Source organism: Bidens hawaiensis, unplaced genomic scaffold (genome assembly GCF_021521415.1).
Source record: "Bidens hawaiensis isolate Kalapana, Puna unplaced genomic scaffold, B.hawaiensis_p1.1 tig00004414_1, whole genome shotgun sequence".
Taxonomy (NCBI): domain Eukaryota; kingdom Viridiplantae; phylum Streptophyta; class Magnoliopsida; order Asterales; family Asteraceae; genus Bidens; species Bidens hawaiensis.
In genome coordinates, this window is record NW_027491266.1 from 1,912,280 (window position 1) to 1,984,368 (window position 72,089).

At 37.7% G+C, this 72,089-nt stretch overlaps 1 protein-coding gene, 1 long non-coding RNA gene, 1 other non-coding gene and 1 pseudogene across 3 annotated transcripts in view; 2 read left to right on the top strand and 2 right to left on the bottom strand.

Annotated features, from left to right (window-relative positions):
• Positions 1-1,746: 1,746 nt before the first annotated feature.
• On the bottom strand, positions 1,747-1,853 carry LOC143626571 (small nucleolar RNA R71). Its single transcript, XR_013152440.1, has one exon. It is a non-coding gene; the product is annotated as a small nucleolar RNA R71 (small nucleolar RNA).
• Positions 1,854-32,975: 31,122 nt separating this feature from the next.
• LOC143626552 (zinc finger BED domain-containing protein RICESLEEPER 1-like) lies at positions 32,976-34,546 on the bottom strand (annotated as a pseudogene).
• A 10,857-nt stretch (positions 34,547-45,403) lies between these two features.
• LOC143626562 (UPF0613 protein PB24D3.06c-like) lies at positions 45,404-48,105 on the top strand. The gene is made up of 9 exons (XM_077096618.1): positions 45,404-45,538; positions 45,622-45,698; positions 45,763-45,868; positions 45,951-46,043; positions 46,107-46,172; positions 46,228-46,373; positions 46,516-46,624; positions 47,434-47,498; positions 47,707-48,105. Exons 1-9 carry the CDS (start codon positions 45,446-45,448, stop codon positions 47,852-47,854), a joined length of 903 nt encoding a protein of 300 aa, XP_076952733.1. The 5' UTR covers positions 45,404-45,445; the 3' UTR covers positions 47,855-48,105.
• Positions 48,106-66,489: 18,384 nt separating this feature from the next.
• LOC143626564 (uncharacterized) overlaps positions 66,490-72,089 on the top strand; it is a 5,786-nt gene continuing 186 nt past the window's right edge. The window contains exons 1-4 of the long non-coding RNA XR_013152439.1: positions 66,490-66,577; positions 67,206-67,345; positions 67,478-67,549; positions 67,639-67,710. This is a non-coding gene — a long non-coding RNA (uncharacterized LOC143626564). The remainder of the gene's footprint in view (positions 66,578-67,205; positions 67,346-67,477; positions 67,550-67,638; positions 67,711-72,089) is intronic.

Consider the following 72,089-nt stretch of genomic DNA (forward strand, 5'->3'; position numbering starts at 1 on the left):
GTTGTTACCAACAGAAAAGACACTTACTTGCACTATTATCCGAGTACGTTGGTGCACATCCCAACTTGAAAGGACCTTACTTGCTCATTTACGCTTGTTCATGGAATTGTAGATTTTTTTGTATTTATATCAAAACTTGTGTGAACTCACCAACTATTCATATAGTTGACCTTTATTTTATATATATGCTACAGGTACCTTATGTAGAGTATGCTGTCGTGACGAAGACACTAGAACTTAGGTTATATTAATAAGTGGACAAATGTTAATTGTTCTTGTATTTCCCTTGTATTTCTTATTGCAAATTTTTGTACTTGATGCTTAAATTAATTAATGATAATATTGTCACTTAATAGTGTCACATGTGTTTTGGGCAATCTGTACGTCACACTCAGGCGTTTCCGCTTTAGCCGGGGTGTTATAAGTTTTATTTGATTATTAATATTAATAATATACTTAATTAAGGTTTTAGAAAGGAAAACTAACAAAAATCAATAAAGATTTGGGGTGGCAGGGGATCGAACCCGCGACCTCTCCCCCCCCCCCCCATGACTCAAGTGAAATACCCAGCTGGGCTAACCAGCATCTGCATATATAAACCATAACCAAAACTTAATAAACAGAAATAGATTGAACAAAGTTGAAAATGAACCCTAATTTTGAAATTGGGAAATCGGGTTTAGGTACAACTGATTAAGTTTAGGGCTTTTAATCCCTATTTAAATCCGGCCAAAACCATATAATAATAATATTACCTTAACGCGTTATAATTGAAGGTGAACGAGATCCCACAGTTTCCGGCCACTAATGCTTACGAACGGGCTAGAAAACGGCAAATTTAATATAATTGATGATAGGGTTATTGTTTGTGACGGCAGAGGGAATGTAAGTGTACGTTTAATGGAGTTATGATCAACGATTTATACAGATTTGCAAATTAGGGTTATGGACGGTTTAGTAAATATGGAAATCAGATCACGATTGATACAATTAATTTGATTATAGAGTCAGTTAGGCCGCGAATTTGTTATTTACAAACAATTACGAGATCAAAACTTCAATTACAAAGATTTGTTAACAAAAATTGTGTTTATTAGCTTCGGGTACAAGAAAAACTAATACGGGTCGGATTTGATAAATGGATACCCAAATTGTAATATGGGTTATAACATATTTTCAGTTTAGACCTTGAAGTTTGAAGTTGGATTCAAAAGGATTTAAAATCTATACTTTGGGTTAAAAGTGTAAGAATAATAAAGATTAATTATAAATAATTAAATAATATGTTAATAATAATATATTAATAGTTAAACAAATTTAAACTCGATAACGCAATATAATTAATAAAATAATCCGAACATTGAACTGAGTCGGAAAAAAAGTAACAGTTGAAACCTGAGTTGTTACACATCGCTTGAAGGTTATGGCAGTAGCGTCACGCAGCCCGAGATTGCAGTGAGTTTCGAGATCAAGTCGAGCATCATTCATATGGTTGAAAATTCTATTTCTTTTCATATTCTCCAGAACGAGGACCCTCATGCTCACGTTTTACATTACCTTCGATTATGTGCGACATTCAAAATTAATAATTGTTCTGATGATGCCGTGAGACTTAGACTTTTTCCATTCTCACTTCGTGGGTATGCTCTGGAGTGGTTAGAGGCACTGCCTTCCGGTTCCATCACTACTTGGAATCAATTAGTTGAGCAGTTTCTTCTTCAATATTTCCCACCCGATAAAACTGCTAAATTCCGAGCAAACATCACTGGTTTTTGTGTCGATGATGACGAGTCACTTCATGCCGCATGGAAGAGGTTCAAGGGCTTGTTAAGAAAATGCCCTCATCACGGTTTGAGTCGTGGGCTTCAATGTCGTACATTCTTTGACGCTTTATCCGGGGAACAAAAGCAGGTCGTCGATCTGGTTGTAGGAGGAGATTTCGGTAGGTGTACCTCAAATGAGGTGCTTGATATCTTGGAGAAAGCCGCTAAGAAGAGTTTCGCGTATAATCCGCCTCGTAGTATTCCTTCCTCTAAGGGTGTTCATCACATTGATTCAAACACCCTTGTCTCCGCCCAGTTAAAAGCTCTTACTAAAAGATTTAACCAAATGCAATCTGATCTTGTTAAATCTAGTTCTCGTTGTGGGGTGTGTGACGGAAAACACAAGGCCAGTCATTGCCAGCAGGCCATGGTGGTGGAGGATGTTGACTTTGTGGGCCGCCAAAACAATGCCTACGGAAACACCTACAACCCGGGATGGAGAAACCACCCCAATTTCAGCGGGAAAGATGGTGGCAGCAATCAAAATCAAATGCCACTGGGTTTTAACAGAAAGCCAAATTATCAAAGTCAAACCCAAAATCAATCTTACCTACAAAAGCCTCAATTCCAGGGTTCCAGCAGTGGTAATCAGTCAGGTGGGGGGACTAGCGTTGAAAGCCTTTTGTCCCAACTTTTGGCTAAGACCGAGACCTCAAACAAATTGGCTGAGCAAAGGAACCTAAAAATTGATGAGACTCTCCAAAGGCACAATCTTGAGTTGAGGAATCAGAAAGAGTCCATGCAAACCATCGAAAATCAAGTTGCATAGATTGCTCAACTCCTCTCTGAGAGACAGCAGGGTAGCCTTCCTAGTAACACCGAAAGGAATCAAAATGCTGAGGCTAAGGCTATTACCCTGAGGAGTGATAGGACTACCATTCCTGTTGATGCATCGATTTCAACACCAAAACCGATTGCGGATGAGATCGAGACTAAGACTCCTGGTGAGGTGCACTCGAGGCTACACCCAGCAAGTACCGCACAACCCAGTGAGCCAGGCCGTTTGAAGAAACAAAAAGATGGAAGAGCGGTATGGGAAATTGTTAGAGATTTTTAAGAAGTTACACATTAATCTTCCTTTCCATGATGCCTTGAAAGAAATGCCGAAGTATGCTAAGTTCTTGAAAGAGGTCCTCTCGAATAAGAAGAAGTTGGAGGAGCTTTCTTGTGTTACTTTGAATGAGTAGTGTTCCGCGGTCCTTCAGAATAAACTACCCAATAAAATGACCGATCCGGGTAGTTTCATCATTCCTTGTTCGATCGGTAGTTTGTCGGTTAGTAATGCTTTAGCCGACCTAGGTGCTAGCATAAACTTGATGCCCTATTCTGTTTTTTTCCAAACTAGACCTAGGTGAGCCTAAGCCTACTCGCATGAGCATCTAGCTTGCCGACCGTTCTGTGAAATATCCTCGCGGTATAGTTGAGAATATGCTTGTGAAAATTGACAAAATCATGTTTCCTGTCGATTTTGTGATCTTAGAAATGGATGAGGATAAAAATGTACCACTTATCCTAGGTCGTCCTTTCCTAGCCACAGCTAGAGCTCTCATTGATGTCTACACCGGCAGACTCACTCTTAGAGTTGGAGACGAGGAGGTAACCTTTGATATTGGGAAATCCATACGACACCCACAGTATCATGATGAAGTACTTTACATTGATACCATTGATTCTTGTGTGTGTGAACACCTTCAGGACACGTGTGAGGAGAGTTCTCTGGATACTCAGTTGATTAGTGGAGTTGGTTCTGACCTGGTCATTGAGCCTCTACTTGAGGAGTTGGTATATGGTGTAGACCACGAGCCTCCTAAGTGTTTGGAGAAAATTGAGGATGTTGATCGCGTTGCCAAGCCTAAGGCAAAACCTTCTGTTGAGGACCCACCATCCATTGATCTTAAGGAACTTCCGTCACATTTGGAGTATGCCTTTTTGGAGGATGGGTCCCGCTTGCCTGTTATCATTTCTTCGAGTCTGTCAACTGAGGAGAAGGTTAAATTGCTTATGGTTCTCAACAGGCATAAGCATGAGATCGCTAGGAAGATCATGGATATAAAAGGAATTAATCCATCCTTTTGTACCCATAAGATCTTGATGGAGGAGGAGTACAAACCTGTGGTGCAGCATCAAAGGTGTCTCAACCCTAATATGCAAGACGTTGTGAAGAAAGAGGTCATCAAGCTACTCGATGCTGGATTGATTTATCCGATCTCTGATTCCCCATGGGTGAGCCCTGTGCAGGTTGTCCCGAAAAAGGGCGGTATGACGATTGTGATGAATGAGAAAAACGAGTTAATTCCTACTCGTACCGTCACGGGATGGGGAGTTTGCATTGACTACCGCAAACTCAATGACGCCACGAGAAAGGATCATTTTCCCCTCCTCTTTATCGATCAGATGTTAGAACGACTGTCGGGAAAAATGTTCTATTGTTTTCTCGACAGCTTCTCGGGATACTTTCAGATACCCATCTCTCCTGAGGATCAGGAGAAGACGATATTCACATGTCCCTATGGCACATTCTTCTACCGGCGGATGCCCTTTGGATTGTGTAATGCCCCTGCCACGTTTCAAAGATGTATGGTGGCGATTTTTCATGATATGATCGAGGACTCCATGGAGGTTTTCATGGATGACTTTTCTTTTTTTGGCAGTTCTTTTGATCATTGTTTGAGAAATTTGGAGAAAATGTTGGCCAGGTGTGAAGAGGCCAAGTTTGTTCTTAATTGGGAGAAATGCCACTTCATGGTGAAGGAGGGAATTGTGTTAGGGCATAAGATTTCACAGGCGGGGCTTGAGGTCGATCGAGCAAAAATTGATACCATTTCTAAGCTTCCGCCACCAAATTCGGTGAAGTCTATTAGGAGTTTTCTTGGTCACGCGGGTTTTTATCAGCGATTCATAAAGGACTTTTCCCAAATCGCCCGCCCGATGACTAAGCTTCTAGAGAAGGATGCCCCGTTAGTTTTCTCCTCTGAGTGCCTTCGTGCATTTGAGTTGTTGAAGGAGAAATTGGTGAATGCTCCTATCATGGTAGCCCCCCAACTGGACTCTTCCTTTTGAGTTGATGTGTGATGCTAGCGATTTGGCAGTCGGGGCGGTTTGAGGTCAAAGACGGGATAAGCATTTTCATCCGATTTACTATGCGAGCAGGACTCTGAATGACGTGCAGGAGCATTACACGACTACTGAGAAAGAGCTCCTTGCGGTCGTCTTTGCATTCGATAAATTTCGGTCTTATCTTGTCCTTTCCAAGACCATCGTGTTCATGGATCATGCAACACTTCGTTATCTTTTCTAGTAAACAAGATGCGAAGCCGAGGCTCATTCGTTGGATTTTATTGCTGCAGGAGTTTGACGTTGAGATCCGTGACAAAAAGGGCCCTGAGAATGTGGCAGTCGATCATCTTTCTCGTCTTGAGTGCTCAACTTCATCGGAACAAGTGGGGGTCCACATAAATGACAATTTCCCCCACGAGTTTCTCATGCATGTCGAGACGGGAGATGAAGATTATCCTTGGTTCGCGGACATCGCGAATTTTCTCGCGAGTGGGATCGTTTTAAAGGGCCTTACTCACCAGCAAAAGAAGAAATTCTTTTCTAATGTTAAGCATTATTTTTGGGAGGATCCTTATTTGTTTCGTGTCAGAGCCGATCAGCTCGTGCGTAGGTGCGTGTATGGTGATGAAGCACACAAAATCCTGAGTCACTGCCACGAGGTCTCGACCGAAGGACACCATGGAGCCACATCCACCGCGAAGAAGGTCTTTAACGCCGGTTTCTTTTGGCCAACCATCTTCTGTGATGCTCATGATATGGTTCAGTCTTGTGATGCTTGCCCAAGGGCAAGCAACATCTCATCACGGGGCGAGATGCCCCAGCGACCGATTCAGGTTTGCGAGGTTTTTGATGTGTGGGGCATCGATTTCATGGGACCTTTCCCGACTTCTTTCATCCATCGTTACATCCTAGTAGCCGTTGACTATGTTTCAAAGTGGGCCGAGGCGCAAGCCTTGCCCACTAATGACGCTAGGTCGGTGGTGAAATTCTTGAAGAAGTTGTTTTCTCGCTTTGGTGCCCCCAAAGCATTGATCAGTGACCGTGGGACTCATTTCTGTAATGCCCAGTTGGAAAAGGCATTGTCCCGATATGGTGTTCATCATCGCTTCTCTACACCATATCACCCGCAGACGAGCGGGCAGGTCGAGGTCACCAATCGGGGTATCAAAAGAATCCTTGAAAAGATGATTAGTCAAAACCGTAAGGATTGGTCTGAGAAGCTGGATGACGCATTGTGGGCTTTCCGTACGCCTACAAAACACCGATTGGGACGACACCGTTTAAATTGGTGTACGGGAAAGCGTGTCATATCCTGTTGAGCTCGAGCATAAAGCCTATTGGGCTTTGAAAAGTGCTATTCTTGATCTTGCATGTGCGGGCAAAAACAGGTGTGGTCAGATTCATGAACTTGAGGAATTGAGAGGCCAAACTTATGAAAACTCGAAAATTTACAAGGAGAGGACCAAAAGGCTTCATGATGCCCGCTTGAAGGACCACAAACAATTCCAAGTGGGCGATCGTGTTTTGCTTTACAACTCTCGCCATCGTTTATTCCCCAGGAAGTTGAAATCCCGATGGTCCGGCCCTTTTAGTGTGAGGTAAGTATTCGACTATGGTACCGTTGAGATTAGCCATAAGGATGGACGCATCTTCAAGGTGAACGGTCACCGTTTGAAACACTATTTGGGTGAGCCGGTTGAGGTTGCCTTGGAGATTCTCGCCCTCCACCCCAAGAAATAAGTGTAGGGAGTGTGAGTCTATATCACGTGAACTCCGGTCCACGCGTTCCCACGTGAACTCCGGTCCACGTCTTGAGTTCCAACGAACCTTAGCAATTAGAATCTTGCTGTGCTTGAGTGTTTTGGTTTCCCAATCCAAAACTTCGACTGGTTCTTCAATGAAGCGTAACTGTTCATCAACTTGCAGTTCATCCAAAGGGACTACTTGGGTTTCATCAGATAGGCATTTCTTCAAATTGGATACGTGAAATACATTGTGTACGCCACTGTGTTCCGTTGGTAGGTTCAGTCGGTACGCCACCGGACCAATGCGCTCAGTTATTTGATAAGGGCCAACGTATCGTGGATTAAGTTTGTTTCGCTTCCTAAAGCGAACCACACCTTTCCAAGGTGAGACTTTGAGTAACACTTGGTCATTCACTTGAAATTCGAGAGGTTTTCGGCGCTTGTCGGCGTAACTCTTTTGGCGATCTCGTGCTGCTGCCATGCGGTTTCGGATTTGAACAATCTTTTCCGAAGTTTCGAGTACCAGTTTTGGACCAGTGATTTGGCTGTCACCCACCTCTGCCCAGCAGAGAGGTGATCAACACTTCCGTCCGTACAGTGCTTCAAACGGCGCTGCTTTAATACTTGCGTGGTAGCTGTTATTATACGAAAACTCTACCAAAGGTAGGTGAGGTTCCCAACTTTTTCTGAAATCCAACACGCATGCACGCAACATGTCCTCTAAGGTCTGAATAGTTCGTTCACTTTGCCCATCCGTCTGGGGATGGTATGCTGTGCTCATATCAAGACGGGTGCCTAGTGCGCTTTGCAGTGACTTCCAAAAGTGCGAAGTTAAACGGGAATCTCGATCAGAAATGATTGAGACAGGCACTCCGTGTCTAGACACCACTTCTTTCATGTAGACGCGAGTCAGTCTTTCCATTTTGTCTGATTCCTTAATCGCTAAGTAGTGTGCCGACTTAGTCAACCGGTCAACGATCACCCAGATGGTATCGTATCCCGTCGGTGTTTTAGGTAATCCCGTGATAAAATCCATTGAAATGTGTTCCCATTTCCACATTGGAAGTTTCGGTTGCTGTAGCAGGCCAGACGGTTTCTGGTATTCTATTTTGACCCTGGCACAAGTCAAGCATTTGCTCACGTAGGTGGCAATGTCGGCTTTCATATTTGGCCACCAGTAAAGTGCCTTTAAGTCATGGTACATTTTATCCGAGCCGGGGTGGATAGAATATCGGGACTTGTGAGCTTCGTCCATCACTAGAGTTCTCAACTCTCCGTATCGTGAAACCCAAATCCGGTTCTCAAAATATCGGACCCCGTCCGATTTGGTTTCAAGATGTTTGTTCATGCCCCGCATGAGTTTCGATGGAAGATTATCATCTTTCAAAGCTTCGAGTTGGGCATCGCGAATCTGGTCGGGTAAGTTGGTATGAATCGTGAGTTGCAATGCTCGCACTCGCCTGGGTTTATCTGTTTCTTTTCTGCTGAGAGCGTCGGCCACTACATTGGCCTTGCCAGGGTGGTACTTGATGGCACAATCATAATCCTTAAGCAGCTCGACCCAACGACGCTGTCGCACGTTCAGCTCCTTCTGATCGTAGATATGTTGGAAACTCTTGTGGTCGGTGTAAATGGTAAACTTGGTACCGTACAAGTAATGCCTCCATATCTTAAGGGCAAACACCACAGCTCCGAGTTCCAAGTCATGGGTCGTGTAGTTCTTCTCGTGAATCCGTAGTTGTCGAGAGGCATAGGCTATAACCTTCTCGAGTTGAATCAGCACACAACCGAGACCTTGTATCGATGCGTCACAATGTACCTCAAAGTTCTCTGTTCCCTCGGGGAGGGATAAAATAGGGGCGCTACAGAGTTTGGTTTTCAACAGTTGGAAAGCGGATTCTTGCGCGTCACCCCAATTGTACTTAGTACCTTTGTGAGTCAGAGCGGTGAGGGGTTGAGCAATCTTTGAAAATCCCTCGATAAAACGCCGGTAGTAGCCGGCCAGCCCTAGGAATTTCCGCACCTCAGTCGGAGTCTTAGGTGCTTCCCAGTTTTTGATGGCCTCTACCTTGCCGGGATCGACATGGATACCATTCTCATTGATCACATGTCCTAAAAAGTGAACCTCGCGAAGCCAAAATTCGCATTTCGAGAGTTTAGCGTACAGTTGTTCCTTCTTCAACAATTCCAGAATTAATCTCAAGTGTTCTTCATGGTCTGCCTTGTCCTTGGAATAGACCAGGATATCATCAATAAACACAATCACAAACTTGTCGAGGTACGCCTTGCATACTCGATTCATGAGATCCATGAATACGGCTGGTGCGTTGGTTAAACCAAAAGGCATAACCGAAAACTCGAAGTGACCATACCGTGTTCTGAAATCCGTCTTTGAAATATCTTCTTCGCGCACTCTTAGTTGGTGGTAACCAGATCGCAGATCGATCTTCGAATAGAAACTCGATCCTTGGAGCTGGTCAAACAGATCATCAATTCGGGGTAAAGGATAACGGTTCTTGACCGTCACCTTGTTCAACTCCCGGTAGTCGATACACATGCGGAAAGTCCCGTCCTTCTTTCGGACAAATAAGACGGGGGCTCCCCATGGCGATGAGCTAGGTTGGATAAAACCTTTATCCAATAAACCTTGCAACTGAGTGGACAGTTCCTGAAGCTCCGCCGGTGCGAGCCGATACGGGGCTCGTGCTATGGGTGCTGCACCGGGGGTCAATTCAATTTGAAACTCGACTTGTCGAATAGGAGGGAGTCCGGGCAAATCCTCCGGGAAAACTTCCGGAAAATCTCGCACAATCGGTATATCTTCAATTCGCTTCTCCTCCGCGGGTTTCTCAACAATCTGCGCCAAAATTGCTGGATGACCCTTTCGTAGATACTTCTGCGCCTTCATGAGGGTGATAACGTTGGTGGTCATGCCGCTTCTCTCGCCCCGGATCGAAATGATCTCGCCGGAAGGGGTAGTAATGTGGACTATCTTGTCATGACATATAATCTCCGCTCGGTTCTCGGATAACCAGTCCATGCCGACAACGACATCGAAACTACCAAGCGTAAAAGGTATGAGGTCGATCTCAAAAATATGACCTGAGAGTTTTAACTTACATCCCGCAAGTACATGAGTCGTTACTATAGTCTTACCGTCAGCTAATTCAACAGGAAACTTAGCATCTAACGGGGTTGGAGTTAAGTCTAAGAGTTGACTAAAGGCTTTCGACACAAAACTCCTATCAGCTCCAGTGTCAAACAATACAGAAGCAAAACAGTCGTTCACAGGAAACTTACCAGTCACCACGTACGGATCATTGCGGGCTTGACCCTACCCAATGACGAAAGCTCTTCCTTCACCATTGCTTCCGCCACCGCTGCTGCCTCCATTGTTCTCGTTCTGTTTTAACTTGGGGCCATCTTTCCTGAAATGACCCTCTTGACCACACTCAAAACATCCTTTAGTCGTCGTAGGTGGTTTAGGAGCACCCTTTTCCGCCAGGTCTCCTCTACATTCCTTTGCCTGGTGACCCATCTTTCCGCATCTCAGACACTTGACACGGTCACACGGGCCAGCATGATGATAGTTGCACTTGTTGCACTTCGGATATTTCCCAGCATAGTCGCTCGAACCCTGCCCGCCACCGTTGTTATTGTGACTCTGATTGTTGAAGCCCCGAGTGAGTTCGGGCTTACGGTAGTGTTGTTGTTGTTGTGGGTTCGAGGATGAGGATCTGGTGTTGTCAAACTTTCTCTTTCCATTGCTCGGGTTATTGTTGCTGTTGTCAATGCTCGGGTTGTCACGGGCTTTAGTGGTTGAACCCCTAGGTGGTAGCGCACCTTGGGTCACTGCTTGATCCGTCAGTTTGTGAGCTAACCGGATCGCTTGTTGAATCGTGGCTGGTCTGGAAGACGTCACCATGCCCTGAATTTGCGGTGCCAACCCATCAATATACATTTCAATCCTCTTACTCGGCGGGTCTACCATCCGTGGACACATCACAGCTAACTCGTGAGAACGGGTGGTGTAGGCTTCGATTTCTGAACCCACCATCTTCAATGACCAAAACTCGGATTCCAACTTCGCAATCTCCTCTCTCGGATAGTACTCTTCTCGCATCATGTTTTTGAACTCCTCCCAATTCATAGCGTTAGCCAGTTCCAATCCAAGGATCTGCACGTTTGAATTCCACCAAGTGAGGGCAGAATCTTCAAGTGTTCCAGCAGCAAATTTGACCCTACTGGCAGGGGGGAAATTACACATTTCAAACGCCGATTCGGCCTTCTCAGCCCAACGCAGGAACCCTATGGCTCCCTCGGTGCCCTTAAATGAACTGGGCTTGCAATCCAAATAGTTCTTGAAAGTACACGTTCCAGTTGGACCTCCAGCTTGATTCTGGACATGTGCGGCTAGAGCAGCCGCCGCGTGGTCGTTCAGCAGAGTTTGGAGTTCTGCTGCAGTTAAGTTGATGTTACCGCGACCGTGTCCAGCGTTTCTTCCAAACATCTAGGTGTTATCATTCTCAGATGTCATCGTCTGAGGACACATCTGAGTGTGCCTCCTCCTCAGCCGGTTCTTCCTCCGGTTCTTCTTCAGGTTCCTCCTCGGGATCTTCCTCGGGATCCTCCTCAGGCTCCTCTTCGGGATCTTCTTCGGGTTCCTCTTCAGGCTCTGCCTCAGGTTCGGCTGCGTTCTAAGCAATTTGCATTTGTAGGACATCGCAACGCTCTAAAGCTATTTCGGTTCGAGTCCTTGCTACTTGGAGTTGTTCTTGCAAGTCTATCATCTCGGCTTGCATCTTTCTCATAATCTTCATCTGTTGATCACTAGCCTCTTGCATTTCCTTCATTGCCGCTGTCATGCGGGAAATTTCCTCTTTAGTTTCGGTTCCATCTTTTAACAGTCCGGATACATTCGCTCTCGTATAGCGCATGTAACCAACATCACGCTCCAAACAAGAAACAACAGCTGCGAGCACACGCTCTACAGGTTCGGTTATAGGTGGTAGGGTGTTGGGGTAAGCAGGATGGTTCGGGTGAGGTAGCGGGGGAACTTGTTCACGATAGACCATACGCCTAATCATATTAGGGTACCAATCCCAGCTAACTTCGTTTTCGTACATGCCTCCGGATAAGCGATACCTCTTCGGTGTAGCAGCTTCGAGCTCCGGGACTACTCGGGGTGGCGATGAGTTGGGAAGATGCGGTTCCTTTCCAGGGGCGTGAGACATCGGGTCGGATGATGATGACGATGGCGTCGACATCCTTACAGGTAAGTCGTGTATGCGCGCGTATGAGTGAAGAGGTAAAGAGATAAGATAACAAAGACTACACAAACATATGCAGTGCGTATCATTATAACTAATGGGTCGTCGCGGTTATAGTCTAGTATGCATGCAATTTCTAGTTCGCTATAACCAATGGCTCTGATACCAATCTGTCACACCCTCAGAATCCACTAACGGAGTTTTACCGTCAGAGGGAGTGAACTAACAGGATCGGAATCATTAGTTATAATCAAACCATAAAAACGTTTAAATGAAAATAAGTGCGGAAGCGTAAAAACCAAAAGACAGAAGTTACGTCACGCAGGACGACTTAAAATCCAATGACAACAGTTTAAAATCAGTTTTCATAAACAAAAGTGTTTTCAACAATGCATGATCCTATACCGCGCGCCCGCCTCGGCTACCTGAGAATAACATACTAAAAGTGTCAACACGAGGTTGGTGAGTTCACAAGTTTATATAAAATAAAGCGTTTAGCGTTTTGCGTTCAGCGTTTTGCGTTTAGCGTTTTGCGTTTCCAGATAGTGTTAAATCAATTATATATCGATAGGTAGCTAGCCTATACAACAAGTATTACTAAGTGTTCGACACCGAAGCTGACTGTTTATCAAGTGCCTTGCCATCAGGTCATCCAGACCATGGTATGTGTTAGCCAAAATTACACCCACTCGACCTCCAGTCGAGCTTAGCGTTGGGTGGGGTTTGTCAAACCCAGTAGTATTACTTAACAGTGACTCGCTATTATCCAATACTAAACGGTTTGATGTGTAGGACTTCAGTTGTTTCGTTTGCCACTTAGCCTTTACAAGTGATATATAATCTAATAACAAAATATAAAAGCGTTTCGGAGTATGTATTCTCCCCCAAGTGAAAAGCGTTTAAAAGAGTTAAAAGGGGAAACGTGAAACTCACTGTTTGCGAAGAATTCCCAAAAATAAATCACCAAGTGATGCGCGTCACAGAAAACTCTCTCTAGCGTTCTAAAACAACAAAGAGATTTTCTAAGTGTCGGAACTATTATCGAGTCTCTAGACTCGGCACATAACACCTATGCACAAATTACGTTTCGTGTTTCGTTTGTGAATCGTGTGTGACTTAACAAGTACATTTGTGATACGATACATGTGTGAACAATTATTTACGTGTCATGTATTAATAATGTATATCACTAGCAACTATTCCCCGCAGGGGCAATTTGGTCAAAACACCACAACTATTTAGCAAGTATTCCCCGCAGGGGCAATTTGGTCAAAACATAACAATTAACTAGCAATTATCATGTTTCATGCATTTTCACAAAATTCAGCAGCTAGTTTCACCGAGACAGAAATTCTACTTGAAAGATTGTACTATTCCACCGATCATAGCATCTCAATTAATTTACGAAAAATCATCACAAGAGAATACATGAATTAGGTTTCCAGAACATATTTTATTATATTTTTATTCCACATAGATTTCTCACAATGATCAAAACATTACAGCAAACCCATAACAGTCAAATTCATGCGCAACAGAATGTTATTTGAAATTCTTGTTGAATGAAGAATCCAACAATTGCAAGACCAATTGGGTTAGGTTCTTAACTCAACAAGTTAACTTCCAGAAGTGGAACCAGCCCATTTGGTCTTGTAGTTCATGAGATATAATATTTACAAGACAACCTAACAGCAGGTCTCACAATTCAGATTTGCACAACAATTTTGTAAAATCATAAAAGTTAACTTTTACACGTCCAAAAATTGCAAATTTATATTCTTTAGAAACTAGACTCGACCTAGTTTAATGTAGTATCAATTATCTCGACCAATTTTCACATTCACACCCCGTTACAGTCAATTGAACATCGATAACACAATCTGTCCAGAAACTGTTTGCATCCAAACTCAACATATTAACTATCTATGGACCGTAATCCGTTCATATGACCTTCTAGACACCATAATCATTATCCATGCACATCAAATACACACAACATACATGATTAGGGTTTTACTTGAACTCAAAATCAAAGAAACAAGCAATTAACATGCAATAACATCCATTCTAGTTATCAAATCAACAATCAATACATAATTAACCATCATCTAATCAAAAAAAGTCATATGAACATTATATATATAATTTCCAGATTCTAGGGTTTATAATTATACCTTCAAAAGCACAAAAATAAGCAAGAGGAAGGTAGAAGATGACTAGAATCGGGTGTAGGATGCTTTAATTGTGAAAAACAAGATCAAAAACCAAGAGATATGTGTGTGTGTGTGAGCCGATCCAAGGGAGAGCAAGGGGGGGGGGGGCTGCCGTCAATTGTGAGGGAGAGGAGAAAAAGAGATTAGGGTTCTAGGTTAATATTAATAATAACAAGATGTTACACTTTAGTCCCTCAACTTTTAATTGTTACTTTTCTAGCTTAATTAACTAGTTCTTGTTTCTTGAGTTAACGTTTATAACAACGTTATCACATAACACATAAGTCTAACACATAATTATCACATAATTATTGTTTTGACGTTTTTCGTTTATTCACCAATTGTTTGCGTCAACTCGTTTACGTTTCGGTGCAAATTCCCGAAAGACTACACATGTAGTAAGTGTCAAGCGTCATTTAAACCCTAGTTTAAATGTAATGAGGTGTGCGTTATAGATTCAATGATCTAAAGTTTGAATTGACGGAGTTGAGTTAACGGAGTTAACCTGAAATTGACGAATGTCACAGTCTAGCTATCGACTCCTTCAAAATTTAGCATGTTCAGGAATTTCGTAGTTTTTTTATGTGTTTTGTGTTTCTTTGTGTTTATGTTTATTTGTGTATTTCTTTGTTGGTATGTAGACTTTATCTTATGGATTGTATTGTGGATTTGGTTCTTTTGTTATGTTATGGATTTGAAATTGTTGTGTTTATTGAGCATGTCGGGGCATGTGTTGGTTTGTTTTGTTTTGCTTTGGTTTCTTACTAGGTTGGTTGTTGGATGCTCACGGTCGCATGGTCGGGTCTTTGGATTGTCACATTGCCGAGTCTTGAGAGTCACCTTCTGGCAGCTTTCTGGATTTCAGGGGAGTTTTTCTGTTCTCTCTTTTGTACTTTACTTTTATAGTTTTTTGTAGTACATCGAGAGCGTTGTACAATTTAAGTGTGGGGAGGGAATTTGAACTTTGTTTGTCTAAAATTAAAATTTTTTGCAAAACTCTTGAATAATTTTTTTTTAACAAATAACAACCATTAAGCAATTTTTTATTCAAACTTTAATTGCATTGTCCTGAAGCACAAATCTTTAAGACATTCAAGCCGAAAATCTTTAAAAAGACATACCTTTAAATATGACAAACAAAAGATTCACATTCTTACTTTGCAAAAATTACCCATTCCGCCCGTTTCCGTGAGTTAGCCTCGTCGGTTGTTTTTTCTCATGTTTTTGCGGGCAATTGAGTGAGCTGGGTGATTATTTCAAAGTAGAACTTGTTTTTAGCATGCATTTCAAACCATATACACATACATAGTATAACCCATTTGAGGAATTTAGGATAAACCCATGTCTAGCCATTTTTCACTTATATTTCCCGTACCCACATTATTCCCCTAGTAGCCCATGTTTAGCCTTTTCCCGTGTTTTTTCTTTTTCGCCCTATTTTTATCGCCCACTTAGCCATAAAGCCTTTTATTTTTCACCAATTTTTGGTTAGAAATCCGGTTCGGCTAAGTTAGTTTGTTTTTCATTTCATTTTCATGTATTTTATCACTTGGGAATATTAGAAGCACAATGCTATCTCCCAAAGTGTTTTATTAGTTTGTATTCATTTGTATAGTTTTTATAAAAAAAAAACAAAAACAAAAACAAAAACAAAAACAAAAACAAAAAAAAGAGAAAAAGAAAAGGAAAAAAAAAAAGAAAAAAAAATGTTGCAAGAAAAGAAGAGAAGAATAAGAAATTTGGTTCATCCCATATTGATGAAGTTTGAGTTCAAAGAGCAATTTTTGGTTCGTTAGCTCTCGGTTCGTTTAGACCACTTGGTTTAGTTAGTTAATTTTAGTTTATAGCTCTAGCTTAGTTCCGGATTTTCTAGCCTTTTTAGCCACTTTTTCCAAAAAAATTCCTCACCCTAACCCTAAGCCAAAATTACAACCCTCAAGTACTCGTGTTTTATGCTATGTATGTGTCAGTTAGATTTTAGCCTTAAACAAGCCTATGCTTTGTTTGGTCATCGTCTTGGCATCGAGTGTTCTCAACATACAATATTACATGTATGATCACTAAATATAGCCAAGTGTATGAGTGAACATTGTGAGGTTTGCAAGGTGGGAATGTGATGGCAACAAATGTAATGTTCTTTATACTATGTCTTCATTTTTAATAGGCTTGTTTGGAAACATCAATAGTGCTTGCTTGTAAATCTTTTAAAAACTTTGAATCATTATTGCTTGCGGGTTATTTTTATTTTTGTGGAGTTTGTTTCATTTGCTTGAGGACAAGCAAAGTTTAAGTGTGGGGATATTTGATGTAACACAATGTGTACACCTTTTAGCATCAAATTATCCTCTTATTTTGGTAAAACTCCATGCAAATTCGTTGTATTCGGTACTTATTTGAGTTATTTATGAATTTGCAGGTCCGGGCGCCCGCCCAACGAAGAATACGACGAAAAGATGTCGCTTTTCGGACAAAAATCAAGAATCTGCCAAAAGTGCATGACCATGCTAAGAAAGTGCATGACCATGTTGAGCCGGTGCATGACCATGCTAAGGAAGTGTATGACCATGCTGACCAAACTGCACCATCATGCGCTTTTAGTGCACGACCATGCACCTTTATTGGAACCCGTGCACATCTGATACCGTGCCAAAAGTGCATGACCATGCTATGGAAGTGCATGACCATGCTGAGAAACTGCACCATCATGCGCTTTTAGTGCACCACCATGCACCTTTATTGGAACCCGTGCACATCTACTATCGTGCCAAAAGTGAAACTGCACCATCATGCACTTTTTGTACACCACCGTGCACTCCCGAGGGCACGAGCCCGTGCTATCCGATGCCGAGGACAAGACACATCAACTTTGAAAGTGCACTAGCTAGTGCCGGAAATGCACGACCATGCCCTTTTTGTGCATGACCATGCACCTTTTTGGAACCTGCAACTCTGAGCATCCGAAAGTGAAAGTTTGACTTACCCAAAATAGTGCACGACCATGCACTTTTTGTGCATGACCGTGCACTTTGTCCAGAAGATTATAAACACTCATTTTAACTTCATTTTGGTGTGTGGGGCCTTGGTGATTCTCTCTCAACTCTTGAAAATTAGTTTATGTGTTCCTTGAGAGTTTGAAGGCTTCCACCATCCTCAAGATCCATCATTCCATTCTTCAATCCTTGCTTGATCTTAGTTTTCATTCCTTTGTTCTTGAACATGTTTTGTAAGCTTATTTCTAGTTTGATTGTAGTTGTATTAAGCCTTATGGGCTAATTACTTTTGCTATCTAGACAATGTTGAAACTCTTATTAATGTGATATATTATCTATGCATGATTTTGGTAAAGTGGTTTTCTTTCAAGAATATGGTTGAATTTATAAGTTGATATTGATGGTGTTCATGCTTGTTATGTTACATAACCTTGTTAGTTTTGCAAATGTTTAGGCATTCATGTTGGAAAACTATGTTCTAGATGTTTGTTTGTAAACTTTGAATGTTCATGAATTCTTTGTTTACGTTACTAAGTTAGGAATGACTAGTAAAAATTTACTTGTTTATATAATTATTGATGAGTATGAAACCCTACACTGAATATTGGAAAATTGATGAGTGTGGTTATGATTCTTGACTTGGTGATGACTTGCTAGTTAAAGTTTCATAAGTTTATATTAATTTCATGAATTTGGCTACTTTAGTGTAATCTTAGGTGGTTAGAATGTTGTTCATGCTAGCTTTCCTTAGATTATGAGACTTTGTTGTTTTGATAAACAAGCTAGTCTATGTTTATCTCTTGATTGAAAACCCATCATGATGATTATTTACTAGTATTAGGTTGCTTTATTGTAAACTAGTATTTATGTTTAGATTCATGATGTTTTACCATATTATTGCTATTTTATCATATTAGTAGAGTGGATTCATGTCTAGGTAGTTTGTTGGATTGATTATATTCTTGTGTTTTTACTTGCTTATTTTCATTTTATGCAAATTTAGTTAATTAAAATTCAACTTAAGATTTACTTGTTCGGTTGGTCATTTACAAAGATTTAGTACTAGAAATTTGTCGTGTCCATGGATTGATACTCGGTTCTTACCGACACTTTATTACAAACGATAGGTACACTTGCCTTTCGTGTGTGGTTTAGTTGTAGGTGAAAATCTATTTTAAAACCCGATTTGTGTGGAACTTTTACTTAAATTTATATATATATATATATATATATATATATATATATATATATTGTGTGGAACTTTTACTTAAATTTATATATATATATATATATATATATTCACACACGTCAAGTTTTTGGCGCCGTTGCCGGGGACACGGTGATTTTTAAGGAACGATCCGAGTCTTTGATTAGCCTTGTTGATATTTTTTATCTATGTTATTTTATTCTATTTCATTTTTATTCATCCTATTTTTTTAGTATAGTTTCTAGTTAGTTTCCGTGTCTTTGATCGTTTTCCGTTCCGCGTTCTTCTGGGTGATAAATGTCCACCACGCCCGGTCCTGAGCTTGTTTCACCTCTTTCTGAGCCCGAGCGACATCTTCGAGAAGCTTTGAGGAGGAGAGCACGCGAGGTTGCCGAGGTCATTTCAAACGAAGAAGTGGAGGATACCCACAACCCCGAGGTAGAAGAAGAAGTGTTGGCGGGGGGGTGTCTATTAGTACACGATTTTGCGTCTCGAGTCTTTGTATTATCGTTTTGTATTTATCGTTTATAAAATGTAAAAGTTATTTATTGTCACGCCCCACTTTAGGGCCTAGGCGTGTGACCACAAGTTGGTACATGTTTTGTAAATAAATCAGAGTTGCGGGTTTTATTTAGCGGAAGTCTTTAATAAAATATTATTAATTTGAAAACTTATTAAACTCTCGAGTTTAAATATCCGTTCAATGTTTCAAATACATTTCTTTCGAAAACATATTTCATTTATAATATTTTTAAATAAAATATCTTAGCCATCAGATAGCATCTAATGACTATAACTCCAATATTCTATTCCTCTTTGCTTGTATAGTCTAACCTTTCTTGTTTCCCTGTAACATGTGGGAAAAATACGTCAGCACAAAACTGGTGAATAACGCTGACTCTAAAATCTCTTTTTCAATACCTTGGTGAAACCAACAATAATACCTTTGTGACTACTCATTAGGCACCCAACTAAATTGGGATCAAATTACCCCAAGTACCATGTACAATTAATTATATACACAATATCATTTCTCTGAACAGTCTCGTAGACCTTCAGAGGCATGTTGATGATATGCATGGCCTCAGGGAAATGCCGAGTCACCATGTATGAATGGATCCAGACACATGTATACTATTAATCAGAGTGTCCGTTTCTTATTATTGTACACAAAGTTTTTAAGGATTCGTAAATCCTATGCAAACATTCAGACTCATTATAAAAGGTTTGGGGGCGTATTCACCTTTTCTGTTTATAATCAGTTTCTGTTACTGATTCTTGTTTTCTGTTCCCTTCTTCTTGTTTTGTTACCTCGGACCTATAGTACGAGAATAACATTTTTGTATAAATAACTATATCAACGATCTAGCTTTAGACCTTTAGTCTATTTCGTATAGCTTTAACCTTGATAAAATCATTTGTTTATATAAAACATTTGGACCTTTAGTCCCTTTATTTATTTACCATTTATATGTATATGTTACGTTTCTTCTTCAGGAAGAAACGTCTATATTGAGTTTCTTCTTCAAGAAGAAACATTGATTTCATAATTATAACTTCTTGTATTATATTTCTTAGTCATAAAGAAATACTATTTTGACTATAACCTTTGCTCAAGAAAAGTTATATTATTCTTAATCGTAATCAAGGTTTGGCAATAACTTCGACTATGGTCTAAGCCGTTTATAATAAAATAATAATAACATAGGCAGAACTCCTTACCTCGTACGGGTATTCGGAGTTAAATATTCCTAAGTTTATACGGGCAGCACTTCTACTCTTTACGCACATTTATCGAGACGTTCTTTATCCACCTTCCTTGGCACGCAAATCGAGGCAATGTTTGGTCACCGGGTCGTGCACGTACTTCGAGACAGAATGTCGGGTTTCTTGAGTGGCACGCACTTCGAGGAAACACCAGGTATTTGGCACAGATTACGATGTGATGATTTTCGGGTTGGTGGCACGCAAAACGGTGTTCGGCACGCAAACCGAGGTAGAGAGAGTATAAATTTTAGAGAGAGAAAGTGTGAGAGGTGTGAGGGAATGAGCCCGTGGCCTCCCCTATTTATAGTTGTTTTTGGATCCCATCGCGATACGCGATGGGTTCCATTTTCAACACCGTCGCGTATCACGACGGGTACCTTTCTGCATGCCCGTCACGTGTTGACACGTGGCCTGACACGTCTGCCACGTGTCACGCCCTGCTGCCACGTGTCACCAGAGTGTGACACGTGTCTCTGAGTCATCACGGCCCATCGCGATACGCGATGGCCGTCTTCTTGGACTCATCGCGTAGCGTGATGTGTTCCTGAATATTATTTTTCACTTTTAGTCCCTCATCTTTGATAGCTTGTCATTTCTAGTCTAATTCTCGTTTGTCCAAAAATACTAAGGCGCGAGCGTGCGAAGTGCGCCATCAAAGCGCCACATTTCGCCCGTCGCCGTCGCCGTCGCCATCGCCCCCGCCCGTGCGCGTCGGGTGCTACGCACCCTCCGCTAGGACCACTTGGTGCATGATATTCATAAAAGAATATTACTATGGAAAATCTCTTCCTTATAAAGAGCTTCCATTTCTTTACCACTTTCCATGTGGGATGGATTCCATCTTCCTTATTTATACCTTAGTGGAATGTTTTCACTTTCTTACATCTTCCAATGTGGGATGGAATTTCTCTCATGTAAGTAAACTTAACTTAGGAAATATTTTTATTTTCTTATTTTTCTTATAACTCCTTATTTAATATTTTTCCATTACTTATCTTGAGATTATTTTTGATCCTTCAACTTTCCTAAGTTGTCAAATTTGGATCAAAATTTTGGGGATGTTACATTTATATTTAAGCTAGTTCGTTAGAGGACATGTCTAGTTCGTTAAGGATGTTTAACAAACTAGACTTTAAGTTAAGTTCCTCCTGATTCGTTTAGGATATTTAACGAATCAGGGGGTGTTTCCTTAAGTTTATTTGTTAAATGTAATGTAACGAAGTGGGTGGCTAGTTCGTTACGGAATGTGTAACGAACTAGACCCATCTTCTATATATAGTGGGTTCGTCCACTGTTTAATTTAAGTTTTGAGTTAAGATTGACGAACCTCTGCCCAATTGTTCTCTCAAACTTCATCTTAATTATTCAATCTATAATACACATATATACGAACTAATACTAATATATACAACATATAATCTATAAGAGCAACTATGAACAAGATCCGTAATTGTTATTAGACCTTAGATCTGAGATAGATCAGAGGGTTCCACATACTGTGGTGGTTGGTAGTGTGGAGGTGAAGAACGGGTGGAGAAGGGACTAGATTGCAGAGGAGGGTAGAAAGGTTAGGGTATTTTGGTCTCTTTCTCATTCAGACTTGTATTATGCCTGACTAAATAAGTGGTTAGAAAATTCATTCAGAGGTATTTGTTGAAGAAGCCACCAAAACCCACACATTGTAGACACCAAACATCACATCTTTCACCCCATACACGTGCCCGAGCGCACACACTTCTACACACCCACACACGCATATTTATATGTATAGAATATATTAAAATATTATACATATATACATATTTTTTAAATTATTTCAAAAAGTATGTATTTTTTTGTTTGTCTATTTTTAGTAGCGACTAGTTACGGTTACATTTTATAACGGCTAGTTTTTTAAAACGACTTGTTTTTTAACGATTTTATTATCTATTTTACAATGCTTAGTTCGAATAAAAGACATTACACGAAGTCCTAGAAAAAAACGCTACAAGAAATTTTAGAAAAAGATTACCAGAAGTTCTAGATATTACAAAGAGTCCTAAAAAACATTACAAAAAGTCGTAGCAAAAAAAAACAAAAACGTTAGAAGAAGTCCTACTCATCCAAATCAACGTAATCCAACACGTGTTTTTCACCATTATTTTGTACCATACTTTCTTGTGAATCGCTAATCTCTTTGGGTCCATATGCGAGCGATCTGCAAAAAGTATGTTCATATCTTGCTTATGTATAAAGTCATCCATTTTTTGCTGATGTTATTTTAACGCCGTTGCTTTCAAACGAAACATCTCATCGAGAGATTCGTTTGTCTCATTTGATTTTTCTTTTCTCTTTGCAGGCTTTGCCAACGCATTAGCTTTCTTAGTACCAACAGGACAAGTTGGCTCCTAGTAATGTTCACGATCGTCTTCTAGGTTGACGCCATACTCTTCAACAATTATTGGATTGGTTTCAGAATTGAGGTCGAAAGGTGTTGTGTGGCCATCTGAAGTTGATGTACTTTACTCCCCGGAAGCAGACGTATTTGTCCTCATTGTATGTAATGGTGCACACATATTACATTTTGGTTGGAACCTAACCACCTCCCATACATGCTCATAAGGAAATTTAGTTTTCTCAGATTGAAAATACTTTTGTCTTTTACGGATTTAATCATCAAACCAGCCATTATGATGTTGGGCTTTGAGGTTGTTATACAACTCTGCAAAACGGTACACGGGCTTCGCCATCTGATGCCAGTGTGATTTTATAACATTTTGTTCCCTTGTAACCAATGGTTCTTGAATCCAGTATGCATGGATGCGTTTACAAATATTATCAACCTTCTGATTATTACCCGTGATCCAATCCATAGAATGTGAACATGAGCACGAGCTAGTAGTACATCGTCATCAACGTCCCATGAGCAACTTTGGTTTTGGTTTTGATAGCTTGGAAAGATGCCACTTTCTTCCCTTTTTTTAATAAAGTGTGGGGGTTGGGTTGTCATCCAAATGAGATATATTGAGTTGAACCAAATATTTGGGATTGAAAAGCAAGAGATGTTTGTTCACCGCCAAATTGATGAGTACCAGATGGTGGAGTAGATGTGAATGTATATTGAGTGGAACCAAATATTTGGTGTTGAAAAACATGAGATGATGGTTCATCATCATATTAATGGGTACCAGATGATGGACTTGGATAAGCATGAGGATACGTGGGTTGTGAAAAACCTGGATAAAAATATGGAGTTAGATAAGCATGGGGATATGCAGGTTGTTGATATGGAGGTTGTGGAAATGAAGCATGTTGATATGAAGCTTGTTGAAATGAAGGGTTTAAAACATGATTAAATTGTTGAAATCCAACGTTTGTGGCTTGATTTGGGAGATGATTCATGGTATTATTTTGGTTTTCATTGTATGAAGTGTTTAACAAATGCTAAAATGGGATTTCATCATCCATTTTTAGTGTGAAGAAATGAGTTAATGAAAGGCTAGCTTTATAGAGAGCACTTTTGTAGGACCGTGTTCGTGTCGTGAACAAGATGTAGATCGATATCTAGAATCAACCTGAAGGTGCGGAATACCTAAACGTGATCGAAAACAACAAGATTACTCATTATATTCTCTATATTTCTCATATATCTTAATATTAGTGAAGTACAATATGATATGACAATTATAGAACAAGTACAAGTTGGACTAAAAAGCTCTAAAGTCAAATACCAAACAACCTATATATGTAGGTGAGTTTGGGACTTATACGCCGTATAAGTGGGTTATACACCGCATAACTTATGCACTGTATAAGACTTATACGACGTATAAGTACTCTTATGAGTTCACAACATTACAAAACATTCCAAACACTACTATTCTAATACATGACCTACAAGACCTAAGCTAAAGACGTTCCATGCTCTAACATACTCCCCCTTGGATTTTGCTTAGTCTTGTTGTTTAAGAAATAGACATTCATGCTCCAACAGACTCCCCTTTGGATATTGCTTAGCTTAAACTCGGTCTTCAATAATTCTCCCCCTCAAGTCAACAGTTTCAGAATCTTCTTCTGGCATATTTGTTAAATCAGAACTCTTACTATCTGAACTTCCATAATTGACATGTAAAATTGTTGGATTTTCTGAATTTTCGGATTTGTCTGATGTGACATTGTTATCCGAACTTTCATAACATGACTCGTTTTCAACACAAACTTGATCGGATGAATCCCTTTTCTTAATGATCCAATTATATAACTTTGATTTGGATATTTTCACATAAAATTTCAAACTTTCAAACCTTTTTACATCACAATCTTTTAAATCAATAATCTCAACAACTTTTGGTTTCCCGAAACATTCTTAACGGTATCGTCTTTTCTTTTGAAAGTTTGTTTAGGAGGATCCTTTGGAATACTTGATTTGACGTTTGAGCTCGTATGTTTAGATTTGAATTTTGAAATTTTGGTTTTTCTGGTTAAAGAACATCTTGGTTGCCTTTAGATGTAACAACATCTGATTTTGGAATGTAAGCAAACTTAGGACTATTCATATTACAAGAAGGTTCCTTAGTTTGTTTACGTTTGTCATTTTGAACATAGAAATCCTTATTGGATTGATTTCGATACTGGATTTCTTTCTTGCTCTCGGATGTTGTACCATGAACGATTTCATCCTTATTAACATGCTCGTGCTTATGCCCCACACCATGATCATTATATCCATAAACAACATCCCTAGTTACCTCATATTTACCGATTGGTTTGGGAAGAATATAGTCCAGGACAAAAGATGCTTCTTTGTAACTGTTAAGCTTCAAATCAACTCTTTCAGTCTCAATTTTAACAATTTGTAGTTCTTGTTTAAGTGCAACATTTTCATCAACGTATCTGTTTATTGTTTTCTCATTTTGATTAATCTTTTTCCAAAGTGCCTTTTAGCCTTTTTGAAGTTTATCATAAGCTTCCTTAACACATTTAAGATCATTTAGTAAAGAGTCAGTGTGAGTTTTTATCATTTTGTACTCCACATATTTTTCTAAACATTCTTTATAAAGTAACTCACATTTTTCACATGATATTTCATGAGCACACTTTTCCGTACTTTCATAAACATCAACTTTACTATTCTTTTGGAAAGACAATTCACGATCCTTTATCTTCTCTATGAATTGAGCGAGATTGTACGTGTTTGGGTCTGATTGTATTGACATAATGAATATACCCCAAATTTCAGGTGAAGTGTCAATGAGTGTATCAGCCAACCTGTCAGTATATTCCAACTCACGTCTCTCATTTCCGATATGTTTCATTTCACTCACAAGCTTGCAATATCTTTTGATTAAGCGATCAACCGATTCTCCACTCATCATCTCAAAATCATCAAATTCTTTCTTCAAAACTTGCCTTCTGTTTCTTCTCAATGCATCTTCAACATTAAACAAACTCGAAAATTCCATTTTGAAAATTTTCAAAATTTTGTGTTTCCAGCGTATAAGTTCGAGCGTATAAGTTTTATGTAGCGTATAAGTCCTTAGCAACGTATAAGTCCTTAGGACATATAGGTCCAACCAACCAAAATGTTTTTAACATTTTTCGACGCTTGACCTATCAAACGAGCTCGAAATCACACGAAATTTTCCAGAAATGTTCCCAATATCTAAACGAACATTTTGGTGCAATCGGATTTTGATTTTGGAATGAGCCAATTTTTCGTGTTTTTTAACAATTTTTGACGTTTAAGCAAGTAAACGAACTCGAAATCCAACGAAACTTTCCAGACTTGATCTATAAACAAAAACGAACAATCTGTGAGATTTTGACATGATTTGACTTTAACAAATCCGGAACGAACTTTTAACGAATTGAGAAGTAGATCGATTATTGACGTGAAACGAATAGTTCTTGTTTTTTTCTTCCGATATCGAGCACCAAAGCTCTGTGTTCGTGTCGTGAACAAGATGTAGATCGATATCTAGAATCAACGTGAAGGTGCGGAATCCCTAAATGTGATCGAAAACAGCAAGATTACTCATTGTATTCTCTCTATTTCTCATATATATATCAATATTAGTGAAGTACAATATGATATGACAATTATAGAACAAGTACAAGGTGGACTAAAAAGATCTAAACTCAAATACCAAAAAATCTATATATATAGGTGAGTTTGGGACTTATACGCCGTATAAGTACTCTCATGAGTTCATAACATTAAGATTCCAAACACTACTATTATAATACATGACATACAAGACCTAAGCTAAAGACATTCCATGCTCTAACAACTTTATATATAGCACTTTATAACAGCTAGTTTTCAAACGACTAGTTTTATAATGACTAGTTTTCAAACGGCTAGTTGTAACAGCAAGTTTTATAACGGCTATTTTTCAAATGGCTAGTTTTGTAAGTGCTAGTAATCAAACAACTAGTTTTGTAACGACTAGTTTCCTAACAACTAGTTTTCCACCATACATATATTTATCTTTAGTTTACCTCACAACCTTTTGTCCTCAATCTTGCCCATCTTTATTCAAAATGAGTTTGAGAGATAAATAAATGTTAATGGTTCCCATAAATTTTGATGCTCACTTCATGAGCTTGTGAAATAAGCAACTCGAGTTATTGATGGATGATGAATATGAAAATATGTATGAAGAAATCAAGAGGATGCATGCTGAAGAATTAGAGTCATGTTTTACTGACTTGACAAAGAGAAATTCAAAGAAATAAACAGAGGTCGTGCATAAGGCAACACACGTATGTGGAATGATTACTTTTCTCCCTAACTGGTTTACCCTGAAAGCTACTTTAGAAGAAGATTTCGGATGAGCAAAAATCTATTTATCAGAATTGTAGATGCCATGTTAAATCATTCTCCATACTTTACTCAAAGATATGATGCAACACACCGACATGGTTTATCCCTTCTATAAATATGCACATGTGCCATACGCATGTTGGCATATGGCTTAGCTAGTGATCAATGCAATGAATATGTATGCATTGGTGAAAGTAATGCCATGGAATGTCTTCAAAAGTTTTGTAGGTATGCCATTGAAATCTATTTTGATGTTTATCTAAGGAGGCCAAATGAACAAGACATCTAACAACTAGTAGATAAACATTCTACAAAGCATGGTTTGCCTGGAATGTTAGGAAGCGTTGGTAGCATACATTGGTACTGGAAAAATTGTCTAGTTGCATGGAAATGCCAATACACAGGAGGTGACCATAGCGGTCCTATATCGTGCTCGAGGCAGTTGCGTCTTACGAATTGTGAATTTGGCATGCCTATTTTGGTGTTGCCGGATCAAACAATGATGTCTTAGAAGGTACGTCTCTGCCATGCAATTTTACAGTGAATGGAAACGAATACACTACATGATACTATCTTGCAGATGGAATATATCTTGATAGGGATGAACAAATTTGTTATCGGAACCGATGGTTACCGGTACCGGTACCAAAATCGGTACCGATCTGGTACCGAATCGGTACCAAAGTTTTAAGTTTCGTGATTGGTATGGTACCGGTATGGTACGATACGGTACCAGTATTTCCCAAATTTTTACCTTTAATATCGGTGGCGTCCCGGTACCGATACTGAAACGAATATTTCGGTACCTGTACTGGTACAAAGAATTTTTGATTTTTGGGGATCGATATTTTTGGGACCGGTACGGTACTGAGTTCATCCCTAATCCTGAATGGTCTATACTTGTAAAAAAGTTTTATGTATCCAGAAGACCAGAAGATGCTTGATTTCAAGGTATGCCGTGAGTCTGCAAGAAAAGACGTGGAGAGAGCATTTGATGTTCTCCAAGCTCGATGGCACATCGGTAATACTTTGGAGCATGAAATTTATAAAAGATATAATGTATGCATTCATTATACTACACAATATGATTGTGAAGGATGAAGGGGGGCCATAACAAATTGGTCGAATGATGAAGATGAACCACTTGAACCGCCATTTCATGGACCGTCATCTGATTTCCAAGCGTACATGGAATGGTTCAGGGATTTATGTAACAATGAAGCTCATCATACACTTTGGAATGATTTAATGGAACTTTTGTGGATGGTTATGAATAGTAATACTTCATAGGTTTTATTATTAGGCGAAAGTTTCACATTATCTCTTTCATTTTGTTAAAGTAATTGTCATTTTAAATGATGTAATTCTTTTTGTTTATCTATTTGTTATATGAGTGATATGCGTCAAATTATATATAAATATCATAAATATTTCTCACTTTTAAATGCATTGAGCTAGGTTTTTTATTGAATATTAGTCATAGTGATGAATGACATAATAAGCTTTCTATGATATTATTATTATTATTATTATTAATATTCATATTCATATTCTTAATTACGTAATGATAATAATTATAATAATGTAAGATAAGCTTAATTTGTAAAATCAAGTCCATGCATGATTGCTATTAATTAATTATTATATGGATAATAGCCCATGTGAAGATTTGGGGGTAAGCCTACGTGAAGATAAAAAGGAAAAGGGCAGATCACATATAAGAGGGATATAATTATTTTGGGAGGAGGTCAGCTAATTTTGGGACACAGCCCTACGAACGATACAAAAAGGCAACCATCAACATAAGGCAGGCGCAAAAAGAACGAAACAAAAATGCATATGTGTGCTTAGGTTTGTTTGAAGAGTATTATTGTTTCACAGTTTCTTTTGTGATTGTTTGTCATATAATAGGATTCTGTTATGTCACATATTGTGTGTTTTTTATTAGTTTGTGGTTGATATACATTAAAACCATAGAAACAATAATAATTAATAAAGTAGACCTAAGTGTGCTGCTAATCTAAATAGTTGTAATGTGATAAACTATTTGATAAGTCTTGGTTGTTTAAATTGCTAGATTTAGTTCTTCGTAAATAGTCCGTCTACGTTTGATTCATCAGTTTTTTTATCTAGTCGAGTGAGTTCTTTAAACTACCTTTGATTTCCGCAATGTAATGTAGGATTTCTTATAGAGGTACTTGTCATAAAATAAATTAACGATTGTAAGCGAGTCTAATTAAACCAGTAATTTTAATAGCTTATTAGGATTTCATAGGTGTCTTCTTGAGAAGGGTCAATGGTCCTGTTCGGTTTCCCATTAAGTGAATTGTTTAGGATCTCGGTTCCATAACTTAGCATTTTTCAACCATTTGATAATTGATGCATTAGGGATTCTAGCCTAGGTGGTTGTTCGTCATCATCTGAATTAAGTCTAGGTTTAAGTCCTAGTAATTAATTTAATATTAGTTTTTAGTAAAACCCCCAATAATAATAATAAATAGTCGTGTTTGTAGTTAAGTCTAGTCTAGTTAATTTAAGTAATTTAAAGAGTCACGTGGGTTCGATATTCGGACTTACTTAGTTGTACTAGAGTCAACCGCTTCACTTGTCGGTTAATAGTTTTAGTTAAGTTAAGCGTCTAGATTATTACTTAGTGTCTAGATTAGTTTATTTTTAGTTATTAAATATTAGACTACTTTTAGTACATCAAGTTTTTGGCGCCGTTGTCGGGGACTCTTGGCGATTGCATTCATTAGCTTTGATTAGACTTGTTTGATACATATTTGCTATTTGTTTTGTTTTTGTTGAGTTGTATGAGTCTACTTAGTTTATATTTTATAATTCTTTTTGTTTTCCGAGTCTGTTTTGAATCGTAGAAGTTAGGTTATATAGTTTAGTTTAATTTCTTTAAATTAGTTTAGTTTTCTTTAACATATTGTTTATTATTAGCATTTGGTGCTCGTGATCCTTTTTCTGTTTAAGTTTATCTTTGAAGTAATCTTCATGGAGTGTTACTACGGGACAAAATTTGAAGAAAATCCTCATAAAGATCAAAGAGGTTTAACTAAACGGGAGTTTGAAATACAGGCAATTATGGACCACCTAGATAAAAAACAGCTACCAGCCCAAATTTTGCATGGTGTATGATAAGATGGGGAATGTTCTCGGTTGTAAAGACTCATCTGGCGCAATGATGAATCACATACCACATCCAGAAGAGATATTATACGATTTTTTACATGTCACCATAGCATTAATGCAAATGCACCACTTTCAGATATCATGGATGATTTCTGGCTATGCTTAATGAGTCAAATACATTTTAATGAGCCGACAATAGAGTTTGAGGATGTTGGGTTGCAAGATAAGACAGAGGAGTGTATTCCCTCTTGGGAGGATGAGTTTAGAGATGAATTTGGTGAATATTTGGTGGATTTAGGCGATGTGGATGAGGGAGTTTTTAACCCCGAAAGGGATCTTGAGGAGCTTGAAGTATTGCTATTCGGGGAGTCGGTTAAGAAATTAAATGTCAAAAAGGAATCACAAGAGATATCCGAAGAGTTGAAGAATGAAGAATTGCATCTCATTGTGAAACACCATCCACGTTTGCACGGTAAAGCTGATCAGTTTTTAGAAATACTCGTTCGTGGATCGCCACGTAAATCAAGAGCCCCAAGAAGGAAGATATTTGGGCTCAGGAATCAGAGTGTGCCGAATTTGTCAAATCCACAGAATTTCAAGAATTGGTGGATCGAGCTGAATGCGTATTTTTGGGCCAAAGTGTCGGTCTCGTATATATCGCTCACAATACCAATGGCGTAAACCACACGATTAAGTGTTGACAAGAAGGTTAACGACTTTCTATTTAGGGTAAGAACTATAATGTATTAATGGCGGAAACACTAACACACTAAAAGTTGCTTAATAAATACTTGGTAACAAACACAAACTTTAACTCAAAAGATTTCCATTTATAGAATCATCAATACAAACAAAAATCAATCAGGGTTCCAGAAAGGAAGGTTTTGTCCGTACGTATTAAAGAACAACCGTCACACCATGATATATCTCTTTCTTGCCTTTTCATTTCTCCCCTAATGCCGGGAATATTGTCTCGTTAAAATGGCAATCAGCAAAACGTGCTGTAAATACATCACCTGTTAAAGGTTCAAGGTATCTTATGATGGAAGACGTTTCATATCCAACATATATTCTCAACTTTCTTTGGGGACCCATTTTTGTGCGATGTGGTGGTGCAATAGGAACATACACAGCACACCCAAAAATCCTAAGGTGAGAGATGTTTGGCTCATTTCCGGAAACAAGTTGTGGGGGAGAGTATTTATGATTCGCACTTGGTCTCACACGAATTAATGATCCAGCATGCATAATTGCATGACCCCAAATAGAAACAGAGAGTTTTGTCCTCATTAGTAATGGTCTAGCTATTAGCTGTAGGCGTTTGATCAACGACTTGGCTAAGCCATTCTACATGAGCAACAGGGTGTTCTACAACAATCCCCACAGACATGCAATAATCATCAAAATCATGTGATGTAAATTCTCCCGCATTATCAAGCCATACTCTTTTAATAGTACAATCGGGAAAATGTGCACGTAATTTGATAATTTGAGCAAGAAATTTTGCAAAAGCAACATTACGAGTCGATAATAAAAAGATATTAGACCATCTGCTGGATGCGTCTATTAAGACCATGAAGTATCTAAATGGTCCGCATGGTGGATGAATTGGTCCACATAAATCACCTTGAATTCTTTCAAGAAACATTGGTGTTTCTTTATCGACTTTTAATGGTGAAGGCCTTGTAATTAATTTGCCAAGAGAACAAGATGTACATTGAGACATTTTATCTATTTTGTGGATCTTTTGATCTTTTAGTGGATGCCCATGTGTATTTTGAATGATCATTTTCATCATTGTGGATCCTGGATGGCCTAATTTGGCATACCATAAGTTTATGATACCAGAATCACAACAATTTTCTTTGACTGCCATATAGAGGTGTAAACGAACCGAGCCCGAGCTTTACACTGCTCGATCTCGGCTCGAATGATGTAACCAGGGATCGAGATCGAGCTCGGGCTTTTTCGAGCCTATTTTATTAGGATCGAGCTCAGCTCGAACGGCTTTGTATAAAGATCAAGCTCGGCTCGAATAAGCTCAACTTCGTTTTATGCTGTACCCAAGCAAAAGCTTGTGTTGGGCTGGACTCAACAGATTGCAAAAAACATGTTTCCAAGTAACTTGAAATATAAAGTAAATTACAAAACATACAAAAATAATACATAACATTATATAAATGGATAAATGTAGGCTTAAACCAAAACGAAGTCACGAGATTGACCAACATAATTGAAGTTAAACCATAGAAAGAACAAAGTAACAAGATCAAGTTATAGCTTTCTGGATAAATAACATCATATCAAAAATATCTCGTCTTCTCAAAAAAGCCAATTTTCCACAAAAGTTAGCAAGCCTTTATACTCCAATGTTCCACAAAAGCCTTCGTACTCCAATGTTACACTTAAACATGAAACAACAAATGAGATTTGTTAAACCACAACCTATATAAACCAAGATGTAACAAATAATCTTGACCTAAGCAATAAAGCAATTTGAGATCATGTGTACCTTAATTTTAGCTTTGTTTCCCACTAGGTAGTAAAACCTCATACGGTACCTCCTCCTTCTACATAAACAAATTCAATATATTAAAACAATTAAATGTCAACTTATAATAATTTTTCAGGGTTTTATAAAAGCAGAACCTTAAGTTTCCTCTTTATTCCATAAATTTTCCTAATCCAATCCCCTCCACATATCAAGATTTCGATAGTATTAGACGTTAATGTTGATCGATATGGATCTATAACTCTTCCCCTGGCGCTAAATGTTGATTCAGATGCAACAATGGAAATTGGAACCGCAAGTACATCTATTGACATCTTTGACAAACACGATATTTTAGCTTGTGAATGTTCCACCAATCTAAGACATTAAAATTCATTCCTTCATTTCCTTGAAGTACACCTTCTTCCAAATACATTGTTAGTTCAAATTTATTTGGTGTATTCACCTATGATTTTTTCATATATTCTCCAAATGCATCCCATCCTAAACCATGTGAGACTTCATTTGCACCTGAACTAGTGCTCCCTCTGGAAGATCCACTTTTATAGCTTGCACTTTCCTTTATTAACGCATCATGCATCTCCAAATACTCATCGTACATAAGTTCAAGTGCGTTTAAAACATCTTGAATATTTTTTAAAGCTTCGTCTGCCGGGTATATGTTTGGATAATAGAATTCAATTATTTACTTCTTTAACCTAGGATCTAAAACTGCAGCTATGGCCATTAGTAGGTGGCATTCACCCCTATACTTGTCAAACTTTTCCTTCATCTTTGTTGTCATATCACGAATGAACTTACTTTCAGATAATATACTCTTGTCTTTAGCTTCTTTAATCTTGTATACTTCTATAAGATACAAATACGCAGTTGGATAATCACTTCCTGATACGATATCCGTGCACACCTTAAAAACCTTCAAGACTTCACAAACACTTGCTACATTTTCCCAATCTTGCTCGGTGGGTAAATGTTTGAAATGCGGTTCATAATCTGCATATCTAATAAGAACACAATTAAAAGTTAGTAAAAATACATAAGATAAAATTTAACAAAAGCCAACAACATAAAAAAATGAATAATAAAGTAAACTAACATATACCTTGGAAAAACGTCTTTAAACTTGATAGCCAACGACAACATATCGTATGTGGAATTCCATCTTGTAGGAACATCAATCAATAACCTTCTATCACGCACTTGAAGTTGATGTGCAATATTAGAAAATGACTGATGCCTTGCCTCCGAATGATTTATATATTTTTCAGTTTCACGAACATTTTCAATTACATTCTCAATCCTTGAAAGACCATCTTTGACCAGCAAGTTAAGTATATGCGCACAACACATAACATGAAATAACCTTCCACCACAAGGAAGTTTCTTCACTCTAGAAAAGTTCGTTCTTAAAGTACTCACATCTCTGTAATTGTACGAGGCATTATCCACTGAAATAGAAAATACCTTCCGCTCAATTCCCACTCCTTTAGACATTTATAAATGCCATCGGCAATATCAAGCTCGGTACGAGGAGGAAGAACATGAACAAAACTCAGCACACGTTTCAGCAATCTGTGTTGTATAATTACAAATTTCAAATGTAGTAAATAATCTATTCAAAAGATATAATATGATAAATAATATAAAGTAAAAGGGCTTTAATCATACCTCCAGTTTTGATCAATGAAATGTCCAGTGATGACCGTATACTCAATTTTTTGATGAGATGACTTCCAACAATCAGTTGTTAAACTAATATTTGAAGCATTACTTATGAGAGCTTTCAACTTTTTTCTCATGTTCATAGACCTTAAAGCAATCTGACTTTAATGTCGCCCTGCTAATCCTCTCAGACATCGGATTTGTTGTTTTCATCATGTATACAAACATGTCATCTTCCATGATAGAAAATAGTTGCTCAGTTGCCAATACCCAATTAGCCATTGAATCCCTCATCTTATTGGCATCATATTTCCCATCGAGTGGAATCAATGGAGGAGACTTGTTGTATTCCATATCTACATTGACTGGGTGAAAATTTAGCAATTGTTGAGTTCTCAAGTATTGTTTGCGTTTCGTACACCTATCCATGTGTCGTTTATAAGTTGTTGTGGACTTGCTTTTTTGTCTTGCTAAAAGTTGGTGGCAATGAAGACATTTAACCTTTTATGTTCCATTTTTTAGAGTCAATTCCTCAAATTCACCCCACACAACAGAGCTCTTTTTCTGTTTACCATTTAGCTCCAAGTCATCATTGTTACCATCATTCACATTATCAGTATTTTCGTGTTCTTGAGTCGCTGGTTCATTTGTATTTTCATCATTTGTTTCATTTGGATTTCCCTCAATGTCAACATTAATGTAATTTGGTGATTGATGCTCATCTCCTTGTTGCCCGGTATTTGATGTTGAGCCTTTCATTGGGCTAACTATATTTGTTTCGCCTGCAATTTTAATTAACATACAGTTAAAACATCAAAAAGTACAAGCAAATTAATGCATGGACATTAAAAAAAACTAATAAACTAGTGTATATAATTATAAAAACGATTAAGATAAATAACCAGGAGAAACCAATCACTTTAAATATATGCCTGGGTTAACAACAACCATAGTTCCATACATTTAAGTAAATCGTCATTAGGGTTATTTTATTGTATATGTTTAATATTTGTTGTAAGCAATTTTCAATGGCATAATTAAAGTCCATATATGTATTATTGTATAATGTAACAACCAGGGACTTCAAAATTCAAATATAGTGATGAAATTTCTATACTGCAATAATACGAAACTTGATTGAATAAGAATAAATATAATTTTTGCCTTTTGAGATAAACATAAGGAATTAAAGATGAGAAATACCTGTGAATTGATGAAGAGACGATAAACCGTTGATGATGATAGTTAACCGTCTGTTAGTTACCTCTGTAAAACTGTATAGAAATTAGGGTTAAATGTTAGAGGCGGCTTAAAAGGGTAAGAGTAAACGTAATAATTTACTTAACAAAATGGGTTGGGCCACTTCCTACTTATTTTGGGCTGGATATACACAGGTATATATTAATATCTTGCTAGGCTCGACAAAGCTTGCGAGCCCAATCGATCTTTGTATTAAGAACTCGAGCTCGGGCTCGATAAGCAAACGAGTATTTTTTCAGGCTCGAGCTCGATTAGGGCTTGGCTCGTTCGAGCTTTTAGCTGAGTCGAGTTCGAGTAGCTTGCGAGCAACTTGATTCGTTTACACCCCTACTACCATATGTGCTTGAGGCACATTTATATATGTATAATTTAAACCAGAATGGAGCATTGACAGTTTTTCCAATATCTGATCTTTGCTTATGATATGCAAATATTTTTCATTACTAACAGTCCTTGACTGAGTATCGTATCCATTATGATATATGTTTTAGAAACTCAACAAATTTCTTGTTGATTTTGGGGGAAATAGAGCATTTTCTATTTTGAGCTTTGTACCATTTGATAATGCTAAATTAGCTTTTCCCACTCCTTCTATCAAGTTTGTAGGCACTGATATTGTATTGATGATCCCTTTTGTCGGTTTCAGTTTATGAAAATATTTTTAGATCTAAGTAGAGTATGTGTGGCTTCACTATCCGCTATACATATATCTTCTTCATTTGTTTGATCTTGTGCTCTAGTGATTTTCATTTTAAATCTTGAAAGTATTAAGAAAAATAATAAGTGTATAACAAAGACATTATGATATTTTAATAAGAACTTTATTTAATTAAAAAACAAACAATACATGAAGGGAACTACATAATTAAAGATAATGAGAAACACACTTAATTATAGCATATAATTATTGTCGTCAAACAACATTTGTTTCAGAGTTCCACATCAAAGTCTGCAATGCTCAGCTCAGCATTGATAACATCAAAATTATCAACATGGTTCACTTCTTTCTCTTTTCCTTTGAGAGAGGCTTGGTATAGTTCACACAACTGTGGAGCTGTGCGACAAGCCTTTTGACCAGTGGTTTATACTTCCACATCTAAAACATGAAGTGCCATTGTTTTCGGACCTACTAGCTTCATTCCATTTACTATGTTGGTTGGAATTGTTACTTTGTGGGACATGGTAGTTATTGGTTCTCTGGCTACGACCACGGCCACGACCGTAAGAATTAGTGTTCCATTCAAATGAATGATTACGACCATTAAAATGCTTTTTGTCAACACGTCCACGGCCACGTCCACGTCCACGGCCTCGTCCACGACCTTGTTCTCATTTATGACCAGAATTTTTATGAGAATATTTGTGAGCAACATTTGCTTCTGGTATTGCTAATGAACCTGTGGGATGAGATTGATGATTTTTTCATCAATAATTCATTATTTTTTTCTGCTACAAGGAGTAATGCATTTAGATCAGAGTATCTTCTAAAATTCTGCAATCGATAATGTGTTTGCAAGTTTATATTTGATGCATGAAATGTGGAGAAAGTTTTCTCCAACATATCTCCCTTAGTAACAGTTTGCCCACAAAATCGGAGCGTTGAGCATATTCTGAACAAAGCAGAGGTATACTCATTTACTTTTATGAAATCTTGGAACCTGAGATTGTTCCATTCATCTCTAGCAGTGGGAAGTAGAACTTCCCTTTGATGATCAAATCTGCTTTTTAAATCTTCCCACAAAATGCATAGATCCTCACAATTTGAATACTCAAATTGTAACATCTCGTCAATGTGTTTGTGGAGGAAGACATCGGCTTTTGCCTTGTCTTGATCCTCGCAATTATTTCCCTCTGTTATCATATTCAAAACACCCATTGATTTGAGATGTCGTTCAACATGTGCCGCCCACGACATATAATTATCTTCGGTGATATTAAGAGCCGGAAATTCAAGTTTTACGGTGTTTGCCATTTTATTACTAAACACAAATAAGATAAATATTATGATTACATACTTATTAAAATTGAAAGAAAATACAAAGGTAGAGCTATAAATAGATAAAGAAAAATGAAAAGATTAAACTCTCTAGGTGGGAGATTACAAATTAAGAACAATAAGATTATCAGCATTATTGTAGTTAACATTAAAACTGGATGAATCATCTTTCCAAATATTATCTTGAGTATTCCCGAAAAGAAAATTTATGTATTTATGAAAGATTTGAGATTGATAATTGGCTATTTATAGTTGAAAATTTATAACCGTTTTACAACGGTTATATTACCGTTTTATAACGGTAATATTACCATTTGTATGTGTGTGTGTATATATATAATATTACTTATTTTAAAGTAAGATAATAAATAAGATATTAAATAAAGTTTATTTCAAAAAATATATAATTAGTATGCACGATAATAAGAATCGAATTGTTAGTGTAAATAATTTAACTTCTAAATGAAATATTAGTGTGCATATATAAATAAAAGTTAACAATGTTTATACACATTATTGTTATTACTTAGTATATGTATATGCATATATATATTTCCAATGTACATAATTAAAGAAGTGTTTATGATGCTTATGTGGATACATTTGTGCCTATTACCTTTCTTGATTAGGATATAAGCGTCTCGTGCTGATAACGTGTTATAATATTAGCCCTAACTATAACAAGATTATTAGGGTAATATGAGAACTTGAAGATAACAAAGAAATAAGAGAATAGGAAAATATATGATTCAGAAACTTTGTCGATGATATCTCTTCTTAGGTTACATGAGGTAGATATATATACAAAAGGAATTACTATTTAGAAGACATGAACATATAATTGGTGTTGAAAATTGTCATCCATCACATGGATGTGTTTTCTTACACGTTTATAACACAATCATTTATTTATGTTGTTGTTTGGTCAAACAATTAAAAGGAGTTTGACCAATTTTTTTTAATTATTATTATTTATTTTCTTTTAGCCTTAAAATACAAGAGCAGCTCAAGTTGTTTAAATCTAGTGCGCTAGAAATATCTTTTTGGCAGTTATCTGAGAAAAAAATAATTGGGTCGAGATCCTATTTGCAAAGAATGAGGCAAAAACAGTTGTTAAGTCAAGAGAAGCGTCAAAGAAACGGAGAATCAGTTGTCAGGTTTTATCGTTTCAGGTTAAAGTTTCAGTTTTTTGATTTCAGATTGTTATTCTGACGCATTTAAATAGGTTGATTTTTTAACAGAGTTCAGTAGAACAACCGTTAAGTTCAGGCCTGTGCCATTGTTGTGTTTGTCTATGTTTTTATCCAGGTTTTGTTTTAGTCTTTGTCATGGTAGAAGACGGAAAGATTTCGATACAGAAGTTTGTTGGACAGAAGTTTGGTTTGTGGGAGATGCAGATTGAAGCGCTACTTCAGTACTTTGTCAGAAAGACTTGGATGTAGTGCTTGTAGATGAAAAACCAGAAAAGTTGTCAGATGAAGATTGAAAGAAGTTAGACAAGAAGGCTAGGGCTTGTATTACTTTGTCGTTGTCAAAAGATGTGGCGTTTAACATCATGAAAGAAATCACAACCCATGGTATGATGGAGACAATATCCAACATGCATGAGAAGCCTTCTGCAACGAATAAGGTCTATCTTATTAGAGAGCTCGTGACAACTAGAATGAAAGAGGGTGAGTCAGTTACAACACTTATCAATAATCTTTATTTGATCTTGTCCCGCTTAGTGTCAGTTGACATTCAGTTTGATAATGAATTTCAAAGCCTATTGTTATTATCTTCTTTACCTGATAGTTGGTCTCATACAGTAACTACGGTTTGTAGTGCTTCTACAAAAATTACTTTTGATTGGATTCGTGACATGATTCTAGGAGAAGATTCAGGATGTAGAAGTTCAAGCGAATCATCGAGAAATATGTTGGTCATAGAAGGAAGAGGTAGGGGAAAACAACGAGGTGGTGGGGGCATGAAGAAGAGTGAGTCTAAAACTCGTAAAGATATTGAATGATGGAGTTGTAAAGAGACGAGACACTTCAGTAATAAGTGTCCCAATGGTAAGAAAGAGGTGAACGTTACAGAAGATGACACGATGACGAGGTCACTAATGATGAGGCTTTGGTTTGTAGTATTGAGAGTAACATTGATGATTCGGTGATGAATTTTGGTGCATTGTTTCATGCCACTGACTACAGTGAAATGATGAAGAATCTAAAGGTTGGGTATTTTGGAAAGGTTCTACTAGAAAACGATGATATTCTAGAGGTTACGAGTATGGGAGATGTTAATTTGATAACTTTAGCCGGTACTTCTTAGACTTTCAAATATGTGAGGGTTATTCCAAGTTTGAAGAAACGTTTGATTTTAGTTAGTCAGTTGGATGACCAAGGGCACGATGTTAAGTTTGGGAATGGGTAGTGGAAAGTAGTCAAAGGGAATCTCGTGGTTTCTTGACGCAAGAAAATGGGTTCGTTGTATATGGTCGATATGTCACCAAAAGGAGTGGATCTAGTTTTAGTGAAAGACAAAATCCTGTTCACAAAATCTCGTGGGCAGAAGAAGGTTCGTTTTGCAAGTAACAAACCCATAGCCAGAGTGAAGATTCAGGATGAACGAGCTAGGAAGGTTATATCATTCAGAGGGCATCATGACAGTGGGAGCACAGGTCGTGTTTCAGTTACAGTTCCAGGTCGACAGTGGATTAAGAAAACCAATATTCCAGCTGTAAAAGTCTCTCCAGTGGATAACTTGCTGAGTATGGAGAGTGTTTGTTCTCGGGATATCTCATGATCCAGTAGTTCGTTACAGTGGGAGCTGGTAGGGACAGTGAACGGGTTAGGGGCATGTTTAGCCATGGCTGACGTGTTGGAGCTCCAAGTAGCTTCAACTGGCCTTCAGGTTAATTGATGAGAAGGAGGTGGCAACTAGAAGATGTTTAATGTTCGGATTACAGAAGTACAATCAGGAGTGAATACGAGAGTTCTCAAGGCCTCTGAGTGGGAGATTGTTGGGTTCGTAAGCCTTGTGTGACCCGGTTTATCATTTGCAGTCCAAAGGGCAGATGGGTGTAGGGTGGCCAGACCTAAGCCCGACCCGATTTGTACGTAGGTCATTGTTACTCAATAAAGAATACATAGTTGCCACCCTTGGACGTAGGTCAGTTTAGACCGAACCACGTTAAATTCTCGTGTTTGTTTATTTCTTTCGTGTTCGTGTTCAGTTTCGTGTGTGCTTTAATCCTAACATAGTACAACACATAAAGCTCTCCCTAATTGCTCGTTCACTAATTTGTGGCACATTATATAATGGATCCGGTCATCTGTTCCAGATTAGTTCAGTCATCTCGCATTTCGGTCGGTTAGTATAGCATCGCAACCTTTTATATGTATCAAGTGAGTTATTTTATATATTTGATGCGCAAAAACACTGCGTAATAAATAAGATATAAAAAATAGATTTAAGGATTGAAAGGTCATTAACTTTGAACTTATAGTAGACCAGGGCTTGTTGATAAAAGAAGTTCAATTTTAACTCGGTTTATTACACATGAAGCTGAATTGCCAATAACCAATAGCCAATTTGAATGGTGGAGTTAATAATGGTTTAAATCTTTAGAGATCTCTAAATCAGGTAGGAACATGTTGACTTTTATGGACATACAAACTTATTTGAACTGCAGATTTAGTATTTAGATTTTGACTTTTAACGTGATAAATGTGTCTTACCATTTAACAAACAGATTCACTAAATACAAGCTTTGAAAATTTAGCAGCTTAGGCCTTTAGCAATGTTTTTAAACTCGGACCTGATCGGCCGGTCTGACCAGTTGGACCGAAAATCGGTGACACAAGTGGTCCGGTTAACACCTTATGACTCGTTTATAAAAAAACTCGGCCAGTTAGAAGCGGTTGGCGGTTGAACCGGTCGAACCTATACTTCTCTATTTATGAGACTAAACTGGTGGTTTTCCACTTCTTCAATACTCCAACGAGCTATTGCAAATCTGTTTGATATACAGAAAAGTGAAAGACAAAGTGAAACTTGAAGATGAATGTTCTTCTTTGTTATTGAACAAGTTGTAGCTGAAAAAATAATAAAATAAGATGGAAACTTCAAAGAGAGAGGATGAGATGTTCAATCTGAAAATGAGAAAAATGGGAGTGTGATTTGAATTGAGTAGGTGGATATTATGGGGAAAGTAAACAAATCTTGTCCATGAGATATTATGGGAAAATGTAATAAGTTTTTATTTAATATAAATAAACTATATAAACATTTATGTTTTAAGGAAATTGTATATCTCTTGTGATACCAACTTTAATACCTATATACACACTATAATTTATGGTTAACTTTGAATTTTCTTAAATGTTTCGATTTTCTAAATTTTAAAACTGAAAAAAAAAATTCCGGTTCTTATTCCGATTTAACCGGTCGAACCGATCCGACCAGTGACCCAGTAAGGTGAACGGTTCGTTGTCCGATCATTTTTTAAAAACATTGGCCTTTAGGGGCTATACCTTATTTGTCTGCAGTAAGTGTCTACATTTTTTTTACTTTTGTTAACATCAATTATTTGTACTTTTAATTGATTTGATTGCTTCATCTGATGAACTATTATATGTTGTGTTTGTGCTTGCATTATGCTTACCTTCTTTCATCATAAGGTTATGTCACACTTCATTATGTTCTATAAGTAGAATTTTTAACACAGGAAATCTAATAAAACCCTTATTGGACAGTTCAAGCGACGGAAACCCGAGAATGAAACGACTGATGACTTCCGACTAACGCGGGCTGCAAACTTTTTTGTTTTTGAATAGGAGTCAATAGCTGCTTACAGTTTGAAACGATTGATGACTTCTAACTAAACTTCTAGACTTTTGACTAAAAAACAGCTTACGACTGCATTATTATGTACCTAGATGTTAGCCAATCTTAACTCGTTTAGTAAGAACTAAAATTATAGCTTATAGTGGAATATACATATGACTAGTTATTAGCTTTTAAACCGAGTGCTAATTCGTGGTTCAAAATTCTAGTTTAAAATAAATGTAAAAGTAAATGATGATGTGAAAATGCAAAGATAATTTGAGAAAGGTGTATTGTTGGAGTAAAAGAAAGGGATATTGGTTTTTAATACTCACAACTTTCATCCGTTAGTTAATATCACTCCCAACTTTCACTTTGTCTCCCACCACTCCCAACTTTCAACCTATTTGTTTTTATCACTCCCCCGTTAACTGAAGACTAACTTCGTTAGTAAAGATGCTGACGTGGCTTTTTTTAATTTTTTTTAAATTAAAGCAGACATGAGGTGACATGCCTATTTGGAAATTACCTTTTTTTATATAACAAATATCAATAACATAATCCACATTATCATTCACCTTCAAACCCTAAAAACCACCATATCCTAAAATCTATATCAAAATTAACACAATCCGCATTATCATTCACCTTCAAACCATCACACCAGTCATGATTCAACACACATAACCCGTATGACTCACCACCGGAATCCAATTTCACTGATTTTTTTTCACCCTAGCTTAATAATACAGTGGGAGACGATGAGTTCGGAGATCTGTACTCCAATCGATGCCATCCCGCTGATAAAATGATCGTCGTTGCTGGATATCCGTCCGATTGATATCGTTAGGGTTCCAAGATATGATGATGAGATTTTATACGGCTCAAAGTTGGATGATAAGAAGTTGAATTTGGTTGTGAATGAAGGTGTAACTAAAACCCAGAAGGTGTTGCCGTTGGGGGATACATGAGTTAGGGTTTTAGATGAAACCCTAATTGGTAAAGGTGAGATTTTGGATGAGAATTTTGGAATTGAAGATGATGGGAGGTGGGTTTTGTGATTCTGGGGCTATTGGAATCACGACTCGGGTTTCAAAACCTGGTGGTGATGAGTGGGATGATGATGATGGTGACGGTGAGGTTGAATTGCAGATTGTTGAATCTCATGCTTTGTTTAAGTATTGTTATTGATGTTTGATATATATAAATGTTTGATATAAAAAAAAGAGTTAGTGGCCATTTTCGTCCCTGTGGTTTGCTACTTTCGTCACTTCGGTCCAAAGTTTGAATTTTTGTCAATTTCGTTCTCATAGTTTTAAATATTAGCCAATTACGTCCCATCTGTCTAACGGCATCCAACTATGCCGTTAGTTTAACGGTATTTTTGTCTTTATCCTTTTTATTTTGAATTATTGGTCATTTTAGTCACTGTGGTTTGATACTTTTGCCACTTCAGTCCAAAGTTTGAAAATTTGTCAATTTAATGTTCAGTTTAATTCAGATTTTTATTTTATTTTATTTTTGTCCACTTCAGCATGATTTGATAGACTTAAACCTTTCTGAGGACATGGTTGAGGATAGAAATTCATGGAGAAGTAGATTTAAAGTTAAGGATTTTTAGTGAGAAAGGAATTCCTTAGGGCTTCTATTTACCTTATTTTGGTCACATTTATAGTATTAGTATTAGTATTACTATTAGTATTATTCTTCCCATATACATAGTATTAGTATATTCTTTTCATATATATTATTATTAGTATTATGATTATTATTATTATTATTATTATTATTATTATTATTACTATTATTATTATTATCATTAATATTATTATTATTATTACTGTTAAACTTTGATTTCCTTTTTATTGCTTCATACATATGGACTTTAGAGCTGAGGGTCTTTCTGGAAGCCACCTCTTTATCCCTTTGGATAGAGGTACGGTGTGCCTACATCCCACCATCCCCAGACCCTACCTATAGCTTTTCTGTTGGTGGGACTTCACTGGGTATGATTTGTGATTTTATTTTATTTTTATTTTTTTTGTCTATAACCCTAAGGAGCATAATCCAAGCCCATAACCATCGGGCATCAACCAAAACAAATCTGTATTTAATCTGTCGACAACATTAATTATACCCTTTTCCCATCGTATTTAGTTTCTAGACGGTTCCTAAACTCTTTCCCATGGTGGAATTCAGTGGTAAAGTGGTCAAAGCAATTTCCTGGAACCGAATTGTACGAAAAAAACTAAAAATCGTTTCTTTGATTAATGCATAATAGTTAGGGTTTAGAGATTAACATATCGTAACGAAAATGTGGGTCGAAACCAACTATTATACATTAATCAAAGAAACGATTTTTAGTTTTTTTATGTACAATTCGGTTTCAGGGAATAACCTTGATCATTAAATTCCACCATGGGGGGAGAGTTTAGGAAATGTCTAGAAACTAAATATGAGGGGGGTATGATTAATGGTGCCAAGAGAGTAAATGCATACCTGTATTGGAGGTTGCTCGATGGTTTTGGGCTTGAATTATGCTCTTCAGGGTTATTGACAAACAAAAAAAATTATAATTATAATAAAACTGAATTAAACTAAACATTAAATTGACAAATTTTCAAACTTTGGACTGAAGTGGCAAAAGTATCAAACCACAGGGACTAAAATGACCAATAATTCAAAATAAAAAGGAGAAAGACAAAAATACCCTTAAACTAACGGCATAGTTGGATGCCGTTAGATGGATGAGACGTAATTGGCTAATATTTAAAACTATGAGGACGAAATTGACAAAATTTCAAACTTTGGACCGAAGTGGCGAAAGTAGCAAACCACAGGGACGAAAATAGCTATTAACTCAAAAAAAAAAGTAATTTCCAAGTAGGCATGCCACCTCATGTCTGACTTAATTAAAAAGTTTTAAAAAAAAAGCCATGTCAGCATCTTCACTAATGGAGTTAGTCATTGGTTAACGGGTGAGTGATAAAAACAGATAGATTTAAAGTTAGGAGTGGTGAGAGATAAAGTGAAAGTTAGAAGTGATATTAATGAATGAAAATTGAGATTATTAAAAACCAATATCCTAACAAAAAACAAGAAGAAAAGGTGAAAAACAAAGTTGAGTAGAATTCAATTTGAATGAAAACCTCATCTTCACTGGGACCAGTTGCATCATCGTCTTGGCAATGGCCACCAAGTTGGTCTCCTCTGGCGTTCCTATGGTTCGCAAGAATCAGTTACGTGGTCTCATGTTCAAGTACGGCCCTAAGCCTGTTCAGGTATGCTACTTTATTGAATATGAATATATCACTCACCAACTGAATTATTCATCTTCATTTCCTTTGAATCTTTGATGATACAGGTTGCATTTAAGACCGGGGATTACAAACAACAACTTGTTTTCATTGGTGGATTGACCGACGGCTTTTTGGCTACAGAGTATGTGCATTCTTGTTCAAGTTGTTTTCATTGATGAAGTTTGAATGACTTCAATTTTGTGCAGCTATTTGGAGCCACTCGCAATAGCGTTGGATAAACAAAAGTGGTCATTAGTTCAGTTTTTACTTTCATCTTCCTACACTGGATATGGCATCTCTAGCTTGAAACAGGTATCTTTTTTTCACTTGGTAACAAACAACTGTTATTATTTTTATCTATGTAAATATATCACACATTTGTGACAAACTAAAGGATGCTTTGGAGCTTGACCAGTTGATCAATCACTTAATAAACAAAGAGGATTCCGAGGCTGTAGTGCTGCTCGGGCATAGTACAGGCTGTCAGGTTAGCCCTTTTGAATATTATTTCATTTAATCTCAAATCATAAACTAACTTTATCATTAATAGGATATTGTTCATTACATGGGTACCAATTCGGCATGCTCTAGAGCTGTTCGTGCTGCAATTCTACAGGTATACTTTTACGTATTATTTAAATGAATAACAGACCGACTAAATTTTAATTCAGGCTCCAGTTAGTGATCGGGAATTTAGAGCAACGCTGCCTGAAACTGCTGGAATGATTGATTTGGCTTCAAAGTTAATAGCTGAAGGTCGGGGATCCGAGTTGATGCCCCGGGAATCAAATCCTGATTCCCCGATAACTGCGTATAAGTCAGAAGAATTTAAAACCTGTTTTTTAGCTAGAAAGTTTTATAATGTGTTGTAAGTTTTATCAGAACTGTAAACAACTGAATTTTAAAACCTGTTTACTAGCTGAAATGGTAAAACAAGTACTGAATTTCTGATAGTGCAGATTTCACTCGCTGTGGGCATACATGGGTGATGATGACATGTTTAGTTCTGATCTCAGCGACGACCAACTGAAACAGCGAATTGGTCATATGTGTAATACACCATGCCAGGTAACTGATTATAAGTATTACAGATAACCATTCAATTGTGTATATGTATGTGTGTGTATATATGTACACATACATATACATATATACATACATGGTTCAGTTCTCTACGGAGTCCAAATTATTTAATAGTTTTAAGAACTCTTTAACAACCAATCTTTTTATTTATTTATTTTATATATTTAATAATATTTGAGGGTAGTTTTGACATATATTTCATGTAATTTTGTGTTTACATATGTGCAATAACCCTATGACATATATGTGTAATAACGAATTTACATATATGTAATCATAAAATTAGATATCATACAAAACTGCCCTCAAGTAATATTCAATATATAAACTTAATAAATAAAATGATTGGTTGTCAAAGAGTTCTTAAAGTTATTAAATATTTTGGAAGTTCTGAAATGATCTGATTCTATGTGTGTGTGTATAGGGATCAATACCGAACCACAAATAACATAAGAACTAGTCACAAACATTCTTTTATGATTAGAATTTATTAAAGTGCATAGTTATAAAAGATTAAATGATTTCTCTTTTTATTATTAAATTAAATTCACATGTTTACATGTGTAGATCACTTGTATACTGAATCTACAGGTGTGTGGATATTTATAATATATGAAGTACTGTAGACTTGCAGACATATGCATATGATATATATTAACGACATAGCTATGATGTATTTTAACATTCATGTTAGAATCTTAGATAAATACACAAATGAATAAATGATTTTAATTAGTTCTTGCAGTATTTGTAGTTCTGTACCATACATATATAATAAAATTTGCATTATACAGGTTATATTTTCTATGGCTGATGAATATGTTCCAGATTATGTTGACAAGAAAGCCTTAGTGCAAAGGCAAGTGCTCAAACTTGAAACACGAATGATGATGGTTTGACTTTTCATTTTGGGAATGGGTCAACGGGTTGGCATTGACTTAAGAAATTTCATTCATAGTTTTTTTTTCCATTTTTCAGTTCAACTTGTTTGACCCGTATCCTTTTAATTCCATTTTTTCCTTTTACATAAAAGAAGCATATGGTGATTGTAATATTGTTAAGTGTAGATTGTGTAAAGCGCTGGGAGGTGCAGAGAAAGTTGAGATTGAATGGGGAAATCATTCGTTATCGAATAGAGTTGGTGAAGCTGTTGACGCAATTATCGGTTTTGTGAAGAGTGGGGGTCCTAATGGTTGGGATGATCCATGGACCTAATGTTGCTGTTACATCTTCATGTTGTAATTATTATTATTATTATTGTTCTCATCAGCCTGAAATCATTTTTGGTTTATTTTACTTTAATAGCCGAATATATGGAGTCTTTTGAACGTCTCTTTGCGACAATATGAATCCCCTTTTTGATATTGATTACATCCTTCTACAAAGGCATAGGTAGCGTTAACCGATCAACCCGACCAACCTGTTTATGGTGTTAGGATAGAACTTCTTTTTACATTTTGTTTTATGGTTTCATTTTCATCAAAGTAGTTCCAACACTTATTATTATTTTTTTAAATAATGTTGAATGCATTTTTAAATATCCTCACCATCATTAAGGGTAGTTCCAACACTTATCATTATTTTTTTAAATAATGTTGAATGCATTTTTAAATATCCTCACCATCATCAGGGGGATGTTTGTTTTTTCTGGGAAGCTCTTTCTGGTCTCTTTTGTCTGTGTCACGCAGGCCACGCGCATACATTTAGGTTTGCAGACTGTTTGTTTTTCAGAAAACATTTCATTAAAAAATGTCTGCGCGCCCTCTTCATGGCGCAGACTTGGACCAACCACTTTTCACATCTATCTTCTGACATCTTCCTATCTTTTATTTCATTCTCCTTTCTTAAACCTAAAACCACAAATACCCTTCTTCCACCCTAACCTCCCATCCCATGCCCCTCCACCTCCGGTTCCTCCGGCCACCACACAGCTCCACACCACCACCGTCGCACACATATGGGCCACCGCTGCACCTCCGCCTCCCCCGCACAGGTCCGCCTTACAACAAGGTAAACATCACCTCTGCTGACAGCTTCTCCGTTGATGTTAACACCGGTATAACCACCCATCCATCCCGATTCCGTCGGCCACCTACGTCGCCGCACACCACGTCGCCAACCACCAACCTTGTCACCGACCACCAACCCGGCTGCACACCATCCCGTCACCTCCGACCTCGCTGTCGCCTGCTCCGACGCCTTCTCCAGGTTTAGTAATTGTTAATTAGTTATGTTAATTGATTTGTATTTTTTAGGTTTTTGTTAATTGTTTTGTTCAAATAGGGTATTAATGTAAATCTTGTTAATTAATTGTTTAATTCTTAATTGAGTTGTTAATTGATTGTTCTCTATCTTTATATACATTATATATGTTTGAACTATCAAGTTGGGTTTGTTGTTTGTGCTTGGGTTCAAATGTATGGTTTTCAGGTTTAGTTATAATGGAAAAAAAAGTGTTTGAGTAGTTCGGTTCTTGCGTTCATATATAATAATTAAAAAAAGTGTTCTGCTTATACAGTTTCGGGCTTACATGAATTAATTAAAAAAATGTTCGGTTTTTTTTGTGTTCAAAAGTAAGACAATAAATGTTTGTTTATTCTTATTATCGGGTTTGGGATAGCTTAAGTCGTGTTTGGGTTAGTTTGTGTCATGTTGTTTGGTTTTTGTTTGTGTTAGTACGGGTTATTTTGCGTTGTTCGGGTTATTCTAACATGTATTTATTTGTTTATTTATTTAGATTTGATAAGACTCAACAACGGCTACACTGATGGAACTTGACAATTTGATTACGAGATTAGTGTTACATGTTAAACTTGGATTATGTATTTTGATGTTAGTATTTTTAATTATGGACAATTTGTAATTTTTTGTATAAAATTTATTATTATGTATTCTTAATGTTGTTGGATAATTTTATTTTTGGTATAAAGCTAAATATTGAAAGTTTTAGTAGTCTGCAGACGTCAACAGTCTTCTTCTTGCAGACTGCATAGATTTGGTTCACCTCTTCTGTTACAGATGTTTGCAGATGTAGTCCGCAGACTACAGACAGTTTAGCTCTTAAAAAACAAATAGCACCTTAATCAATCTTCGTACATAGTAAAAAAAGGAGCAGGGGTTTGGGATTTGAAACTAAAATCCTTGACTTATTGGAGGTGGGTTCAAAGGCATAAACCACTTTACGCGGGTTATGTTTATGGGTTAAGACTAAAAACAAAAAAGAATAAAAAAAGATTGATGGTGTCAAGTGAAAATCCCGTACTACAATATTGTTACCGGAACATCCTTATCTTTTGTTGCATTCAAGTTTAATTTTATTACTTTGTTAATCTATTTTAAATTACATATTTTAAAGACAGAATTACAAATTTTGTCCTTTAAAAAAAGCCAAATTACGGTTCGTGTCTTTTTTTAGTTTCTTTGCAGGCGGTGTACTTTAAACTTTTTTTCTACATGTTATGTCCTTTACGCTAATTGGGTTAGAAAAACTCAATTAAATAGCCTCACGTGAGACGCATGTGAGGGCATTTTTGTCTTTTCAACAAAGTGGTTCAAATATATTATTGTAAAAATAAATAATAATATTAAAATGATTCTCTCACTCTTCCCATCTTCTTAATCTCTCTCTCTCATCCTCTCCCTCCCTGTCTCCAAACCATCTCCGGTCTCCCTGTCTCCAAACCAAAAACCATCTCCGATCATCTTCTCCGGCGAGGAAGACAAAACCCTAATTAACCGCACAAATCGAAACCCTAATTAACAACAACCATCCTTCTTGTCCGCTAGATCTAGGACGTTTCATCTCTTCGCTGGATCTGGGACAAATCGAAACCATAATACCTACTGCTTGTTCTTCTTGTAATACGTTTGTGGGCTATTCAAAACAGTGGTGGTGGATGGGATGGAGGTGGCCGGATCCGGTGGTGGTGGAAGTAGTTTGCGTTTGGGATACGGGTGGGTTTTGCCGATTCCGATACCGAGGTGGGTTTTGGGATACGGGTTTAGCAAGAGGATGGGAGTGATGATGATTGGTGGTGGTGGTGGTTGGAGATGGGTGGTTGACGGCGGCGGTGAAGGTGGCCGGAATCGGAAGAGACGACGGAGATTATGATGACCGGAGATGGTTTTTGGTTTGCAGACAGGGAGAGACGGCGGAGAACCATGGTGGCTCCGGCGGGGTGAAGGTGTGGTGATGGTGATGGTGGCTCCGGTGGAACATGGTATGGTGACCGGAGTGGTTGTGGTATGATGATGGTGGTGGCATAGAGAGAGAAATAAGAGAGGTTGGTGGTGGTTGCTGGAGGTTGAAGGTGGGTGGGTTTGGTGGTGGTGGATGAGTTCTGGAAGAAAGGGAGTGTTTTATAAACTTCTTGCAGGTGTAGACGAAAAGACAAAAATGCCCTCACATGCGCCTCACGTGAGGGTATTTAACTGAGTTTTTCTGACCCAGTTAGCGTAAATGACATAACGTGTGGAAAAAATAAGTTTAAAGTACACCGCCTGCAAGGAAACTAAAAAAAGGACACGATCCGTAATTTGACTTTGTTTAAAGGACAAAATTTGTAATTTTGTCTATTTTAAACTCTTGTTTAAGTTTATCTTTCTTTTGATTGGATATTTATCTCGGGAAGGTCATTTAAACGGTTGGAGAATGAACATGAATGTTAGTTTTTGATTATTGAATATTATTTGCAAAACAATTGGTAATGAAAGCTTTTGATCACGTAGAGAATTCTTGAGTCATTTGATTGCTTTCGTTTTCGCTCATTTGGTAACAGAGTTCTTGGTTTTTCAAACTGCTTTGTGTGGATATGAAGACCCTCGAGATCCTAGACTCGCTGACAAAGGCAACAACAAAGTTGTTCCCTACCCATATGCTCATGGAGAAGAATGGCGTCCTACTCGTAGAACCGTCGACTGAGGCAACAGTGTCGTCTATCCTGACCACGGGATCTTTAGATCAAAGGGCTTCGGAAATGAGTCTAGGATCCTCAAATACAACTAGAGATCAAACATCTTTGTCAACAACTCCGAGATGGCGAGATGTTGAGTTACAATGGGAGAGGCATGCATGTTAACCAAACTGAATTAGAACCATGATGTGAACAAGGAAGATGAGCATCCTCTTAGGCAGGATCCCATGCACTCATTGGACGGATCAATTGGGGAACTTACCAAAAATGATGAAAATAATGATGATGTTGGGCCTTATGTCCTGGAGGGGGAGGGCGAATCCCACCTTGATGAACTCAATAACTGTTTCCAACGTGGGTCACTCATTAGCAGTTTATCGGATTATTTTGTTGGTCAAATTCCAATAAGGGTGTTTAAAATACCAAAATCTGATTAACTCAAACTAGAATAAGCTAATTAGGTTTGAGTTAGTCATATGTTACACGGGTTAAGCCGACAAAGGGTTCAAGTTTATTTTTCAAAAACACACGAGTTGCGGGACAACCCGAAATATCATTAGCCCAACTAGCAGTGCGCTAGTAGTCTACGACATTTAGCAAAGCAATTGAAGCCCAAAGCAAGCAAAGGAAGGCCAAGCCCATGGAAATAGCAGAACAACTGTAGGCTTGTAGCCGAAATCCAAAAGGTCGGGTTTACAAAAAGCAACAATCTCTCTCGTAGTTCAAGTCCAAACAAACAACCATTGATGACGGTCGGAATTATCTATATCTACATCTACAATATTACTAATAAAAGACTACTATTTTGTGCCACTTGTCACACTCTTAGCCATTCTATCTCTCTCTCTCCACCTTTTCAATTTATGTTTTTTTAGTTGGATCTTGATGTACATAAAATTATACATCCTTTAAACATCAAATAATCTCTAAAAACTGCAACTTCTATCAAATAATATAGCACGAAAGGCTACCTATCTTAATAAAATGTAATTTCAGGTAAACCCAAGCCTCAAACGAAGAAACAGGCGAAAAGACGAAGAAAAACGGAAGAAAACACAATAAAAACAAGAAACATGCCCCCATTCCTCAAGAAACACGCCCCCGTGAAACTGAAAACAAGAAAAGAGAAAAATCTACAATAATTTAAGCACATGTTAATAAAAGCACGAGGCCATGCCTCTTTGGCCACGGGGCCGTGGTCACCTCCAGATAAAGACAAAAAGAATTGAAGCACATGTCAACAAAAGCACGGGTGCGTTCCTCTGAAAGCACACCCCCGTGGTGAGTCATCATGTACGATCTGACAACATGCAACTAGGACACATGGACACGGGGCCGTGCTTAATAAAGCACGGGGTCGTGCTTCTACCTTCAGGTAGCCTACAAATAGAGGCTCTTGTGACATTTGAGAAGTGTGCTTGAAGTAGAGTTCTATACGGTTTTCACTTATAAAAACACCCACATTACACTCATATTGAAGATCTAGTGAGGAGTTTGAAGGTTTGGAGGTTATCATCATCATCCATCATCATCAGCACCATAATAATCCATCATTAAGAAGGGATGTTCATCCACATTAGGTTAGATTGTTCTAGTTTAATCATGTGTTTGTTATCATCATCTCTTTTTATGTTCATAACAATGCTCATTATGAGCTAAACTCCATTTACCATCTATAATCTATGGAGAAGCTTTGTTTTACTTGATGATTACATGAAACATGTGGTTTAGTTTGGTATAATACATGGTTATATTGCAATTATCCATTGATGAAGAAATGTTTTATCACTTTAATTCAATACATCAAAGTTGATGATTTATAATCATTCATGGTAATTCATGTTATTGAAAACTAGAAATGGTAAAAAGAATACTTTGATACTCTACTCAAGATAAAACATGGGATCCTTATGTTGTACTTAGAAATGATGAGATATAAGCTATGATCTATTTATCTAGTTTTGATAATTCTGAAATAACATTATTAACACGATTGCTTAGGTTATCATACTAGTTAAAGAAATCATATGTTAATGAAATGTGTACTTATAATCAAATTAAATCAACCAAGGGGAGGTTGTGTGAGTTAACTACAACCACTCAAAGTTTTTAGGAATGGTATTTGAGAAATCGAAGTCAATCCTAATCGTTCTACTATACCAAACTGCTTGTCTACTTAAATTGACATTCTCGTGGTAGCATGACATTAGGAAAGGATGGACTTTAAAATACACATGTTACTTTCTTTTATGTCATAGAATATGTTCACTTAGAAACCTAGGTTATCTCATCGTTGATTTCTCTCTCTGCCGTTTACAAGACTCTATAACAAAATAATACGTAGCAGATTCCGATTACAAACCCTATGTGTGATGCCGCTGCTAATTGCTATTAGTGTTCTTCCTTCTCCGATTACATGTGTGACACCGCTTTCTGATTCCGATCTGTTCTTTAATTTTGTTTTTGAACATTTATCTTCATCTTCCCTGTTCCTTTGTTGCTTATTATCAGGTAACATCACAATTCCCTCCTCTATAGTAAATGATTCACTTAAAACAATATTGTTCAATTATATGTATGTGTTTGTGTTCGGCTAAAATTAGATGAAAGAACACGAATATGACATGTTCATATTTGTTTGATCTAGATGAAATTCCAACATTAGTGCCACGCGCAATGTATGATGAACACTTTTTTTAATCACGCGTATCCATCAATTCATTGTCATTTTACTGTAGTATTGTAACTTGATAAATTTTCTATCCACCATGAATTGAGTGTTGTAAGCCCCTCCTAATTGATATGTGTTGTTGGCAATATGATCTTTTAGTACCAAAAGTGGAAATTGAATTGACTGTTGAGGATGGAAAATTGCTCTCGGTTGGATATAGGAACATGGTGGATTCATGCACGACATCATAGAGGATATTCGCAGAGCTCAAGTCTGGTAATGACACGAAGAAGCAGTTGACATTCACTAAAGGTTTATCAAGTAAGTTATTTTTTTAATTTGTTGTTTGATGCCGATTCATTTATATTTATAATAAAGCTTAAATTTTGTATTTGTTGGTTGATGTTTGTTTATCGCAGTTGGCTTCTTTTGCTGGCCTGCTATAGATATATATTTTACTTGTCACATTAGCTTTGAACTTCTCGATTCGGGTCAATTGTCAACTCATGTTTGGATCATAGAGTTCGCTTTTGACAGTTATTTATTTATGAAACTATATTCATTATTTACTCACAAACCAACCGTCCGACCCACTCAATTTTACCAGTTACATATTAGGTACTAAATGGAGCATGATGTTCTTGATGTGTTGAGCTTTCATATTTTTGGTACTAAATGTAGCATGGATCATGAAGTTCTTGATGCAAAAACATTGACTCGGGTATGCAAATTATATGAAATTTAGAATATGCTATTGTTTTTGTGTTCGTGTGACTGAAGGTCGGTTATTTTTAATATTATGCGGGCTGGTTATGTTGGTGAAGATGTTGAATCTATATTGCATAAGCTCCTTATGGTATTACAATACATATGACTGTATTTAATTATTTATCTTTGATATCTTTACACTTTTATAATAAAAGGTTTATATATGTTTTAAAAAGTTGCTGAATTTAATGTGCAAGCAGGGGATGGTTTACATTGATGAAGTTGATAAGATAACTTAAAAGGTTTATTTTTGGCATCATTTAAAGTGATTTTTGTGAACTATATTTTTTTGTTAAAAAATGATTTTTTTTTATAATTTACAGGCTGGCAGTTTAAACATGATGTGTATGGTGAGGGTGTTCAACAAGCTTTTCTTAAGATGCTAGAAGGAACTATAAGCAATTAAACTCATAGTTGATTTCCAAAATCAATAAAGTTATGATTTTTTTTTCTAAAATGAATTATTATAAATTTTGTAGATTGTTAATGTGCCTGAAAAGGAGGCCACGAAGCATCTTAGAGGCAATAACATTCAGGTTCATTCATATGTTTATTATATTTTTCGTGATCTTTGTTTAAAATAATAGGTGAATTTGGTTTAATTAAACGTAACTTTTCATGTATATTTATAAATATAGTAGAAATCCTCTTAATCTACTACTCTAATAAAAGAATATTTTTTTATGTATATTTTTAAATAAATATATAACTAGCAAAACAAACTAACTATAATGATTTAAAGACTAAAATATCTTCAAAACACATTCCATTTGATCAAAATATATAAAATATTGGGTCATGGAACTTAACCATAATTATTCAGTTTTAATAGGTGAAATTGGTTTAATTTAAATGCAACTCATATTTACTTTGAGTTAATTAACTTTAAAGTTCTTTAATTTATTTTAAGTTTAGAAAAAAAAATGATCATAAATGTAAAGATAAGACTATTATTAACCTGCTTCATTTTGTATTACTTGGTTGAACACTAAGTTTGTGAAGTTTGTAAATTTGTTACATAGTACTTTCACAACCAAGATGGATTATGGAGGACAACATACAGACGCCCAATGGGTTCTTGCTCAGAAAATGTTTCATGGGCTGCACAGTTTTAAACCAGCTGGTATGTTTAACTTTCAACCAACTCAATCAATCAATCAATCATGCCCAGTAAAATCCCACCGACAGCAAAGCTATAAGTAGGGTCTGGGGAGGGTGGGATGTAGGCACACCGTACCTCTATCCAAAGGAATAAAGAGGTGGCTTCCAGAGAGACCATCGGCTCTAAGTACATGTGTATGAAGCAAAATAAAGGAAATCAAAGTTTAACAGTTATATAAAAACTACTACTAATTATAATAATATTAATAATAAGATCACAGTTTAACAGCTATATAAAAGCTAATAATAATTATAATAATAATAATAATATATGTAAGGGAAATACCATTATGGTATGTGACCTAAATAAGTTAAGTCTAAGCCCTAAGGTATTTAATTCTCTCTAAAAATCCTTAACTTTAATTCTACTTCTCCACGAATTCATATCCTCAACCATGTCCTCGGAGAGGTTTAGGTCTATCAAATCATGCCTAATCCTCTGATCCCAAGTCAATTTCGGTCGTCCTCTACCCCTCCTCCCCTCTATAGTAATGTTTTCTACGGATCTAACAGGATTCGTCGTCTGTCTTCTCTTTACATGTCCAAACCATCTCAATCTCCCCTCTCTTATCTTGTCTGCTATGTTCGCCACCCCTAATCTCTCGCGAAACACAACGTTTTTTATTCGGTCTAGCCTTGTGTGCCCACACATCCAACGTAGCATTCTCATTTCTGTTACCTCCATCTTCCGCACTTGTGCCTTCTTGATGGCCCAACAATCTGTTCCATATAGCATTGCAGGTCTAACTGCCACCCTATAGAATTTTCCCTTTAGTTTAGTCGGGAAACTCTTGTCGCACAATATACCTGTGGCTGCTTTCCATCTACACCATCCTACCTGAACTCGGTGGGTCACATCACTGTCTAATTCCCCATCGCTCTGTACAAATGATCCTAAATACTTGAACTTCGTTACCTGCGGGACCACCTGCCCTTCAATTGTGATCTGTGCGTCTTCATTGTCGTTTATCCCACCAAAATCACAGTGGAGGTACTCCGTCTTAGATCGGCTAATCTTTAAACCTTTTGTCTCTAAGGTTGTTCGCCACTCCTCAAGCCTCATGTTTAGCTCTTGTTTTTTCTCAGCAAGTAACACAATATCGTCTGCGAACATCATGCACCACGGGAGAGTCCCCTGAATCGACTTTGACAACTCATCCAAGACTACTGCAAAAAGAAACGGGCTCAACGCTGACCCCTGGTGAAGACCTACCTCTACAGGAAAGAAATCAGTATCCCCCACTGGCGCACGGACACTTGTTTCGCTCCTGGTATACATATCCATAATTATCTCTATGAATTCCTGGGCACTCTTCTACCCTCCAAGCACTCCCAGAGCACCTGTCGTGGCACACTGTCGTAGGCCTTTTCTAGGTCAATAAACACCATATGTATATCACGCTTCTTCTCCCTATACTTTTCCATTAATCTTCTTATAAGGTGTATTGCCTCTGTGGTGGAACGCCCCGGCATGAAGCCAAATTGGTTGACCGTAACCTGAGTTTCTCGTCTAAGTCTAACCTCAATCACTCTTTCCCATAGCTTCATAGTATGACTTAGTAGTTTGATTCCTCGGTAGTTACCACAACATTGGGCGTCTCCTTTGTTCTTATAGATAGGAACTACAACGCTGCTCCTCCACTGGTCTGGCATCTTACCTGATTTGAGAATACTATTGAACAGAGTAGTTAACCACATGACTCCTTCCTCCCCCAGACACTTCCACACCTCGATGGGTATGTTGTCTGGGCCAACCGCCTTAGACCTTCCCATCCTCCTAAGTGCATCTTTCACCTCTTCTCGAGTGATCCGTCGGCAGTAGCAGTTATTCGATTGTTGTCGTTGAAAGTTTGTGTTGTCATGTTCTTCTTGGTAAGCTCTCCCATTGTTAAAAAGATTGTGGAAGTAGGTTTGCCATCTTAGCTTGATGTCCTGCTCCTTGACCAGTACATGCCCATCTGTATCCTTTATGAACTTCACCGGTCCTAGATCTTGCCTTCTACGCTCCCTGGCTTTGGCAATCTTAAACATAGCATGTTCCCCCTCTTTTGTTTCTAGACTTTCATACATCCGTTTAAAGGCCGCCTTCTTTGCTTCCGCCACCGCCTTCTTCGCCTCTATCTTGGCCGTTTGTAGTTGTCCCTCAATTCCACTCGCTCCTCCTCATTCGTGCACCTCATTAGCTCCCTAAAACATCCTTGTTTGTCCCTTATCTTGTCTTGCACTGCGTCATTCCACCACCAAGACTCCTTATGCCCACCTGTCTTTCCTGTTGTGACCCCGAGAGTCTCCTTTGCTACTTAGATGATCTTTGTCTCCATAGCTTCCCATATATGAGTTGAGTCCCCATTTAGTCGAGCCCGCGTATGCAGTATGAGTTTATCCTTAAACAGTAGGAGATTTTCGTCCTTCAAATTTCCCCATCGAATTCTCGGTGTACCTTTCTTCTCTCGAACAGTCAGCTTATTTCTGAAGGCTATATCTGTCACTAGTAGTCGATGTTGAGTCACAACTGCCTCCCCAGGTATGACTTTGCAGTCCTTCCACCAACGTCGGTCTCCTTGCCTCATCAAAAGGTAGTCAATTTGCGTGTCGCGTCCGCCACTGCTAAAAGTGATTAAATGAGAATCTTGTTTCCTAAAATAAGAAATTATAATACCTAGGTCATGTGCCATCGCAAACTCTAGAAGATCTGTTCCGGTCTCATTCCTATCACCAAAACCGAAACCCCCATGTACGGCTTGAAAACCATCGTTAGCCTTACCAATATGTCCATTAAAATCACCTCCAATGCAAATCCTCTCCCCCCTAGGTATGCCCCCTACCACTGCGTCTAGGCAATCCCAAAATTCTCTCTTTTCCTGATCCCCTAGGCCTACATGAGGCGCGTAGGCGGAGACTACTGCCACTACTTCCTCTCCTAGTACTAATTTCAACACCATAATCCTGTCATTATGTCTTATCACCTCCACCACACTAGTGTGTATTTCCTTAGCCACTAGAAACCCCACTCCATTCCTAGCTCCATCAGACCCCGAGTACCACAACTTATACCCATTACACTCAGCCCCTCTATGTCCTTTCCACTTAGTCTCCTGGAGGCATGCTATCTGAACCCTACGTCTTTTAAGCACATCTACCAATTCTAGCAACTTACCATTTAATGTTCCTACATTCCAAGAAGCCAAACGCAATATACGCTCCCTATCTTTACTCTTTCCTACACCCCTCGTTTCAGGACATGGTCTCAAGTAATAGTGTTCCTACGCTCTATGGTTGCAACTAATCACACAAACACAAGCAATAGGACACCAAATCAATAATAATAATAATAATAATAATAATAATAATAATAGTAACAAAAACTAATAATAATAATAATAGTGTGTAGCAATAACAATAATAGTCAAGAGATCTTAAAATGAAAATAAACTCCAAAGATCCGGATCACGTATGTTCTAATGATAATAATAATAATAATACTAATAATAATAATAATAGTGAGAAAGGAACGAGTATACCGTGAAGATGATGAAGGCAGATACAGCTCAACGGCAGCCAGGTTACAAGAAGCTCACTCTTTTGCTTTGGGACCCCCAACGGCAGCAAAAAATAATATTAACTTTATTCCCGTGGACACGAACACACTGCCGGAGGAAGCTTGTACGGTAGTTTCGAAGGTGATTCTGCCGGAGAAACAGAAACAGATCCGGTGATTCTTAATCACGAGCCCGAAGGCGATGGCAGGTAAAAAAACGGCGGTAGTTGATGGTTCTTCTCGCCAAAGAAATGGTGTGGGCAGGTGAGGCGGTGGCTTTCCTCTTCGGCGAAGCACAAAAGCAGGGAATAAGAGCGGTGGATATTAATAATAATAACAATAACAATAATAATAATAACAATAATAACAGTAATAATAATAATAATAACAATAATAATATAATATGATAATAGTAATAATAATAATACGGGTAGATAATAATAATAATAATAATAATAATAATAATAATAATAATCCGATGATGATGGTGAATGCGAGGAGCGAATTAACAGGCCAATAGTTGTTGGAATTCAGGTGGCGGCGGTGGCTGCCGGAGTAGAATTAACCGGCTGTGCGGCGGAGTACTTCCGATGATGATGGTGACGGTAAACGGGAAGAGCAGATCTTCTCAACACCAACAAGGTGGTGATGTGTGGTGGCGTGTAGATGGGTGGGTGGGTGGGTGGGAGGTATGTGGATTTCGTTTGTGTGGCTGCCGACGATGATGGTTGTGTATCGGAGTTACGGTAACTTTCAACCAACTACATCAAGCATTTCCTTTTCGGTTATGTGAATATACATTCAAATTCAAGCATTTAGCAAAATATTCAGTCCAACTTCCATTACTTGTTTAGTGATTTTCAACGTTTTATATCTATAACATTTTTAAATAGGGAATATCTCATATAACAGTAACCAAGTTTGAAAAGTGTTTCAATTAGGTCACTCATACATATTTTTCCCAAAACGAGTCACTATATCTTCAAATAGAGTCTCACCGATTTTTTTGTGCGTCAAAAAGGTTGAGTGACCTAATTGGAACACTTTTTAAACTTGGTTACTATTATACGAAATTGCCCCTTTTAGTTTTATCTGAAACTTTGGAAACATACAATTCTGATTTTCTTGCTAAAACTCTTATCATACGAATATTTATTAGTTTTGAACCTTAAAAATCAATTATTAAATTATATGTTTTTTCATTATTAATATATATTTAAGTCTGTAAACAATATGAAGTTTAATATTTAAACAACTTTCAAACGAAATTAACTAATCACACATGATATGTATCAAATTATAAACATTCATTATTTAACAGTTTTAATTAACATGAATATGAATGATTTGATTTTTCAATCTTCCCTAAATATAAATCAGTAGAATATTTTAGGTAGATTTTTTAGGGAAGAAATCAAGGTCTGATATGAGAAAACCACAATTACGGCTTTTTTATGTAATCTGGTCAACTCATTTACCATGATTGTTTCCTGTAAATCCGATTTCTTTAATTATTTTGAAAGCTACAATTACGATTTCTTAATTGTTTTATATAATTATAGGGATAGAGATATATCAACTTAAGTAAATATCACAACTTTTTAAAATATAGAAATACTAGACTATAACAAGGGTTATGCAACAGTACTAGACTACAAATTATATCTTTAGGTACTCGTGTAGTTAAAGAAAAAAATTACTTTTGGAACTAACATTGGACATAGAGTTTTGATCCATAGATCACCACCGACTCCAACAAACAACAAAATAACATATAAATTTCAACGACAGCAGTTTCCCCTTGCAGTATATTCGTGATGGCTATAAACAAAAGCCAAGGTCAACAATTATCTAGGGTTGCTTTGTACTTGAAAGAACCCGTATTCCCACATTGACAGTTATACGTCGCCTTGTCAAGAGTTAAAAGAAGGCATGGGCTGAAGATTGTGATTCTTGATAAACAGGGTAATTTAACCAATACAACCACAAATGTAGTGTACAAAGAAATTTTTTCTTATTTGTAAAATATTTGCTTAATGTTTCTTTTTGTGATTCCTATAAGTTTAATGTAACTTGTAATTGTATTAACAATGCATGGTAATTGTATTTTGCGGCCACGTCTTCGTATTTCAATTCTCTATCAAATCATATATCATTACTTTCATTTCCACTCCATCATGAATGCTCCAAATTCGCTCATTTAAGCTCCTTTAAGCTCTTCTAAGCTCCGATCACCTGTAAACATAAAACCAATCAAAGTACTTGTGTTCGATACATATAAACAAGTAAAACACACAATATAAAAACACTTAAAGCACGCTATTTCATCCTTACATCAGAGGGTATTATAGTGATTGCCCTTTTTTTAAAAACAGTCAACACACAGTTGACTTGACGGAGGGTTCAATTTGCCACACCCTGCAAATGTTAGGGTGTTGGATGCCAAAAATCGAAGACAAGGAACCGAACGTTCGGTGAACTGTTCGTGAATCGTTCGGCGGGAAGTTCGTTTATGTTCGTTTATTTAATAAACAAACGATCATGAACAAAAAATTGTGTATGCTTAATTAAACGAACGAACATGAACACATGCTCTGTTCGTTTATTTATATTTGTTTATGTCTGTTTATATATGTTCATTTATGTATTAATAGAAAATAATTAAATACTATATGGATAAATCATTTACTTAAAGGTTTATATTTTGTAATTTGTGTTCATTAAGTGTGTTAGTTTATGTTCGTTCATGTTTGTTTGTGTTCATTTACATTTATTCACATGTTCATTTATCTTTGTTAATTTTCAAATAAACGAACATGAACATAAATATTTGTTTAAATAAATGTTCGTGTTCGTGTTCGTTTGATTCGTTTACAGGGTTTCATTATTCGCATTGATGAATACATTGGTCTCAATCTGTAGGCTCTACCGATTTTATTTGTGCTCGTTTGTGTTAATTAACCGTTTGTGAACACATTCATTTCCTTAATAAACGAACAAGAACATAAAATCTCATTTGGTAAGTGTTCGTGAACACATTATTTTCATAACGAACGAACATGAACAAGGCCTTGTTCGTGTTCATTCGGTTCGTTTACAACCCTAATTACAACCCGCAAAACCATGCGGACAACAAGGTTGCAACCTGAAATTAACTAAATAATATATAGGGCATAAAGCATTAAATAATTTATTAAATAAGATTTTAAAGAAAAAATAGTCTATGAAAACTGAAGTTCGGTCGAGTTCATCAGCCCGCCTTGCAATTTCCTTATTTTATTGGAGAAGGTTTAAAGAGACATAACTGGACCGGCTTATCCAAGTTGAAAACGTGTGTTTTTGAAGGGGGGTTTTATAATCCGTAAAAGAAAAAGGAGATTAACATTCATGGTTGAATACGTGTTGTCGTGTTCACACAATCGAAGAACCGTATGATTATTAATTTATAAATACAAATAATTAACAAAAAGAATTAGAAAATTTCCAATCTTTCTAATGCATAATACTCTACAAATTTCTAAGAAGAAGACAACTCATTGTGCATAATACATGGAAAACTTTTTTAATATTTAGAGATGAGCTCTATCGTTCTCAAATTCTCTCATCCCGAATTTTCTAAAAATTTGGCACCTATATAGAAAATGCTTGGTTCGGTACCATTACGGTAGGCAACAATTCGGTTACCGCTATCGATTCCGATTTTCTTTAAACCTTGGTACCGGTACTGGTACGACAATGCATGTTTGGTACCGGTACCCGATAATATTTGCTCATCCTTAATTATATTATTGCTGCCACCCAACCATTACACTGATGAATTCTCCACGTAGACCCTCCATGCCCATGGTCTTGTGCATTCAGCGTAGTTTTCCAAGTCGTGCTTTTACACCACCTCAAACAACACTACAACATCCTTCACAACACACTACCGCATGAATTTCAAATTGTTTCAACATTTTATTAAATAACAATTCTCCACAACTAGGGGGTTCGTATTTAAATCGGACTCGAGGAACTCGAAATTTAATTTAACTCGCATTCAAATTTTAAGGTTTGAATTCGATTTTCAGTTATTCAAATTCGGTTTCGCTCGAATTCGATTTGGCTCGAATTCGATTTAGTAATCGACTTTTGAATCGAAGAGGAATTTATGATTATAAATTTGAATTTAATATATAAATTTATTATTATTATTATTATGGGTCGAGTACTGTATAATAATGTCTTAACATACGATAGGTACGCAAGACGCTCAAAGGCAAAAAAAAACAAAGGCAAAACCTAAAAACGGTCAACCAAAGCCTAAAACGATCAGCCAAAACCTAAAACGCTCAAAAATCGCTCAAAACAGTTTTCGTGAAAAAAGTAAAAAATTGATCGATTAATGATCCAAAATTGTTTTTTTCGGTGAAGTAATGATTAATTTGATATGTATTGACGATTCCGAGATGTTGGGATGCGATTTCATGGATCAATTTCGTGAAAAAAGGGATTCGCGTACCTATTGTACGATAAGCTATTATTGTATCGGATCTTTTCCATTATTATTATTATTATTATTATTATTATTATTATAAAAAGATAAACTAAAGAAATTTTATAAAGTCTAAAGAATAAAAATTGAAATTTTTTCGTTTTTGTTATTAATTCATGTAATTGGATGTTACCACTTTAAATATTTAGGATGTTATAAATTTAAATGATTTATTTGTATTATATACTTGTACTTTTGGTTATAAAAACGCAAGTTTATAGCCGTTTTGAAATTGAAATTAAAATAGATTTTCTGAACTGAATCTAAATTGAATTTTAAATTAGCTATTTTGATTTGAAGCAAATCGAATTTTTTGAATTCGAATCCACGTTCAAAATTCAAATAATTCGATTCGAATATGTTGAATATTCGAAATTCGATTCGTTGACCACCCAATTCCACATCCACCTAATTTCATATCTTTTATCCACCTTTGCACGTAGGAATTTTAATTATTTAACATTAATAATAAAAAAATGTTAAATTCATGTTGTTGTCCTACTTTATCAATTCCTATCAGGTCTCACTTATATTTTTCCTAAAAGTCTACAACCACTTTGTATTTTTAAACACAAATAACAAAAATAAATAATACTAGTTGGGTTTTTAATACCACAATAATTACTATGAAATGATGCTAGAAGCTTTCTACAACGACTTGGCCAACCGAAAGTCGAGTCAACTCTTTTCTTTCTTTTTCTTTTTTTCTCTCTTTTGACAAAATAAAATATACAATAATTACTATGAAATTTTCCTGCTCGTACCCTTCCTTAAACTAGTTATACAGTAATTATGGATGCTATATAATAAGTTCTGTGTCAGTTTGAACTTTCAAGCTGTTTTTAAAGTTACAAGTTGGTGTTTCGAGTTCTAGTCATTCGGGTTGAGTAATTGTTAGGCCCGATCCTAACAAGATCTGTTTATGTGAAATGGACCGGATCCCGGTTTTGTTTTCATCTTCTGCTCTCCTCTTGTTTATTTTGGTATTATATAAAATATCGAGTGTTTATGGAAATTCTGAAGGTACGTGGTTTCTTGATGCCTATTTTTTAGAAATGTATTATGTTCACAGGAGTGTGTGTCGGGTTTGTCGGTTGAATTTGTAGAATCCAAAGACGGCATTTTTATATGTCTGAAAAAGCATCAACTTAATTTAACCTACACACATTTAATATAGTGTAATCAGAACTAGACCATTTAACTCATTTATCTATATGACTCAAGGGTTGGTCGATAACTATCAAGTTGTGAAGCATTAATCTTGATAACTATTTAAATTATTAGATTTTGAGTACGTTATTTAAGTTTATTGAGTTGTTTAAAGTAATTATAATTATCTTTTTATAAGGATAAGTTTATAAGGGTGTGTGTAGTGGTAAGGAGAAGGGGGCGACAAATGGGAGTTTTTGAGCGATAAGGGGCTACAACACAGCCCCCGGGCTACAAATGGGCGATTGGGGGGGGGGGGGGGGCGACTACTGCTTCTCGCCTGTTCTTCCTTTTCCTTTATTATAATCATATTCTAATGTGTCATATATATATATAGGGACTACAACACCATTACACCCCAAAAACAAAAACCTACCCTTTGCTAATTGGACGTCACATGGCATAAAACGCCCCATTTTGTAGCCCCTCCACTACACATAGCCTAAGAGTTCGACTCATAGTTGGTTTAGGTTTGAGTTTAGTATAAATAGATTAGTATGGTTGATAATTTATGTGTAGTCAAGATTTTCAATTTTATTTCAATAAAGCAAAGAGTTGAATGAGTTGTTCAAAATTGTGTTCTTGTGTTTGATTATTGAGGCTTGATTTCCAACAAGTTGTAAACGTTTTAATTGGGTTGGTTGGTCGACTTGTTTAATTAAATAAGTTGGTTGGTCGACTTGTTTAACTAAGCAAGTCAACCCAAAAACGACCATATTTTAAACAGTCTAGATGTGACAACCCAAGGTGTCTTTGTCGGAAATTGTCACCTATAGTAAAACTTCATTAACTTAACAACTTATGATAAGATGATAACCCTAGCCCTGATGTAGAACAGTTGACGCATTGTATGCATTAAAGACACATCTGAGCGATCCTAACAATGTTCTACAAAGTTGGGATCCAACTATGGTGAATCCATGTCTTTGGTTTCATGTTACTTGCAATGGTGAAAACAGTGTTACTCGAATATAAGCTTCTTCACCATTTTTGAAATCTTGAAGTAACACTTCGTTTTATCGCGTAGTCTCATAAAGAATTCTATGTTGTGGGATTTGTTAAACGCAGTGATCTTGGAAACGCAAACTTGAGCGGTGAACTGGTTCCGCAGCTTGGTCAACTTGCTAAACTGCAATACTTGTAAGTGTTACCTTTTGTATTGGTTGAAATAAGTTTGGAGTAACCTTAAAACACATTTTGTTCAAAAACTAGCAAAATGTAACATGTGGGATATGCCATTAATTCGGTCGGTATCACTTTATTTTCTTGAGGTACCGACACTTGCTATAACAACCGACAAAAAAAACCCATAATATCGTGCTATGGCCATCAACATGTGATTTAGATTGAGCCAACACCGTAAAAATGAATAACATTACCTGTTCCAATAATACCGATAGCGGTATTGATGTTGTTTAGCCAGAGTCGGTTCAGTTTGTCACGGTGTCGTTACGGTATCGACACTCGTAGAGCTTACAGTACCAAAAAATACTCTATTTTGGGCCGACACTATTTTTTAAAACTATTTTGATTTTGGTCGCTAATTTTGCAACGGTTTTCCTAGCTAGTCATTGTTGCTTAGTTCTGTTGTAGTGCTATATTCTTATTTCCCTTTGGCATCAACTTAATTCAGTTATACTAAGATGATGGTGATAAGTGATAACACTGAAATCACTAACATCATTTATTTCAAATAGTAATTAAACCACATTAAATTCTTGATTTGAGTTCATGAAAATGTTTCAAAGTCAGTGTTTATGTTGCGCGGGGAGATGTTTAGTAATAACATCATCGGAAAGATTCCTAAGGAGATTGGAAACTTAACCAACTTGGTTAGCCTGGATCTTTTCTTGAATCGACTACACGGTCACATCCCAACGACATTGGGCAACCTTCAGAAACTTCGCAACTTGTATGATCTCACATCATTCATTCTTTTTTTCTTTTTCGCCTTAATTAGTTTTTATGGCCGTTAGCTATATATTTATTAATGATCACATATTAGTAAATAGTTACGTTTTCGATGTCTTTTGTGCAAGAATAGTCGTCTCAACAACAACTCTTTGACCGGAACAATTCCATACTCTTTAACTACCATAAATACACTACGTGTTATGTGAGTATCAAGTTTATCTTTTAACACTTTCACGTAAGGATGGATTAATTTATATATATGTAATGTAATGTGGTTATTCTTTATTGTAGTGATCTGTCAAGTAACCGATTGAGCGGTTATGTTCCTCGCAACGGCTCCTTTTCAATGTTCACACCTATCAGGTTTACTCTTTGTTATATGATTTATGAAATTATAGAGGTGGAAAGATGATAGAGATAAGTAGATTGGGTATTGGGTGAAAATGAGTTCGGGTCAAATGAGTATTTGTACACGGATTGAATAGGATCGGTTGAGTTAACCCAAAACAATTTTTCTTTTTATAATTCTGTAGAAACGTGAAATGAATCTGACCTGACCCATGACGATGTTTCCACGGACTTCGAGATGAACGAACCACGACTTGCTTGCTTCTGCTCCGACCGCTGCTGTGATCTGCGGTGACTTTTGGGGGTGTGGAGGTGACCGCTAAGAAATCCAGAGGATCTCTTGTTCACAGACACAAAAATATGGTGGTGGCTCTTATTGAGCTATTTTTACCAACCTTTGATAAGGAGGTGGAGACCTCCTTATATAGGGAGCCTCATGGCCACCATCATGGTACCCTAATGGGCCTAGCCCAGTTAGGGTTACCTCCACAAAACCCCCTCAGCCCAATAACAAATGTATTAGCCCATATAATAAAATAAGCCCAAAACATAATAAATTAGGGTTCTTAGTACCATACCCCGACAAGCCCCCCAAGTCCAGTGTTGCTCCTAGGCGTGCAAGCGTTTAGGTGGAGCACTGGACTTTATAAGGTGTGCTAGATCGTGAGGCGGTTTCTTCCCTTTCCTTCGGCCTAGTCTTTGAGTTTAGGGAGGTTTTCTCCATGATGGTGACATGTTGTGATCCTTATGATGATGATGGTGCACTAGTATGAATAAGATATAGCACGCATCATAATAATAGTGGCGCGGGGCCTGATAATAAAGCTTGCGCGCGAGGCGACTTATGAGCTATAATAATAACAAAAGCCTGCGCGCGAAGCGACTTACGAGCTGAGAATAATAAAAGCCTGCGCGCGAGGCGACTTACGAGCTGAGTAATAAAGCTGGCGCGTGCGGCGACGTACGAGCTAAGAATAATAAAGCTGGCGCGCGCGGCGACTTACGAGCTGAAGAATAATGAAGCTTGCGCGCGAGGCGGCTTACGAGCTGTAAAATAATAAAGCTTGGCGCGTGAGGCGACTTACGAGCTGTAGAATAATAAAGCTGGCGCGTGAGGCGACTTACGAGCTTGTAGAATAATGAGAGCCTGCGCGCATTGCGACTTACGAGCTGTAATAATAAAGAAGCTGGCGCGCGAGGCGACTTACGAGCTTGTAGAATAATGAAGCTGGCGCGCAAGGCGACTTACGAGCTTGTAGAATAATGAAGCTGGCGCGCAAGGCGGCTTACGAGCTGTAAAATAATAAAGCTGGCGCGTGAGGCGACTTACGAGCTTGTAGAATAATGAGAGCCTGCGCGTATTGCGACTTACGAGCTGTAATAATAAAGAAGCTGGCGCACGAGGCGACTTACGGGCTTGTAGAATAATGAAGCTGGCGCGCAAGGCGACTTACGAGCTTGTAGAATAATTAAGCTGGCGCGCAAGGCGGCTTACGAGCTTGTAGAATAATTAAGCTGGCGCGCAAGGCGGCTTACGAGCTGTAATATGATGATAATGACTGGCCAAGGGCCTCTTCTGCGCAGGATGACTATCCCGGCTTGTCTTCAAAAAAATAATGGAGGCACAAACGGCCAGATAATAATAATGATGTCACAGGTGCTTGCGCGGCTCGTGGCCGAACCTTTTAGTATGGCGCGTAGCCATATGGGTTTATTAGTATTCCACCCTTGGCGCGAGGCCTGTGGGTTTATTAGTATTCCACCCTTGGCGCGAGGCCTGTGGGTTTATGAGTATTCCACCCTTGGCGCGAGGCCTGTGGGTCTATGAGCATTCCACCATTGGCGCGAGGCCTGTGGGTTTATGAGAATTCCACCCTTGGCGCGAGGCCTGTGGGTCTATGAGCATTCCACCCTTGGCACGAGGCCTGTGGGTCTATGAGCATTCCACCCTTGGCGCGAGGCTTGTGGGTCTATGAGCATTCCACCCTTGGCGCGAGGCCTGTGGGTTTATGAGCATTCCACCCTTGGCGCGAGGCCTGTGGGTCTATGAGCATTCCACCCTTGGCGCGAGGCCTGTGGGTCTATGAGCATTCCACCCTTGGCGCGAGGCCTGTGGGTCTATGAGCATTCCACCCTTGGCGCGAGGCCTGTGGGTCTATGAGCATTCCACCCTTGGCGCGAGGCCTGTGGGTCTATGAGCATTCCACCCTTGGCGCGAGGCCTGTGGGTCTATGAGCATTCCACCCTTGGCGCGAGGCCTGTGGGTCTAAGTATTCCACCCTTGGCGCGAGGCCTGTGGGTCTATGAGTATTCCACCATTGGCGCGAGGCCTGTGGGTCTATGGCTATTCCCAACTTTTAAGTTTGAGCTAAGGCTCATATTTTTGGGCTAAGGCCCTGACGTTTTAGAGTTAAGACTCGTCAACGCGTTTGAGCTTGAAGCTCGCGCATGTATGTTTTACTTCGTTTTATTTTTAGTTTGATGTCAATATAATGTTGTCATATTGCTCAAATTAATAAAAGGAAGTGTGAAACATGTATGCAAAAACATGTATGCGGTGGCGCGAATGCAAACCGCTGTGGCGAAGAGTGATCGCCGGGAGTGCGCATGCGGAATCCGAAGTTGATCCGCGGTGGCGCGCATGATCTAGAGATTTTGAATGCGTGAGCATCTGTGATGTGTGAGCATGCGTGATGCGTGAGCATGCTTGATGCTTGAGCATGCTTGAGCATGTGCTATGCGCCATGAGCATAGGTTTTGGCTGTCTTCATGACCTTGATTTTAAGCCTCGGTCTGTATCTTGTGGGTTGACCTTTCGCGCGCTCGGTGCCTGCGCGCATGTTTGAGCATGCTTGATGTTTGAGCGTGCTTGATGCGTGAGCATGCTTGATGCTTGAGCATCGATGCGTGAGCATACTTGATGCTTGAGCATGCTTGATGCTTGAGCATCGATGCGTGAGCATGCTTGATGCTTGAGCATCGATGCGTGAGCATACTTGATGTTTGAGCATGCTTGATGTTTGAGCATGCTTGATGCGTGAGCATCGATGCGTGAGCATACTTGATGCTTGAGCATGCTTGATGCTTGAGCATGCTTGATGCTTGAGCATCGATGCGTGAGCATGCTTGATGCTTGAGCATCGATACGTGAGCACACTTGATGTTTGAGCATGCTTGATGTTTGAGCATGCTTGATGTTTGAGCATGCTTGATGCGTGAGCATCGATGCGTGAGCATACTTGATGCGTGAGCATCGATGCGTGAGCATGCTTGATGCTTGAGCATGCTTGATGCTTGAGCATCGATGCGTGAGCATGCTTGATGCTTGAGCATCGATGCGTGAGCACACTTGATGTTTGTGCATGCTTGATGCTTGAGCATGCTTGATGCTTGAGCATCGATGCATGAGCATGCTTGATGCTTGAGCATCGATGCGTGAGCATGCTTGATGCTTGAGCATCGATGTGTGAGCACACTTGATGTTTGAGCATGCTTGATGTTTGAGCATGCTTGATGCGTGAGCATCGATGCGTGAGCATACTTGATGCTTGAGCATCATTGTTTAGATCATTTTTCCAGATCCGATAGTATTTCTTCCTGTGTATTTCTTCCAACAGATCTGATTGTATTTCCAGATCTGGAAATATTTTTTAGATCTACGGAAGAACATATCTGAGAGAAGAAATCGTAGATCTGAGATATCGATGAACAGATCTGGAATATTGATGAACAGATCTGAGATATTGATGAACAGATCTGGAATATTGATCCGTATATCTGAGATCTTGATGAACAGATCTGTAGATCTTGATGAACAGATCCGTAGATCTGATGAACATATCCGTAGATCTGAGATGCTGATGGACAGATCGGAGGGCCGAAACGAGAAGCGAAGTGTGGTTCATTGCCGTCCCACGGATGGCGCCAAATGTAGAAACGTGAAATGAATCTGACCTGACCCATGACGATGTTTCCACGGACTTCGAGATGAACGAACCACGACTTGCTTGCTTCTGCTCCGACCGCTGCTGTGATCTGCGGTGACTTTTGGGGGTGTGGAGGTGACCGCTAAGAAATCCAGAGGATCTCTTGTTCACAGACACAAAAATATGGTGGTGGCTCTTATTGAGCTATTTTTACCAACCTTTGATAAGGAGGTGGAGACCTCCTTATATAGGGAGCCTCATGGCCACCATCATGGTACCCTAATGGGCCTAGCCCAGTTAGGGTTACCTCCACAAAACCCCCTCAGCCCAATAATAAATGTATTAGCCCATATAATAAAATAAGCCCAAAACATAATAAATTAGGGTTCTTAGTACCATACCCCGACACAAGCTTTACACCTTTAATACATAGTTTGAACACTTTCCACCCATTTGAACCGTTATGGA

What these genes read in the sequence shown, in the direction of transcription:
- LOC143626562 (XM_077096618.1), top strand. Translation starts at nt 45,446, where the DNA reads ATGGCCACCAAGTTGGTCTCCTCTGGCGTTCCTATGGTTCGCAAGAAT. An exon ending in ACGGCCCTAAGCCTGTTCAG is followed by an intron (nt 45,539 to 45,621) that starts GTATGCTACTTT and finishes TTGATGATACAG; the next exon opens with GTTGCATTTAAGACCGGGGA. An exon ending in GACGGCTTTTTGGCTACAGA is followed by an intron (nt 45,699 to 45,762) that starts GTATGTGCATTC and finishes AATTTTGTGCAG; the next exon opens with CTATTTGGAGCCACTCGCAA.